The following is a 61,252-nucleotide window of genomic DNA, read 5'->3' on the forward strand; positions in this document are numbered from 1 at the left end:
AAGTGATGATACTGTATCTGTAGCTCTAAATGCTAATGAGCTGCTGCTGGCCACGCCCCTCTGAGAGATATTTGGTTTAAAAAACACAATGGTGCTCTCGGAGGAGATTCAGGTGATAAGGTGGGGGGGGTGTTACTTTGGTTGGTTATTGGCTAATGGTTACACAAGCCAAAAAAACATTATGACATCATAAAGTGGCCAAAATTGGATCAGCTCATTTTCAGACAGATGGATCAGGACAAAAAGAGAGAGAACTTTTCTGAAATGTTCCGAATCTCTTAACACAGTGGGGACAAATATTTATGTATAAAAGACATACAAAATTTGATTTTGCATAATAGGTGACCTTTAATACCTCCAATATTGCAGAATACGATATCTCAATAGAACGAAACATCTAAACTTTCCAACTTTGACTTCCAGGACGCCCTCAGAGAGCGCCACACCTCCCACCAACCCTGCAGATTTACAGGACTTCTTCAACCGTATCTTCAAGGGCGGACCTCCTAATGACATGGCTAGCAACGGGGGCTTCTTCCCCCCGGGCCCCCCTCCTCATCACCCACCTGGGGCTGCAGCGCCCCCGTTCTCTCCTCCCCCGAGCCAGACAGGTTTCTTCATGCCGGGGGCTCAGCGACCGGAGCCCAGCGAGACGTGGGCCGAGGGTGGCAAACCCCCCCGGAGGAGGAAGAAGGTCCGCAAACCCTTCCAGAGGTGAAGGCTGTTAACCTCTCGGAGAAACAACATAGCAACACAGGGACTCGGTAAATAATGGCCATGTGTGTCTCGCCTGCCTGTTGGCATGCCAAGATCTGAACCAGAGATAATTCATGGGTCAGATCTGCCAGAGGAGAGAGACTGCAGCGTGTGATCTGAAGTATTGAAGGAGGGTGGAAGAGGTGACGCTGTGACGGTGCTTTACCTCTCATCTCACCTTATATTTCCGTTGGTCTTTAAGGCAACTGTAGCCTTGGCATTGATATCCTTATCAGGATGCTGTAATAAAACATTTTTCTTTCATCATTTCCTGCCAAATCCTGCAATGCATGATTTATTCACCTGAAATTTAACACTTCAGTTTTCTCACTTTTGTTGATGTTTTTCAGAAGGTTAGTTGAAGACGTTGGTTCCCAGCGGAGTGAGTGACACTTGAATAGAGGGTTACATTGAGTAATGGATCATGTGATTAAGATGATGATAATGATGTGGGCAGCTTCACTGTCAGTGGTTACTCATGTTGCACCTTGCCAACATATTATTTTAAGAACGATTTCAAAAAACAGTTAAACCCAACACATCTGAACCAAATTTACAAAAAGCGCAGGAAATTGTCAAATTTGGGCAGTTGCAACATTTGTATTGGTGAGCTGTAGTAAGATCTGAGAGTATGGTGTGTATCTCTGGTAGTGTGCCTACAGACAAATTATTAAATATCAGTAAGCATAACTCGATGAAAGGTCAAAGTAAAAAAAAATTCCAAACTTGTGTTCTCTAGTCCAGTTTCAGTGGTGAGTGTTACAAATCTTTTCAAATGTATGACTATTAAAGATTAGGCCGTTTGTGCAGAATTTGAAATGCTAAAACTGGATGGAAGTTACCAGAGATACACATCCTGCATTTATAAACTTCTTCAAAAAGCCCCTGAGCCAGAGATCTCAAATCTTGACCTGAATAGGTAAATGAATCATTTTTGCTTTGAAATACTGATCCAAATCTAAATGTTCCCGCTGTTCAGTGCTTCAGCTCCAGGTTGATGTTGTTATTATTGAACAAGTTAAGCAGGAAAGACTTCAGCTGTGTTACTGAACTCAAGCTGCTTTGATTCAAAACTTTATAAGTGACACCTTGACATTTTGAAATGCTGATATTATTCCTCACCAGGGATTCATTTCTGTTTTAAAGACCACATACTTACACTACTCTGCACTGCCCCCACTTGATTCACTGTAAAACCACGCAGAGTGAAAAGTCTGCCACAGTTTCAACGATTTACAAAGTTTAACAGTCATTTGAGTCTTAAATGTATTTAATTTTGCACCAGAAAATGTGCTAATTTGCAAAAACTGAAACAAGCCTGACCTGTATAAAAACTCACAATGCTGTCAATTCCCTTTTTTTCACTTCAGCATTGTTCTTTTAATTTCTTCTGTAATGACTTTCACCCAGTCAACCCCACACAGATAACTCTGTAAAACCATAACAATTCAAATTAACATTGTTAAACGTTTTGAGCTCGTTTCAAATTATTTAATTTGTTGATCTTGTTTCATCCTGCAGTGTCATTTTAGCTTTCAGTTTAAGGAATAAATAATGTGGCTCTTAGTTTTGCTGTCATGTGCATTAAACAGGTGTTTTATTCTGGTTAAACCTTGCACCTAGATGTGGTTAATCTTTTAAAATGTCAAGGTCACAAGTGCACAGAAAATCTAATTAAGCTGATATACTGTTGACAACTTGAAGGGTCAGAAAATTATAATTTGTTGTACTTTTGGTTTAGTTTTTTGGTATGGTTCTTGCATAGAAATAATTTTCTTTTCATCATCGGTTAATTTAAGAAAACAGATGTTGTTTACACCTGATATGTGAAGTTTGTGAGAGTATAGATAAATGGCAATTATGTGTGATAAGGTATTTGATAAAGGCTATTTTTTATAATGACAGTTGATGAAAAGTACAATTTTCAATGTTTTCTTGTGTTAATTTGCACATCCGCCCCTGTAATAACATCAGCAGGGTTTTGAACAGTCATCAGTGATTTAGCCTAACAGCCTCCTCCAGCTGCAGCTGAGTAGGAGGTGTAGCTCGCTAAGCTAACAGCTCATTTGCAAATAACAATTCTTTTTGGGTAGAATCTGAATGTTAAATGAGTGTCAAATTATTGAAAAAACATTTAAGTTGCACGACCATCAAGCTCTGGCGTAGCACAAGTGTCAGAATTATATTCTGGCAATAGATTGCATAATGGTGGTTTGAATCTTTGTTGCAAATGTTGCTAGAGCTCATCGAAGCAGGTCATTAAGTTTGCCATGTTTCTTTTCACGTGTCAAATAGTTTTCTCTTTACTCATTGGATCAGTTTCCCAGACATGGATTGAGTCATTATACTAAAATGGCCCCTTTTAAAAATGAAACAAATATTATTCTGGGGGAAAGTGTTATTGCATAAAAGAAAGGTTATAGGTTAAGTCAGAAAAATGTAATGGCCTTAAACTAGTTTTGACATTTGGACTGGGGTAAAATTCATAGTGATAATCAGAAATAAATCATCAGAACTGATATCAACCACATGCATTGATTCATCTTACATATTCATTTAGGCCTTGATAACCTCAGTTCCTATTTACAATTTCAAAGAAACCGTCAAAATGTAATTCAGTCCCTGTCTGGGAAACCCAGCTGAAACCACGCTGAGCAGAGTGCATTGTTCTCCACACCTCGACTCCAGAATGTACGGGCTGTGTGTTAAAGGTAGCAGGTTAAAGTCCAAGAGGTTAATGAAAGAGCCAACACTTCACATTTTGTTCTTTTCCAAGTTTTAACAGATTATGCAGAAGTATTGCAAAAAATGTCTGACAATCATCAGGGTTTTTTGTAGGGAATTGTGAGGCGAGTTCCCTGGCTGGTAAACAGTTTGAAAATATCACTGTTGGGTTTCTTTCCCCCGCTTTCTCTGGTTTTCAAAAATAAAAGAGGATTTCCTATTATGCACAAGTGATTCTGTTCCTTTACACAAATTATTTATCAGTTATACAACAATGCATATCAAAGTCATACCATTTTAAGCATACACAGTGACAATGAAAGTGACAAAGTGATCATTAAAAACATCTTGATACGAATCTGCTTATTCCTTAAAGGTCCCATGTCATGCTTTTCTGGTTATTACCCGTGTGTGTGTGTGTGTGTGTTGGACCAATCCGCAGAGCCGTTACGTTAAGTCTGCGGATTGGTCCATTACACACACTCAATCTTTTCTCAGCTGCAGCTCCGCGGATTTCTCAGCCTGAGACGGCGGGACGCGGCGAGGCTGTGAGTCTGTGTGTGAGCACACACACACAGACTCCCAGCCAGGCTGCGGGTGTGTGTGTGTGCTCGGGCTGGTTTCGGCCTGGGTTTCGCTGTGTCTCGCTGTCTCGCAGACGGCCACTGGGCTCACAGGGAGGGGGGGGGGGCAGGAGCTCCAACAAGCCGTTTAGGACAGAGAGTGAATACACATACTATACAGAGATGCTGTATGAAACCAATGTGATTTTGGAAAATTGCACAATATAAATCTATTCTAGTAGACCTCAACAATGGAATTATGATCAGTAGAAATGGCCATGACATGGGACCTTTAAGATAACTTTATAAACCTCTCATCCTTTAATATTTAATTGACTGTAATCCCTACCCGAAAAGCACTCTTTGTCACTGTTTTACCTCATATGGAATTTCCATCCTCTGACCTTATTGACTCATGGTGCTATGGCCATGGAGAGAGGGCAGGTTGCCGTCTGCTCCTTAAAAGGAGTTGTTTCAGAGAGGTGCAGATTACTGTGAATGGGGCAATTTGATTCTCTTGACTTATTATAACCCTTAAGACTAGATGGGCTGGAAAAAAAACGTGATAGGACTATTATAACTGCAATTTAAACTCCTTTGAATCCAAGATAATTCCCTCAGACGAGTCGGAGGCATCTTGTGATGTCCGTTCCTCTGGCAGTGAAGTGTTCCTCAGCTGTCCAGCAGTGAGCACTGTTCCTTCTGTTAACTTTAGCATGATTACCTGTCTTTAAGCAAATGTATATATACTTTTACACAGCTTACATAATTATAATAAATGCTCAACAAGGTCTGAGCTAAACTAGATGCACAAAAAGGCTTACAGTGTTGTAGCTGCCATGAGGAAGCTGACATGTTGGATTGTCACAGAGCTACAGCCGGTTAATGGTAGAAGTGAAACTGCCTGAAAGAGTCTTGTGATTGTCTGAACTGTCTGTCACATTGGCCCACATAACAAGTCCTACTCATCTGTCATGATGAAAATCTTTTTCTGTCAGTCCCCCATTTGACCTCCACTTTTTCTTTTTTATCAAAAAGACACAAGGTTTCCTTGACAAATTGACAAAATCTAAAGAGCCAGACAGGAATCTTTAAATGATATTGGTTTTGATTGATTAGCATGGGTTTTCCCATTGAATTTCCACAACCAAAACATATTTGGCCCAGACCAGATGTTTATCTTGTTATGGAAACACTTGAAAACTAGACCTGCAACGATTAGTTTTTATAGTAATTTTTCATGCAAAAATGTCAGAAAAGCCATTTTAGCCTCTCGAATATAGTGATATATTTTCCTAACTGTTTTATATTACATTAAACTGTATATCTTTGGGATTTGGACTGACGGAACAAGACATTAAAGAAACTGGGATGTAGATTTTTTTTGACACGTTATAGACCGAATGATTAATCTAGAAAATAACTGGCAGATTAATCGTAAGAAAATACTTGCAGCTCTATTGCAAATATATCTCATTTAAAACAAGACAATATAATATGTGTTTAAAATATTTCCTCCTGCACCCTTATCCTTCTCTTTCTACGTATACAGAAAATAAGAATATGATCATATATGCAACAACAGCTGCTTCAGCTTGTGTTGGTTACATCCTGGCTGGTTCAGCTACAGCTTGCCTTTCAGAGGGGCGATGATGCGGCTGATCTGGGAACAGTCTCTGTACGCCACCAGGCCGCCATGGTTGGCCCAGCGGTCCGCTCCTTTGCACTCAGTGCGGGGCTGGTGGTAGGTCAGTTCTGCCTCTGCTCCTGAGCTGGACTGCAGACACTTGTGGAGGTCCACCACCCCCCCTCCGAGGGCCCGGAGCAGAGCGTGAGGGGCGCAGGAGTCCCACTTGAAGGTGCTCCCCTCCGACAGGACGTAGACGTCAGCCAGGCCCTGGATGACACACAGGATCTTGTATCCGGCTCCAGAAGCGAACATCAGCTTGTCCGGGCCGCACAGTGAGGTCAGGGCTTCCTTTACCACCGGCTTCTCACTGGAGCTCAGCACCGCAGACAGCCCCCCCGCAGGTCCTGCTTTAGGCCGGGTCTCTGAGCAGACATTGATGCTGCCGCAGGACACCCCCCAGAAATGCTTCCCCTTCCAGCTGTGAACACAAATAATGAGTGTTAGGGTGAGAATAATGTACTTTACTCTCTGTCTGACATCTAGTGCAGATCAGGAACAGTACGTTTTTAGAGTCTGCTGCATACGAGCAGTGAGAGCATAGACTATATGGACAGGTAATCACATAAGTACAACTGAAAGATTAACAAAACGTTTTTAGGGGACCAACATTTTAAAACTGTAAACCCACTGTGAAAAAGTTTTAAGATTAAAACATGGTCAATAACTAAACCGGACACTGCCATGGTAGCCACCTGTATCGTCTGTTTGACTTTAAATGGGACCATTACTTGGAAAATGAACATCATGCTGTATTGAAGAAGACTTTAAACTAGCAATCGAGACCATAAACTACTCAATTAAATGTTTACTGGGGTAATCAATCAAGTGAGAGGTAGGGTCATTTTCTCATAGACTTCTATTCAATCTGACTTTTATTTTGCAGCTATTGAAGTTGCCCCACGCTAGATACTATAAAGGATGCAGATTTAAGTAATTTAAGCATTAGCTTCACTTTTCAGACTTTGAGGCCGTTGCTTTGGCGGAGAGGGAACCAGAACAGTGTAGAAACCATACGATGTAAAAAGAAGAAGTATTACAGATGTTTTTTAAACTCACCCTCCACCTGCTGGGTCTTTGTAGTTGAACGGCTGGTTGATGACGCCCATGACGGGCTCGCCTGTGCTGCGGAGATAAACCCCGATCAGGACCAAGGCACAGTGCAGACCTGAGGGAAACAGGCGGCCCTCCTCCAGCACCTCCTCTCTGCCCTCTATGTACTGGCTGGTGGCATCTTAATGCAAAAAAAAGAATAAATCAGTTATTATCTCTGCTGTTCTTTCTGGATAAATGCATCAGACAGGAACACAGCAGCTCACCTATGGGGTCGATCCAGATGCCGAGCTCTGAGGGGCTGAGGGGGACCGTCAGACCGTCGGTGTCGGCCTGGATGCTCGCCGGGTCCTGGTGGATGGCCCGGGCCAGCAGAGAGGCCGCGGTGTGGTCGCCGTCCAGCACGGAGGCCAGCAGAGCCGCGGTGTCCTCCTCTGTAGCGCACACTGTCACCGTCACACTCTCTCCTGTTAGGGAGCAAACCAAGTACTCCTTTGATTATTGAAATATTTACACAGTGAGCTTAAATATTTGGACAGTGATGTGTTAGCTTTTTGACAGTTGATGTGTTAGCTTTTTGTTCTGATTATTTTAGATGAAAGACGTTGGACTTTGAGGTTAAACTGCAGATGATTTACTCAAGTGTTTATAATGTTTCAAGTATTAGGTCCATCCAAATGAAGGTTGAGTGATTATTATTTCCTTCAATCTTTAATCCTCCATCATATAATTAACAGACAAAAGCTTCTATATTCCTGCAGCCCACGACACTCACCAGATTGTTTTAGTTGTTATCAGCTTATCTGTTTCAGTTCATCATTTGATTAATCTGAAGACAATTTTCTTGATTAATCATTTGGGCTAAAAGGGCAGAACAATTTCCTTAATTCCAAGTCTGTAAATATATTTTTGATATTACAGAGATAAATAATTTGACAAAAAACACCATGAGAAGTTATCGGGTTGGGCTTTTTGAAATTGAGATTGTGTGAATCTTTTTCAATCCTTTTAACATTTAACAGACCAAATAATTACTTGTTGTTACGGCCCTCACATCAATTTATTCAAGATGAGGTCAAAACATGATTTTTCAAGATAGGGCATATCACAAGAGGATTAACAAAGTAGGTCATAATGAAGGTACTGCTTTGTTGATACTTTCATGTTGCAAATCCTAAAATACATTTTTTAAACCAAAATCAAACTGACATGCAGGGAATTGTGTGTCTGTAGGACATGTCGGTCGCCAGGTCAAGTTTTTGGACTCAGTGTCGACCAAAATAATCAGCTCTTAACTTGTAATTATTTTTTAATACAATCACTATCTGTCCAAACTCCACTGTGATTTTGACAAACTAAAGTCCGCTTTGAGCTTAAAGTCATTAACATCCAAAAGTGAAAAGAGAACATGAACATGTACTGTGTTAAGTAAGATATCAAGTCATTACCTAGCCCATTTTCAAACTTGTTGGACTCCTCTCCATTGATGAAGTCTGCCATCTCAGGGAACTGACCAAAAGAAGAGACAGGACATGATTACAGACCAGCACCAGTGGATTATGACAGCCCATACTTTAGTCCAGACATTTCCTACCTTAACACCAACATCATGCCGGATCATCTCCTGGATCACCACGTCAGCCAGCGTCTTGAAGTCCTGGACGAACTTCTTGTTCTTGTCATCTCCGGTCTTCTCTTGTACGAGGAGCTGGAAGAGGGGAGCCTCCTGCCTGCAGACACGAGCAACGTTAGCCGCTTTCTCTGCCACCCGGAGCAGCAGCCTCAGCAGATCAGCCATGCCTGAGCAGAAAGAAAAGAAGAGAGGGTTTAGTCAACGTGTGCGAGAGAGAGAAAAAGAGAGAGGAGGCAGGTCACACTTTGCACATAACAAGCTAATTATAGCCTTAAAATGAAAACAGGACATATCTGAAAAAAGACGAGTGTGTGAGGGAGGAGAGAGTGGCCTCAGGTCTTTTGCATGTGAACCACAGTATCTCTGCTGAAATGCATAACACCTATGCAGATCACTATCCTCTCTAAACACTTCAGGTATCTCCATTTCCAAATGATTATTTAAAAGTATGGAAAACAAAACTGTACATTATCTTATAATAAAATACTATCAGGGTAAACAAAATACAATAAAACACACTGGGGTGTGTAGAAAATGACAATTGGCACTACACAGTGGTGTTTGCGGTTAGTCATGTCAGTGGAATATTACAGTAAATATGTTTTCTGGAAATGTAAAAGGGCCTCTAATGTAGTTCGTTTGTATTTTACCGTCACACAACTTTACCATTCAAGTCAATTTCACTTACATTTAAAAAAAAACTTATTTGCCAAGGGGGGTAATTTGTAGAGCTACGTAGTGTAGTACATTAAAGGTCAACACAATATAAACACAAATGAAAACATATATTAAAAAAAAAAGCATGGACAATCTGCTCATTTCTGCTCTTGACATCCTGTCGAACAGGATTTGCTAGGGTTTCATATGAGATTATATAACGAAGCAAAGACATTGAAAACGGCAGAGAAAAATAAAACATTGAGAAATGATTGAAAGCTTACCTAAAACCAGGTTACACACCGCTTATTACCCTTTCGTCTGTCGCTCACCGTGGCTGTGTTTATTCTGTTCGTCCTAAAGTCACCAAACGCGGTTATTTCGGTATGACAGGAATGTGAGAGAACGCACAGTTTCACTAAAACAGCAGAATTACCGCACCGCTCCGGTTTCTCTACGTCAGAGCGAGTTTCCTCTTGAAGGAAGTGCGGACGGTCCTTCACATCTAGGCTGGCAAACTAAAGGTGCAGACAGGCGCACAACCGAAGAGATATTACGGTACTTTTTACAAGGAGCAGACAACAGGAAGTGATGCCGCGCTGCGTTCAAATGCACATGGGAATTTCAAGCTTCGATCTCGGAGCAGTGCGCACATTGGCTTGTTTTGATAGAAATTAGGTTGTATGTAGACATATAATACTGTACATATAAAGGTTGTAGATTGTTGTCTACCTAACTAGGGTTGTTATGGGACGTTTAACATTTGTGTTTAAACGATTTCTTTATGCAGTTTGTTTCCTCAAGTTCCCTGTCATAGGTAAAGTGCCCAAATGTTCATAAAAATCAAGTCGAAAGATGTCACTTTTAAATTTGAAGACATCAGTTCACCACCAGAAAAGGTGGGGCGTGGTTTCATATTGAGTTGTTCAAGAAGTAGCCAACAATTTATATTTGAATCATCCTTTAATTTCTTGAGAAAATGCTTTGCAGGATAAAACGTTTGTAGTGCTTTGGTTAGAGACTCTCTCAACCTCCAGACACAGGTGTTTTGAGTTAAATGTATACTGCGGTCAAGCCAGCCTCCACTTCGGAAAACACAGTCAAGTAGTGATGTGTCGGTCGCGAACGAGCCGATTCTTTTGAACGGCTCTTTGGTACGAACGAGGGGAACCGAGTCCTACTTTGTGAGAGCCGTTCTTGTTATCGTTCAATCGTTGGTCCGCACTCACTGCCTGCCAAAATCCACTCGCCTTTTAAAAAGCTTGATTTTGTTCCCCAAACGTATTCTGTGAAGATCCGCCCCTACTCTGTTTGGTAGGTTTCAGCACGAGGAGTGAGATGGGGTGGGTCTTAACGGAATACGCGAGAGAGAGAAGTCATAACAAGTGGTACAGGACAGGTAGACAACGTGTTTTTCGGATGGTAAATGAGCCAAACGCGAAAACGCAGCAGCATTTGGATTCACTTCAACCAAAACCCAGGCAGTGATAAAGCGCACCATTTGTAAAGGCAAAATATCCTTTAAAGCAGGATCAACAAATAATCTCCATCGCCACTTAAAAACACAGTATCTAATATTAAGAGTTGCATGAATTTCATTCAAGGCAAGGCAACTTTATTTACTTAACACATACAGAGGGTAAATTCAAAGTACATTCACTGACATGATGACATGGATATGGCGCCACCTTGTGTCATGTTTACAATGCCGATTATTGACATTAGGTCTGGCAATACAGTCAATCATTATCCTGGTGATTATTTTGCAGATAAACCTAGTAACCTTAAAAAAACGGCTCTTTTGAACGGCTCTTTGAAAGGAACGGAGCCATAAGATCCGGCTCCCTTCAAAGAGCCATAATTCCCATCACTACAGTCAAGCCAGCCCGCACGTTGTATTGCGGTGCGCGAATATCCTATGCATTACGGTAGAGGCCTGGAAAAACTGCCTTAAAAATAAAAGCGCTTACTCGGTCAATAACAAATATACCTAAAAAACATACCAAACATATTCATATATACTGGAGCTTAAATTAAGAAATATGTACTATATAATGTGATCAATAATTTTTTTTTTTTAAAACAAAAAAAACAATCTAATGTAGAGTTTCAAAATAAAAGACCTTTGAAGTCTCATATATGAGCTATCATCCCTCTGTTTTTAGATAAGAATAAAACAAAAACTCTCCAGTATCAAATACTTATTTCACTTCAGGGTGAAACTCTACATCAGATTGTCCTGATATTCTCTGAGTGACTAGATGGGGTATCCTGCTATCACCCTGGAGTGAAAGAAGTCTTTGATACTGGAGAGCTTTTGTTTTATTCTTATCTAAAAACAGAGGGATGATAGCTCATATATGAGACTTCAAAGGTATTTTATTTTGAAACTGTACATTGGATTGTCCTGATAATTTCTGAGAGACTAGTTGTGGTGTGCTGCTATCACCCTGGAGTGAAATAAATCTTTGATAATTGATAGTTTTTTATTTATTCTTATCTAAAAACAGAAGGACGATAGCCCATATATGAGACTTCAAAGGTCTTTTATTTTGAGACTGTATATCAGATTGTCCTGATATTCTCTGAGTGACTAGATGGGGTGTCCTGCTATCACCCTGACGTGAAATAATTATTTGATACTGGAGAGTTTTTGATTTATTCTTTTCTAAAAACAGAGGGATGATAGCTCATATATGAGACTTCAAAGGTATTTTATTTTGAAACTGTACATCAGATTGTCCTGATTTTCTCTGAGTGACTAGATGGGGTGTCCTGCTATCACCCTGAAGTGAAATAAGTCTTTGATACTGGAGAGTTTTTGTTTTATTATTATTATCTGAAAACAGCGGGACGATAGCTCATATATGAGACTTCAAAGGTCTTTTATTTTGAAACTCCTTAAGTTTTACATTCACTCAGTTATAATGTGGTAGTTATACGTAGTTTGTTTTAAATAATTATTGATCACATTATATAGTACATATTTCTTAATTTAAGCTCCAGTATATATGATTGGTATGTTTTTTAGGTATATTTGTTATTGACCGAGTAAGCGCTTTTATTTTGAAGGCAGTTTTTCCAGGCCTCTACCGTAATGCATAGGATATTCGCGCACCGCAATATAATGTGCGGGCTGGCTTGCCTGTGTTTCCCGAAGTGGAGGCTGGCTTGACCGCAGTAAATGTATTGGCAATTTTTGCTTACATTTATTTATTATTAAACCTTACTTTTGCCCATAGAAGTGTTGCCGACTGGAGAGCATCAGAAACAAGCAATGAACACATTCTCAAAAGTGTCACTTGTAGCTCTACAGTTATCTTTGTTAAATAAAGGTGGTTTTTGATTTAAAAAACAAACACAAAACTGTACACTGAATCTGCAAGTGGACATTATCTGCAGGACTCAACACACCCTCCCAAACAGTCGCCTAAACAGACCACAATAGCATGACAGAAAACAGGGAAAAGCACCAATTATGCAATTCATAAACTGGATTACATACACACACTATAGGCTAAATGTTGGAACTTGACTTCAGAAATTATAGATTCTAAGAGAAAAGGCTTTTTGCACAAGGCCCTGACCACTAAAATCCATTAGTCGTGCATTACGTAGGGCATGGCAGTTAAGGAAGCTTGGTGTGGTGGATCAATACAGTTGAGTGGTCAGAGTAAACTGGGCGAGGCAGTCGACACAATACTGAACAAGTCATCATTCCCACTTACGATCCCTACAAGACAGAGGTGTTTCTTCAGATGGAGGTAAGAAAGACTAAATGTTTAGAGTTTATATTTCTAAAATACAATATAATATTATAAGTGGATGCATCACGTTACAATGTAATTAAATGTATAAAAACTGAGAAAAATGGTTGTCTATCACAACGCCCTAAGATGTGGGTAAAACATTCTTCTAGTAGTGTAATGGGATTTTGTTTGAATTATTTGTTGCAGGCCTTAAATGAAGATATGTCAGAGCTGGAGGGTAGCATGATCAACATCATCAAAGTTTTCCACAAATACTCGGGTAAAAAGTGCAAGCTGAAGAAGACAGAGCTTAAAGAGCTCATCAACAATGAGATGAGTCATTTCATAATGGTAAGTTATGGAATTATATATTATAAACTCAACAACTTTTTACTAAAGATACTCAAGCCTTTGTTTTTTTTACATATATACCTTCCAATGTGCAACAGTTACGATGTGTATAATTGTAAATGTAATAAATGGATATGTTGAGCATGGTTGGAATTTAGCTTAGTAGTGTTTCTGAGGTTTTTGTGCTTTAGTTGAGTATTTTCTGCTACTTTATGCATCTATTTCCCTACAATTTGGAGGCAGATATTGCACATTTTACTCCACTGCATTTATTTTATAATTTAGATGCTTTGCAGATTCAGATCATTTTTACAAGTATAAATCAACTAACAACATTTTAGGTCAAGCCTTAGATACTTATAAAGTTTAAAGCTAACAAAGCATGTAGACATGTTTTGAATGTTGCATTGGTGACCATTTTACAATATGGAAGTTGTACAGACATTTAACAAACATTACTTTATGACCACCTATGGGTTAAACAAGTTCGATCCTATCCAACAAATGTGTTTTCTGGTGTAAAAGAAGCATTTCAACCACAAGTTGTCACTGACATATGTAAAGACTTTTAGACTCGTAAATAATTTAGATTTACTTAAAATGTTTCTCTTTCATTTTATGTTTCTGCTGAACAGAACATTCACGAGAATGACATTTTGGATCAGCTCTTTACGGACCTCGACCAGAACGGAGACCTGGAGATCGACTTCAAAGAGTTCATCGCACTCATTGCCATGGTTACCTCAGCATGTCATGACCTCTTCAATCCAAAATAAAAAAAGTATTATTTAGCATGTATGCACATTAAAAAAATGTTCTTTACAGAATAACCTGCCGTTTTTTTGAAGAATGTTTAGTATTATATAAGTTATAAAATACATGTATACATGATGACAAAAAAACCATTGAGGCTACTTCAAGGGGTTCCTCAGCATTATTGATGTGGAGCATCTGAAGCCAGACTGAGATAATATCGTACAACAATTCAATGTCTGAGGTTAGTTTCCATAAATTCCAGGATCTTCTTCCAGGAATCTTCCTGAGCAGCAGCGTGGGGTGCAAGGTGACCCCCCCACAGAGTGACCACTGCAGGAACAACAAAATAAGCAGCAGTATGATAATTAATACTTTCATTAGTAGTTACATACTCTATATTACAATAACCAGTCTCATATTTAACCTGGTATGAAAACAAGTATAAAATAAGACAAGGCTCAATGTAAAATAAAGCTCTGTGATAGGGCTTACGTTTTTGTGGTTTGACGCTCCACAGGGACGCTCTTGAATTTGGCGTGTAAGGCGGTTCAATCAGGTGACCGGCACCAGGGTACGACAACCGTGTAAGCAGCTGGGATTTACCTGCAGCACTCAGGGTCTCCTCAATCTGTTGACCAATAAAAAAGCATTAAGCATTACTTGCTTTCCAACAATTATAATTTGTAATATTGAGTTACTTACCAGGTTCGCATTTTCTACACTTGAAGCACTCAAGTCATCTTCACCCACTATGTACATTAATGGACATGTGAGATGCTCTAACTGCAAAAAAACAAGATGTAATTCTCAAATTAAAACTTTAAAAAGCAAATTGATTTGATTATGTAAGCTAAGTGTGCACCCTAAACATGTGTGGTGGGTTCACCTTCACTTTGCTCTCAGGGGAAAGGTTGGCAGGCAAGGAGACGGCTCTGAAACTCACATTGCCCTGATCATCATACGTCCAATATTTCTGGTCACTAAAAGGACAAGTTAACAAAGACCAGTACAACTTATATACTTTTTTAATCAGTTATGAGAAATAAACAATATTTGATTGTGATACACATATTCTGCCTCTCAAATGTAATGTAATTGGTTAACACCAGAGACTATTTAAGAGACTAAAACTAGCACTTAAGACTACTTTAAAGACTTTCACTCCTGATGCTAAACCCGTCACATGGATTACTGCAATAATCCCTTAGTGATGTCTTGAAAATAATTTCCTACAAATTGCATATTTATTTAACATCTACTTTTCCATTTGTTCAGTCCTGCCATCTGCGTCTGCGAGCTTGATGGTGCTTCCTGCTGGTCCATTGATACAAATCAAACAGGAAGGCTGGAGGGGAGAACAATAATTGTTAAAAGTCAACGTGAACTTAGCAAACATATTTAGAGTCAAAAATAACTTTTTATTGCTTGGCATATAGTACATTTATTTACAGGTGTGATCTTTCATCTGCATGGATCTATGTATTGATCAAACTACAGAAAAAGTTATTTCTCACTTACTTTGATGCCAGAATGACTGGCAAGCCGGAGAGTCAGGTAGACTCCAAAGGAGAGTCCTATGATCCCAATTCTGTCGGGATAGACCTGAGGATGATCTTGAAGTAGTTGAAACGCTGACTGTCCAAACAAAACAAAAACAAATAATATTTATAAGGGAATGACAAGTGACATGTATACATGATGCAGAAATAAAGAAATGATGGTTAAGTTGAATAATTGTAATCTTACTTTGAAATATGGATCACCAACATTGATCAAATTTTGTGGACCAGGCAAATCTTTGTGCCCTATGTAGGCAAGGGAGAAGCTAGCATAGCCCCTGGAGGCAAAAAGGGCGGAGCGGTACTCTACCAGTCCTCCACCCATTCCCCACAGGTCCAACATGGCTGGAAATGGGCCTGGGCCTGCAGGAAATCAGTAATAATAATAATATTAATATGTATTACGTTTATTTAGTATAGCACCTTTCACAGAAATAAAATTCACAAAATGCTTCACAAGAAAGAACAAAAGTTACAATTAAGACAGTAGGTGCTGTTCAGAGGTCTGTCCACAGCAGTATTACAAATGTGAGATGTCTAAAATATGGGCAGAAATATAGGCTAATAAATAAAAAGATTAAGATAAGAAAATTAGCAACAGTATGTGAATAGATAATACATTAAAAATAAATGTCAAACACTTGCATGGACCCAATATTAGAGGTGAAATGCGACACCATGTGGCCAGACATGAACCATTGCAGCTTTTACATTTTGTGGGGAAAGTAAAAAATCGTGCTCACCAGGCGGTAAAAACAACGTCCCGACAACTCCGTTCTGGCGAATCTCTATTCTCCGTACGCCTGGTGCCATGTACCAGCGCTCAGCAGTTACAGCAGCGAGCTCGGTGCTGGGTCTCTCACTGGGTGAAACATGGCCCTTCAGTAAGGACATGAGCATTACGTATGGAGTCTCTACTTTTTTTTTTCTCAGCCTGTAAGAAAGACCACATTTTCAGTCAGATCACCCATCTACTGTAGAGATATTGATTTGATATCATATTTAATTTTGTTTAAACTCTGAACGCTGAATATGTGAAATAAATGACAGCCACATCTTAGGTAGTTGTTATATATCAAGCTCTCAGGGAGCTTGTTTCATCACCTGCCTCAAGCCTTCTCTGGCCCCCGGAGCCGGCTGCAGTCCCCATAGCAACCCCATTGGCTCACAGCCCAAATATGAACCCCCGACTGAAGGATCCCTGGTCACTATGAAGGAGACAGAAAGACAGAAAAGGGAGAACATCACCAACCTGTTAGTTAATTCAGATTCAATGTTCAAAATGACAGTGCATCAAAATCAAATAAAAATATTTTTGCATTCACCTGCAACACCAAAGTTATTTAGATTGGTAAACAGCACATGAGGTAAGAGGGGAACAAATACAATATATATATATATATATATATATATACATATATCTATTGTATATATATATATATATTTTAAATATTCCAAGAGAATAATGCTTACTCTTGTTGCAATAACAATAATACAAAGTTAAAACATAAAACCCAACACAGAACATACTTTACAAGGAAAATTTGACTCACAGTTTACAGTCCCATCTGAATTTGTATTAAAATGAGCAAATGCTTCCCACAGGTCACCATCATCACTTTGCATTTGTGCACACACTGTGACGGGACACCGTGGGGGCAGGAAGTGTCCTCTAATGCTGATCTTGTCATCTATGAGAGCACGAACAGGAGAGGCTGTCAGAAGCGGGGCTGGTCTACAGCTGCTCGTCCAACGAACTCCACCTGCGGGTAGAAGAAAAACACACTTGTGATAGAGCATTTATAAAAGTTACATTATACAATACATTTTTATGATTAAATCATGGTTTAACTTCAGATCGTAATGCACAAACACATTTAAAATAAAGAACAAGTTATATTTAAGCGTCAGTTAAGTTTTTAAATACTTTACATGTACTCCTCTTACAATCTCAGAATTAATAAATAATTGTTGGTGCAGCATTTGAAACCAGTATTTAAAATGCTCTAAAGTCAAAGTATTAGTTATTGTGTCTTTGGTTTGTGTATTTTAACATGTTTATGTATTTGGCAGATGATTTTATCCAAAGCTTTTCACATAGGCCTTTTCCCCACATACATCATCAGGCAATTGGTCTCTAGGTCACTTTGACATTTGGACAGGATTAGATCACTAACCCTACGATTAATTAACAACCATGACTTAATCCCTGGTTTATGGTTTAAAATAATAACTACATCCTTGGCTCATTGTTTTAGTTTATTTCAAATTCTACAGATTTATCTCACCAGGTACTTGAGCTTTATGTTGGAGATGGCAGAAATTCATCATTATAATCCTGAAGATAACTGAACATATTTTGGTGTTATTTTAAACTTTAAATAAAAGTTGTTCCTGGGAGAATTACATGATCTCAGGTGTTTAAATACATCACAATTACAGAAGACCTTCATGAAAAAGCAGCATCAGTTGTAGACCCGCAGTATGATTTTAACTTATGTGTTCAATGAACATTAAAACCGAATAAGGAGCAACATTCTTACCCACAGTGCGCTGAATACATGCCAGGTTCCTCTGTACAGTGTAGCATGGTATCATCTTCCCTCCAAGAGCTATCATACTGTTGTCAATCGAGCTCAGACCATCATGATGTGTCTTTCTATCCTATTGAAGAAGGTCAAAAAGACGTAGAATACATGAAACCCTTCTGCCTGAAGTCAGTAGATAAGGTTCTTCTGCCAAGTCAATGGAGTTAATTATTAAACCTTTTAACTCACTCACTCAGTGTTAGACTAGACTGTGCTGCAATGGCAGAGTATGACAAGACTAGTTTCTCTGATGATTGTCAAACGTTGAACTTTACCCTCTTCAACCCCCCTAAAGATGAAGAGCGTTAAGAAACACACTGGCTAAATCCTGAAAAGTGTGGATTTTTCCAGTTTGCTTGCCGTTTTTTTACTAAATTGTCCTTTACTTAAGTAAAAGCAGAAATACAAAACAATCTATATATTCTGTTAGAATTAGGTAGTGGTCGTTCAATTGCAGAATCAAAAGTAAAAATGCTTGTTGCTTGTTTCTTCTTCCCCCTCCCTCTATAAATATAACATTGCCACAATGACAGCTTTTACACAATGTAACTGGTTGAGGTGGAGTTCAGTTAATCTATTTGTATACTGTTTGGATGTTAAAGAATACTTCTCTCATAGTGCATTATATTTTATACTCTCAAAAATGTATCCATGTCTTATGTCATGATTTGTTACAATTTGAACCAGAGTTGATTCATTTAAATGTAATTAAAATAAACACACTATTTTCACAAGTTAAACAACACTTTTTCTGCATTTATTTTATAAACAAATGAGGTCAATAAAGTGTAGTTTGAAAGTTTGACTACATTGGTTGTTATTGGTATATTTTAAAGATAAGGAAATATTTTGAAGAAAATTCATTGTTTTTCCTAGAAAGTAAAATATATTGTTAAGTAAGGGACAAAATATCTTGATGAAAATGTGTTTTTTAAACCACTATGTAATGATTACAGTGCTCATAGGCTACATGATCTGCTTGCATTGATTCATAATAAATGATTTAGCTTGGCTAACATGCATTTATATCAGTCTGAGGTATAAATAACAAGGCTGGAAAAGAGTTTTGTATACGTTTTGCTGCCACAGGTAGCCCCTCTACACGGCAGAGAAAGTGCCTGCTAAAGAGAACTTAACCTGGTGGCAAGCGAAAATTGATACAGAAAGAAGGTTAAAATGGGAGTGGTTGACCTCCTGAACTCCTTCAATGGCCGAGCCAAAAGAAGCGTGAGGAGGAAAGTGAAGTAGTAGGAAAGGAGCTGATCTACCTGATGACTCTCTGCAGTCTTCCAGGGACGGAGCGACAGGCCTCGGGTTCAGAAACCCACTTTTAAATAAGGCAGACAGGCAAGCATTTGCTTGGGAGGCCGGTGTGTTTATTTGTGACTTGATTACACAGCTAATTTCAGAGAAAAACGTTTCACTTCTGCTACTCCCGTTCAGCCTCAGGAACATACTACACTCGCTCGATATACACATGCGTGACGCGCCACACACGTGTTCCCCCTCTATGGTTCCCCCTCTCTCTTAAAGGGATAGCCTTAATCTGCAATACCCCTCTATTATAACTCCCCTGAACGGTATCTGGGTCAATTTGAAAGTGCATCTCAATTTCTGCTGCCTGGTTGATCCCTCGGAACATGCTGCCAGCGATCAGTTTTACTGAGCTCTGTTTAGCATTGTCTATTTCCCCAAATTATGAAAAAGTAAGTCTCCTATCGATGCCAAGCTGCAGTAACACTTTGGACCCCCGTTGCACAGTCTGATTTTTTTCCTCCCAGGTAAGTGCAATTTATTTAAACACTACAAACAAAAACGCAACATGTTGTAACCATACAGTCTATGGTTGTAACCAGCCAGCGGCGGAGAGTATCAACAGTGAGACTTCTTCATGGGTTGTTGTCGATATGAATGACGAGAGACTGCTAGCTTTAACTTTACTGAGAGAAGAGTCCACTGTGCAGGTGGACGCCATGATTAATTCGTACAGTCTGATCCCATTCAAGTATGTTCAGATGGATCAATACATTAGCTTTTTTGTGTGCATAACTTACTGTCACATTGTTCTCTGGTTTGTTTTTCTTGACATTTGCTCTACAGGGTCTGGTTTTACACCCTTAAATCTATGCAAGATAATGTAGATAATGAAAAGGGTGATGATGATGATGATGATGATGATGATGATGATTGTTCTCAAACGTATTACCCATGCTTGCAGCTATTGATGCCATGGCTCAATAGGGGTCAAGTCTTTCAGCCACCCCACCTGTTATAAGTTAATGTTGTTAAGTATGCTTGGAATGAATCATATTAGTGTACACCTTTTTGTATTTATGTCATTGTAATATGTTAATAAGTAAATAAGGAAGGCATATCTCTAGATCAGTTGTTATGACAGTAGTGACAATATACTTAAAACTTCTAATACAGTCTAATATGTTTTTTTCATACTATATCATGCATACTATGATCACTAGCCTACGTTTTGAGTTTGAATGTCAACAATCTTTCTCCAAAATATCTGACACCTTTTGGAGTTAACTTTTGATTTAGATCTTCAGTCATTCAGGGTGTGGAGGGAGAAGTTGGGAAATAAGGAAAGTGCCAAAGAACAATCAAATAAAGAGTGGGTGGATGCAGAAAACAATACCAGTAGTAGATCTACCTGGGGCTTAGGTTTCAATTCAAGTTGGTTTCAATTTCCAGGGTTTCCTTTATACCATACAGAGACATCTTCTTAAACTTGCAACCAAATTACATGTTAATTAAAGTTGTGCAGCTTAATGGAAGTGAAGCATAGCCAGATTGCCGATAAATCATTTAAAATGTTATCTTGCATACATCCAGTGGCGACTGTTTCTTGTGAAGTAAGGAATGCTGTTGGACAACTTGTTTAGGGTGGGACAGACAGACAGGTTGACCGAGGTTTCTCACTGCAGAGGCAGATTCACTCCTTGTTACACCATATCACAGCAGTTATGGTTTCAGGTGTGTTGTTCAGTCTTGTGTGTGCTCTCTGTGTGATCCTGATCCCGGCTGTATGGGGTGAGTTTTATTTTGTTTTTTTATACAAACATAGAATCCTAAGAACTTCCTCAGTCAGTCAAACATTTTTAACTAATATAACACAGTCATTTATTTATCATCAGTACAGTTTTACTCCTAAGTCCATCACCATCACAACTCTTTACCAAGACCATGTGTTTTATGTTACAGCGGATGATTGTAGCAGCTATGTGGACTCCGATGGTAACCAACATAATACTCAGCAGTGTGGCATATATTGCTGTGGAAACTGTCAAAAACAATACTGCTGCAGTGACAAGACAAACCGTTTCAGACGATCAAAACAAAAACTCTGTGAAGGAAGGTGAGTTTTTGTTTTGAACCTGCGTTTAAATGAATTTAGTTTCAGGATAAGGAAAACAACTTTTTATTTCAAAACTAGATTTTTCTGGGATTGTGTTTTGTATAATGTGACATATAAATAGGTTGATTAATAATTAAGTGTTTTCTTTTGCCCAACTGTTCTAGCCTTGCAAAACTTTCCAACCCTATTCCAATTCTTGGAATCATCTTAGGGTCTGTTAGTCTTATCATCTGCGTGGTTGTCATCGCCTGCTGTGTGATTCCTTGCTGCTTCTTCTACAAGAAATGCCGAAAAGGACGCAACCAAAGGCCCCGAAGTAGGTCACATTTTTTGTTTCAGTAACATTTGTGGAGGACAACTTTGTTTAAAAATAATGTTATGTAGGCTACTGGATCTGCAGGCTGTAACATTTGAAGGAATTTGGCTTCATGGGAAATGCGGTTATTCACTTTCTTGCCAAGAGTTATATTGATAGATAAGAGATAAGTTTGATAACGATCTCCTGTGTAAGCTAAGCTAAATATGAAGTTAGCCAGCAGCATGTTAACTTAACTTGGAACAGGTGAGGTAAATCAAAACGGTTAGCCTGGCTCTTTCCAAAGGTAACACTATCTGTCTACAAGCCCCTTTAAGTTTGAAATATTTCTATTGAACAAAAAAACAATATTTTCTCTCACTATATAGTGACACAATTTGACTCAGCTGAGTATTGGTACCTTGTTTTTTAAAGCAAACTCAACCTATGACTTTACCTACAGCTGCAAGAAACACCCCCACTGTTGTCAACGTGCCGCAGCAGCCACACCCCCCTCCTGGATATCATCCGTCCTACCCCGGCTACCTTTTTGTACCTGCTCAGCCTGGATATGGAGGCGTGCCCCTCCCTTCAGCACCACCTTCATACTTGGAAGCCGGTAAGTTATTTGATGACATTTATTATCTTAGCATTGGCTTGTGCTTGCAAAAGGAATCAGGCTGAGAGGAATAAATGGGTGTAGCAGGCTTGGTTGATTTCACCCAGCAATCTAATCCACTTGGGTGTTTAGTTTCAGTTTACTGTCCTTTACCATATCTAAATCTGATTTCCTTTAGAAAGTTTGTTGATTTGAGGGAAAAACATCAAGGCTTTGAAAGTTGAAAAAATAATAGTCATACTACACATTCCTCATTGAAACTGCTTTCCATTAATTTTTGTACGCAAGGATTAAAAACTATTTAATACTTTTTTTATTCGTTCAATCACAAAAATAAAAAACAAGATCTGTATTATCTTTTTTATAATTGTTACATGCAAGCAACACACCGTTTTAGTAACAACAAACCAAATCAAAGTTATTATATATATTTCTTTTCATTTTAGCTGATCCAGCTTGCTCTCCATCTGCATACACTCCCGGGCTGCCGATGGCTTCCTACCCCGGCCAGCCCTATGCCCCGCCTCCACATTCAGAGGAATTTGCACCGCTGCCCTACAACCCCTCTTATGGCCCAGACCCATAAACTGGAGAGATTATTAGACCAAACCGCTTCATGTCGAAGAACAATGTTTCGCCACTGTTTTCACAGGAAAGAGAAATGTGTGGATCAGTGGAAATCCCCTTTACAGGATTCCAAATTGAACTATTTATTGGGAAACACACAACTTACAATATAATCTTGTCAAACATTTGCCATATCTTGCTGCTGCTGCTTTCTATGGGTACGTTTGTTTGAAATATAGATTGTGTAATGGACATTTAAATGTATGCATTCAAAAAAAATAGGGCCACTTTGAGTGTTTAATAAAACAGCTGTTTGTGCTGTGTACCAAAACACACACATTTCAAGTTAGGAGACAGAGAAATAAAGAAAAAACCTACAAAAACCTTAAGCATGGGTACTGTTAAGGCTTTATTTATTCTGTGGATTATGTATGTATTAACAATTCAGATTTTATCATATTTTCCTAAAATATATTACTTAAATTAGTTTGTTGATAATCAACTTAGGAGTTTTAAGATTGTCCTCGTATAAGAACTGTAGTGTCATAGGAATTGCTGAAGTTATCATGAAACTACATTAAAAATGCTTATTTCTTAATGTCCTCTACCTGCCACTAGAGGTCGCCTCTGACCTATATCTGTTGGATATACCAGGTCTTGTTATCAAGCATATTGTTTCACATGCAAAACAATTAACCTATGACTTTTATTTTGTCTCATTTTGATTATGCGTACCATAGGGGCTGGATTTTTAACCACAACAGATGTTATGTCGTCCTGTTTCTTTTTAGGGATGATCGTAGAATGTACCACAGCACTGAAGTAAGATTGTGTTGGGTCACACCAGTTGAATATTTTGTATGAATTATTTTTATGAACACATTTGAAATGATGTACAAGATCGACTGAAATAATTAATCACTTAGTCAATTAAATAACAGAAACTGGATAAGCAGATATTTTGTAAATCATTAAATACAAAATATATCATGGTTCCAGACTCCCAAATGAATCGCTGCAGTTGATTTGTGATTGATTTCTATTGTATTAACTGTAACAAACCATGGCATTTTTGTGCATTAACTTATATTGTCTTATATTTAAGACCAAGTACATTTTTAGGATTAGATTTAAAGGAAAGCTTTTCAATACTTCCTTTATTAAGTTTGATTGTTAATGTTTTTTTTGCACTGTGTTATAAAAAAATGTTGTTGGTCTTTTTGCCGTCTCGAGTGCAACATTATTTATGGCTGCAGTGTGTGAGTATGCAAAGTTTAGATTGTATTTAGACTCAAGACTTTTTGGAGCTTTGCAGTAATGCATCAAATCAATGGAGAAATGTAGTGGCTTGCTTCTCAGACTGTCTAACAAATAAGTCAGTGTAAGATAGAAAAATCCATAATGTTGTAGCTCAATGTCATTTTATACAGTCTGACAAAACCACTGCGCTCAGTTTAGCCTTTTCCTTTGAGACCATGTGCAGTACAGTAGCAAGAGTGGGCATGCTTGCATTTAATCCCATAATAACCAGCACCACTCCCTCTTATAGCATCCCACACTTTCCATTAATCAATACACTAATAGTGCTGACTGCGGCTGTCTCAGTCATCGTACTGAAGGGGGGCTATAACAGGAATAATGACCCTGCCCGTATGTACTTCTCCCTGCTTGCGTCTAAAATAAGATCTCTCCTTGAAGTGTGGCTCAGACTGCTAATGAGCACTTCGCCAGTGTCATGGACGTCGTGGCAGATCATCTTTACAGCCAATATCCTCCTCTTCTCCATCTCTTTCTTCTTCTCTCTTTCCCTTTCTTCTGTCCTTCTCTCTGACTATGCTCTGTTCTGTCTAAAGGAATTCTTGTCTGGCTTCCTGCCTGAGCTGCTATTAAGAAGTGTTCAGCATTTCTCCACACCCCACACCATTCCTACTTCTTTCTTCTTTTCTTTTGCTTGTGGAATCCTTCTAGCATTTATATCTGAAGCTGGACAACGGCCAGGGTGCACTCTATGTTATTGGATATCAGTAATCAACCTTTCGATTAGATTTGAGATATTCAGTGAGGCCACTAAGTCAGTGAGCTGTGTGTGGGAACAACTGCTGTAAAACTCCCATTACGTGCTCACGCTCAGGCCAAAATGCTCCGCAGAGATACAGGCATGCCGAACTTTCCCACATGCTTGGAAACACAAACAGACTTGACAGCATTGTTTATGTTTTGATCATTTTAAATCTGTTATCTGTTACCAAAGATAATGAATAACATGTTTCCAACATTATTTATATGTTGCTATTTATCCATCTTTTCCATCACTAAAGATAAGTCAACAGTTAGGGTACAAAAGACTGAACTATTAGCGTTGTCGCTTGAGGGTCATGGCAATGTCGGTCAGTTTGTGTAATAATACTGTGGACCAGACTGAAACTCATCCATCCAAAGTCATCCACTATTGGATGGATGGCATGAAATTGTGTGCAGACATTTATTGTCCTGAAGATGAATCCTACTGATTGGTCGGTGACTTAAGAACTTTTCAATTAGCGCCACCATATTCCATTTTGTTTAAAAGTCCTGGCAATTATTTGATGGATCTCCATGACATTTGGTACAGAAAATCTTGTCCCCCCCCCCCCCCGTTAAACTTATGGTGATCTCATGACTTCTTATTTAACATCTTAAAGTAAAAATTATACTACAGTATGTCCAATAGTTTTGTTTATGGCCAACAACTACAAAAGTATAATAGCATTGCTTAACTCTCCTTTATTTTAAATGCCGATTAGCACATGAAAGCAACATGCTACGCTTAAGTGGTTGACACTGGACATGGTTAACATCATACAAGTTAAATGTAAGGATTGTCATTGTGTGCATGCTAGCATCCTTACATTGGCATTTAGCTCAAAGTGCAGCCTATACAGAGCTGCTAGCATGGCTGTAACTCTTTGTGTTGTTATCAAAATATTGTCTGTGTCACCAGAGAGAATGCTACTGGATTTCACCTTCAGAGCCAACAATATATAGGCTTTTAAATAGACAAAAAGCTAAAACTAGTTCTTATTCTGAACGTGTTGTAGTTGCCAGTGTGTAAGGTTGTTAGCTAACATAATACAGCCTGAGTTTAGCAAATACTCATTGATGTAAATGTGGAGGATGAAGTCATAAAAACCCCTTACCAAGTGTACCTGGCCTGTATGAAAGCTCATCAGCACGTTTTAATACCACACAAGGGCAGCAGGGGGCAGAGGGTGTTTGACACCAAAAGGTGGTTCATGATGCCAGCCAGATCACATGAGAGGAATTCAGCCTCCTCCTTTCAGTAACCTGGTGTGTTGTAGACATTGATGATAGTGCCAAGAGACACTAATCTTGACAGTCTTAAGATGTGTTTTAGTCAGCTAGCTAGAGAATCAAGCAAACCCTCTAAAATGTAAGTTGTGGTAGTCCCTCACTGCGAGTTTATGCATACCAAACATGAAACTCGACAGAAAAGACTTGGACGTCTTCTTTGTGTTGGCACTGTGAGAAGTTTACGTGCAACTTCAAGTATTGTGTTCCAATCTCTGTAATGGATATACAATCTTTGATAATGTGATATCCCCTCCCCTATATGATCTAGTTCTACTGAGCACAAGGAAGTCAGACCTGTGGGATGAGTTGGAAAAAATCTCATCTTGGCCTTAATATTTAAAATATTAATATCTACCTAAAACCTTATAGGCTGAATAAAATCTATTCAAACAAATGTTTTTATCCAAAATAGCATCCTAACTAGAAAGGTGACACACACAAGTATTACATTATCGCACATTGTTGGAGTGCAACTGCTGTGTGTGTGTGAGGTTTATAGTCTGGAACAGTTGAGGTGACACACTGACAGCTGCAACCAGATTGTCTCAAGAGAAACAGAAATCAGCTGGTTAAAACGGCAGCTGTGGGTAAAAGGTCTGGGATTATGCTGCCGGTTTGAGCTACCTGTATTAAAAAGAATTGTGTTAAGGCATCAATTTGTTTCAGTAGTAAATAGCAAAATCACAATTGATGTGCTTTGATGAAAGCCTGCAATTCTCCTGATTATGTCTCATTGCTCTGTCAAAGCACATCTCTCCCGCTCTCCCTTTTTTAAAGAGGAGCTAAAGGTCTGTAATAAAGTTTCTTGGGTCACTGTGCACATTTAGGCCCCTTTTGTCTCCTATTCATTGCAGATCGAGTCAGACGTCAAGGCTTTCAAGCTCAAAGTAAGAACAAAGCCTTAAAGATTTCTCTTCTGTCTGGCTTTTTAACTTTAAAGCTTGTGCCAAAAGTGTTTTTGCCTTGTTTGATCCACAGATCTACAAGCACCTGCAGCAAACAGTGGCCACAGAAAGAGGTGGACCATGTGAACTAAAACAGATAAAACAGTCTGCTGTCTTTTCACCCTGTCCCTCTCTATTGAGTAGCCTCCAAGTATCTTGACAACCTTGCCTGGTATTTTGGCAGCAGTCCCTTGAGTGTTGATGTCAGCTGAGAGAGGGGAGGGAGGGAGGGACAGAAAGAGAGAGGGGAGGGGGAGGAGTGAGGGGGCTATTCAAGGCACTTGTCCTCTGTCTCCCTCTGAGCACAGAGGAGGGGGAGGCGCACATGAATTGAGAGAAACACACTCACACATTTTCACAGCCTGCTCTTCAGACTGACAGCAGCAAACGGAGTTGGGAGGCAGCACGGTGCATCAAGGCGGGGAAATAAAGAGGATTGGAAACAAGTGAGGCATCCACAGAGAAGAGGAGACTACAGGGTTTTCTCTTTTATCACTCTGGGAGCCAAACAAGGATTCCCCCCGTACTCTTCTTGAAGTGAACTTGCTCTGCTGCTAAGAGGACCTGCACCCTGCTATGGCAGCCCCGGTGGGACATGGGAACACCATCTCCCTCTCATCTTGCTCCTGTCTTTGTTGGACTACTCTCCTCTGGGCTCTCTTGACCCTTTCAAGCCAAGTGTGGGGATTTAACCTGGATACTACTCACACACTTCATAAGTTGGGAGACCATGGCACCTTTTTTGGCTTCTCTCTAGCACTTCACCAGCAGCTTACCCCAGAGTCTAAAAGCTGGTGAGTAGATGAATGCGGCACTGAACCTGTACCATGTGTGTCCTCTTTGACTTTTTGTTGCACCTCACATACAGAGCTGAGATGTGTGGTGTACCTGCACCTGCTCTGTATGCAAAATGTTCACCATACCATGAATTTTCTTTTTTAGTGAAGGTTGAAATCTGAAATGTGTGTCTGTTACAGTCAGTAGTTCTGTGCTGCACCAGTCTTCAGTTTTGCTAAATCATTGTTACACTCAATTCTCTGAACTGGGTGCAGGAGTTTTAGCATGTTTAATGTGCAGCACGTACTGCAAGAGCAGCCCATGAGCTCTAAGGTAAAAGACCATGATTTACAGTAAGTGGATGAGAGTATAGATTGTGCTGAGTCAGCTGGCAGGCAGTGATTTCTCAAGGAGGGAAAAAAGGTTTTTAAGTGAGCAGCATTTTTTTTAGAGCAGTTTGGGTCTGATGCTGACTTCACAGAAGGGGAATAGAGATACGAATGTGTCCAATAGTGTGTAGGGCTGAGTGTGTATGTGTTCATGGATGAGATCTGTGTTTGCTTGTATATTTGAATGTGTTTGCCAACAGCTGTTTTGCTGCGTCTTTCAGTGTGACTGGAACACACCCTCATGAGTTATAACAGCAGATCTGCTTTTAAATCATCCAAAAATGTTTACGGCATCACGATTAATAAGAGACAGTCTTTATTTACCTCTCCTAAAGCAAGAGGTTTCAATTGTATTTCATCTGAACGGGTTCCAGAGAGAACAGTTCTGTAATATATCTATAGGATATAGGTCTGATAGAGGTCAGTTGGCACATTCAGTTTACATCTTTGAAGGTTTTTGTTAAACTTTTCTGGTGTAAGACTTGGACACACAGATGTGTGGATATGTGTGATACTGTATGCATATGAACAGTGGGGAAATAATTATTCAGATTATGTTCTACACATAACATTATTTCTATTACATCTAAATAAAATTCCAATTTGAAAATGTAAAGGTTCAGACGCTGTATGAATGAAAGTATTTGTTTTGTGCAGATAAACTACTGCTGTGTGTTAAACTTTCCATTATTACCTTCAACAAGGATTTTAGGTTTTCAGTTCAGTTTTTTTTTTTTTTTTTTTTTTTTTCCAGTATTGTGGAAAAAATATTGTCGAATTTCCTTGAAACTTGGTGGAAGGGTGTAGAATGGGCCAAGGAAAAACACAGATTTCGATCACAGGGTGAATGAACAATTTTTCCCTTTCAATAGGGAATTTGGCCTCGGCCGTGTTCTGTTATAGTTCTATGTTAGTATCGAATTATATTGTATTGATAATTAATTGTCATGCTATTTTTTGTGAACCACTCATGTCAATATATTTCAGGTTAGATTAATCTATGATATTTAATAAAAACATCATGCAGTTGGATGTTTTTTATGAAAAGTCACTTAATGTATGGAGTACAAAATCTCCCTCTGAATTGTAGTGTTTAAGAATATACAATTGTTTAAAATAGAAATACTTAAATACAGGAAGCTTAAACCTATACTACACTTAATTACCTACCACCCCTGAATATAAGAAATACAAGGGAGATTATTTACTTCAGGTCCCTGTTTTGGAGCTCCATATTTAACCGTTGGCTCCTCAGTTTACTGGAGCTGGAGTCTCCCTGTCGCCTGGTCAGACCGGAGGAATGACATCAGCACACAGACACACAGACAGTCAGAGCGAGGGTCGTGGCCCCTCTTAAACCTGCTTACTATCCAGTAGCATTCCTGGAAGATATTTAAAAAAGTGACCATGAGCTTTAACACTTAATACTGTGGCCTGTTTCAAAATGCCGGAAGACTTCTGAGGCAAATGCCCATGCTGCACCAGTGGAGTTAGTGCCAGCAGGAGTCAATACAGTGATGTGCTGATGTGATGCACGTACCGGAAGAGAGTGGGATGAATAATGCTGTTTCCAGTATTCTGTGACCTCACACCGATTGTCTGCATAGATCACTTAGTAATAATGATTTCATCCCCTGATCATTTACTATATCTTTACATGACATGCAGGGTAGTCAGATATTTTGATGATAAAAGTACTTCACTTTGTTATAGATAATCCAATGTCCTTTAAAGTGGTTTAAAATAAAGATTGAAGACATTTTTCCAATCCAAATGTGGCTTCTGGGGAACAACAGAAACAAGTTGGTAATATCGTCATATCATCACCTTCTTAGTTGATATGGCAAATATTTTAGCAAACAGTGGCTTGTTTACACATCCAGCCGTAATGGAGCAACGTAATCAGTCTTTTGGAGTCCTGATTCTGACCACACGGCAAACTTAAAAAGGACATCAAAATACTGATTGTTAAGGTTAATTCATTCAACCTTTAAAATATCTACACGTTTGCCGGTTCCTCAAGAGAAGATGCAGAGATCATGTCCTCACTGGTACATCCCTTAGACTGGATGAGGACTTCTTTAGCATTGTGGATGAAGACATCTGATGTTATTGCACTCTAAGTTAGATAAATGTATTATTCAGATGGCAACAGAGCAATTATCTTTCCTGCCTGAAAAGTACTTTATGATAGTGCCCTCTCTGTGTTATTGCAGATCAGATCTTGGAGTTTAGTTTCCAAGGTGCTCCCATCTCATCTCTTCTCTTCCTCTCTTGATTTGCCTTAAACTAAATGTAATTAGATGCTATTGACTCATTTTTTCTCTTTGTATAATGAAGGTTTGGGTTACTTTTGCCCATGGCGCAAATGTGTTGTCCTCATTGTGTTTTGTGTCGCCAGGTTTAATGGTGAAAGTGATATTACTGCTTTGATGCTTTGTTCTTTGCTTACTCATGGCTGTATGACACAACCCAAAGCCTTAAAGTGCGAATATAAAACGACTTAGTCATACTGTCACCTTTTCTGGTTTGGGACTTGCTCAGATCATTGGAGTTTGTTTCTCTAAACGTCTAAAGCATCAGAGGAGTTATGTGTATTTCTTCTAAGGCAGGATCATACAATGTCAGGTTTCAGACACTCTGATTCAGATACAGCTGGCAGCTGTATGGAATAAATGTCTTTTTGTTCAGTTTTACAGTTTCGACTGCCCTTCAAACCCAACCGCCCCTTTTCAATATGGCAGCAAAGGTCACCCCATGTGACCCGATGATCTCATATTGACCGTGCTGTAAGGAGACCCTGTCAGTGACTTGTTGGAAGAGAGTTAAATAATGCCATAAGAGCCTTGATCTAGCTTCACAGACTTCTGTAAAGTGTCCCTATTATCTCTACCGGGTTTTTGTTTTCCTGAGGGCCCTAAGCTGAACTGTCTGATGCCAGACAGAGGATGAGATGAGCGGGTATTTCAGTCTGAGTTATGTGTGGGTCTGCTATTTATACTGTTATGAGAAGTGCTTCCGCTAATAGTTTACTGCCTGGTGAAGACAGGAAGCCCCCTGAGCTTTATCCCACCCCTGCCAATCTCCTGAACTCAGCTACTGCATGTTTTAATAGCAAGTCTGCCGGCATATACCAGTAAAATACATCTGTCATCAAACTCTACTATTTCTAACAATATGATAGATTTTGAAGATGTTTAAAAGATAATATGTGTCAAAGCAAATTTGGTAGCAATGTAAGGTTAGGCTACATATAGGTCGTTAACGAGAGGCTGTACTTATAACAACATTTGCTTCAGGCTAGATGCTAACAACAGCATGCTATTATGCTCACAATGACAATGCATATCATGCTGTTTACCAGGTAAAATGTTAGTTAGCTTTGTGTCTCCTGCGTGAGGAAAAAGTCAACGTTTACTTATTCTAATTAACATCATGTATACTTACATACTTATTTTAAGTCAAACTACGACCTTTGACTACAACTAAGCAAGGTCGTTTTCCAATGCCAACTTTGTGTTTAAAATGGCGACCATAATATAAAAGTAAATATGTTTTCCCTGAAAATGTAATTCAAAATGCAGTTTAGTTGTATGGAAAAGTAGCTTTGTAGGAGACAGGTTTGACATGCTTACACAATTAGCACTACAAACAAAGTTAAAATGCAGCTGAAGGGAATTTCAATGGTTTTGCAGGTTCATGGCACTATGAAAGGTTAAGGTATCAGTAACTATTACATTTCATCCTGAGGGGAACATGAATGTACCACTTTTCATGGAAACCCTTCTAATAGTTCCATTCACTTAAAATAACACATATCAGCTTCATGATGGTGCTAGATTAAAAGTTGGGGGACCACCAAAGGTCTATGTGAGATTTATCCTCCGGGGACAATTGATGTGTGTACACACATTTCGGATAATCGGTCCAATGGTTTTTGAGAGTGTAGGACCTCATTGACATTCCTAGAGCTGAGCTAAAAAAGACACAATGCTGCGCTGCTGATTGTCTCAGTTCGGGATCAGTATAGATATACTTAGAATAAACCCATGACGTTGGGATGAAGCACACCGGTTCCTGCATATATATATGTTTGTCTCATCTTTAAATCATACTGCACCACACACATTAGCTGGAAAACCCTCCAGATTTAATGTAAAGGTTGTTTCTTTTTAAAAGTGATTGGACGAAGGTGGGGGAAGGCAGTATTGCTTTGGTGTGGTGATGTGGGTCACAAATCATCTGTGATGGATCTCTGTCTGGCCTTGAAAGACTTCTATTGTGCTTATTCGCTATTCTGACACAAGTGTTAGCCTTGCCTTTATGTTATGTATTTAAATCGTTGCAGCATTTTTCTATTTATGGAATTTTAATTGGGAATTTCCCCCAAAATCATGTAGCTTACGTTTTTTTTTGCTTGCAGCATTTAGCCACACATTGACAACATTATTAGAGTGTGATTTATCTGTTGATGTCAGTAGATACGGGGTGTTGCATTGATGTCAGAGGGAAAGTAGAAGGTCTCAGGTTGCCTCAAGGTTCATATTTACCACGGACCTGCTCTGGTGCCTTACTGAGAGAGAGTGTCAATGCCGGTGGGGCCACAGGTAGCCAATTTAATCCCAGTCATAGAGTCTGGACTTTGGTTTCACTGGCTGAGTAAGAATCTACAACATAGCTTTCTGAAGCTGAACAAATCCTCTCATTGAACTGGAGGCTAGATTAACACAGCTTATTTTTGAATGACCTCTAAAAGGTTATAGAGATTGCAAGAGAAGTCAAATGCAAAGATAAGAAACTCAACAGTGTGCCGGTTTAAGCCATATCTTTTAGTTTTATTAAAGCAATATACACCTTTTTTGGAAATATGCTTATTTGTTTTCTTGTGGAGTAGATACAAAGATTGATACGGTTGGTGTCGATCTTCATTTCAAACTCTCGAAAAGAAAGCAGATAAGCATATTTCCCAAATCTTATTTTTTTTACATTTATGCTGTTTTTATACTTTCTTCCTTTTCTTTTTCCTACAGAATTTCATTTGGCTTTTGCCTTTATGAGTCAAACACGATACCCTCTGTATGGTACTGGAAGGCCCAGTACAATTTATTGTGTTTAATACACATATAATGTGTGTAAAAGAGGACCAGCATAGCTGCCTCACACATTCATAACAAAGAAGAATTTCTGGGGGTAATTTGCATTAAAATAGCCTTATAAAAGCTGCTTTTTCAAGCCTCAGCTTAAGAGTTGAGAATGAACCGACCCCCTTTTCCCTCCCTAATTCAATTCATGAGTTTTCTTCTGCTCTATCACTCTTGTTGCTAAATCTTCTAGGGGCCATTCATGTGAAAGCCTCGTAAATGTTGGAGCTCACACTGTTGCAGTGCTTATTTATATGAGAGATCAGAAGGAGCAAAGGGTAAATAGAATGCTTTACAGTCCAGCATGAAAACACACACATACAGACAAACGCACACACCCGCACACATAGACGGTTAATGCTCTTTACTAGCTCCCACTTTCTCTCTGTCTATTTAACATTCCCCATTCCTCCACGCTGGGCTGCCTGGACAAAAGCTCGGTGGGAAGCAGCGCTGCCTGGCCAAGAGCTTTCAGGAATATTACTCTGCGGACCACGTGCTCACTGGATTGAGAGGGACAATCTGCAGTGTCAGGAAGGAAACATACAACTTAGATCTGATGGAGTTGCAGATTAAATGTTGGCAGTGTAAGAGCAGCAGGAGCTGATTTTGCATCTGCAGTTTATAGATAGTTGGCAGGTAAAGTCCTTACAAGGTTTCTGGCATTGTGTTGCATTATTACACATAATTATCGTTTTTGTTGCTAATGACTCGTTTTTGACTTTGCTTTTTTTCTTTGCTTTTCATGTTAGCTAAAAAAACAAGTGCAGCGTTTAAAGCATTAGGCTACCTTGAGTTGACTACAAGTATAGTACGATCCATATGTGGGGGAGGGGTTCAGGCCTGATCGGGACCGAAGCTGCAGGGATGAATAAATCATGAAAGGCCCCTCCTTTGATTAAGTGTGTGTGTGTGTGTGTGTGTGTGTGTGTGTGTGTGTGTGTGTGTGTGTGTGTGTGTGTGTGTGTGTGTGTGTGTGTGTGTGTGTGTGTGTGTGTGTGTGTGTGTGTGTGTGTGTGTGTGTGTGTGTGTGTGTGTGTGTGTGTGTGTGTGTGTGTGTGTGCATACGTGCCCATTTGAGTTGACTCTGGTAAAGAAGCAGTTTAATCAATCAGCTTATGGCGGCTCTACTGGGATCTAATACAAAACTGAGGATCGGAAAGAAGCTATGAAAAGCCGACAGGAAGAGGAAATTACAAGGATGTGGAGGATTTTTGTTCGTTTTTATTGAAAGAGATTTGCTGATCATCTTTGGATATAAACCGTCAACATATTGTTCAATAAAAACATTGATGCCCTTTGTGTGATCAAAGTCACTTGCTAATCTTTTCTAATTTCCTCCAACATAAATGAGTTGAATAGATGCAATAATGTTAGCATGTGTCATCACTGTGGTAATCTTGTGTGGAGGTCAAGCCTGCAATTCTAATGTTTGTCTGTCTGTGTGATGGACCTGTCCACAATGTTTTTCTTCTCTTCACCCATTGCATGCTGCTTGTCCCGGACCACCCAAAATGATGACATGATAGACAGAAAAGAGTAGAAAGAGCAATTTAAAAACATGTAAATTATGAGATCTGGATAGACAGATCGATAGATGGATGAGTGGATAACGGTGGAGAAGAAAAGGAGAAGATAAAAGAAACAGGGGAGGGGCGGTGTAGGGGTTATGTCCTCTTTACACTTTGGACCTGAGGGCCTATCATTACCCCATCTATGCCTGGAAATGACTGTCCCCTTATTGATCAGTATTGGGGCAGCTGGTGAGCTTAGGACTTGTTAAAGATGCATGTGAAGTGAGGATGGGGTTACCATTGTCCTCTGAGAGCAAAGTGTCTGTTCCCTCCTCCTTCCTGGAACACACTTTCAGTGGTTGGAAATTCAAAGAGTTTTGTCTTTTCTGGTTGTTTTTTCTTGAATTGATATGAACTGTCCTTGTGATGTCCTTGAACAAATTCTATAAGCAGGAAGTTGAGTCACGTCCGTGGGCAGTGAACCACAATATCCCAAAGGGGTGTTTGCATGGCCTGGCAGCTGTTTCTGTCTCTCTTTTATCCCTTTATTGTGTGCTACCTAACCCTGTTTTCCTCCTTTGACCAGAGTGGGAGAGAGTTGAGATGTTTCAAAACTTGATGATTCACAGCCTGGTCACCTCATTCTCAGCTGTCATTTTATCATCAGCAAAACTGGAAGGGGAAACTGGAGTCAGGTGTGAAAGCATTTTCTGAGAATGATTGTCACAGGCGACGTTTTTGGACAGGTTGCAGTCAGTGTGCCGATCAGTAGTTTACACAGTTGTCGCACAGCCTTCTGTTGTCTAGTGTGTCCGAACATGTGTGTGTGTGTGTGTGTGTTTGTGAGGTTATGAACAAATATTCAGGTCCATTTGTACACTCATGCCTCCATTAAAGTCTGCATGCTTGCACATGTTTTCTTTTGCGTGTGTGTGTGTGTGTGTGTGTGTGTGTGTGTGTGTGTGTGTGTGTGTGTGTGTGTGTGTGTGTGTGTGTGTGTGTGTGTGTGTGTGTGTGTGTGTGTGTGTGTGTGTGTGTGTGTGTGTGTGTGTGTGTGTGTGTGTGTGTGTGTGTGTGTGTGTGTGTGTGTGTGTGTGTGTGGTGTGTGTGTCCAGGTCAGAGGTCACAGTCTTGCCTCAGGGTAACAGAAGGCCTAAAGAGCCCCCTGGCCCCCATGCTGATCCTGTAGAGCCACTGTCTGTATGAGCAACAGCCTCACACTGATCCCAGAAGGACATATGTCAAAGTGTGTGGGCAGACTGACTAGGAGGGATCAACTGACCAAACTAAATATTGGAAATATTTAGGCTGTATTTTTTTATTCAACACTTTTCCCAAACTTCCTAAAGCTTGAGAGGCCTGGACAATTCTAGGAAAAGGGTGGGTTTTAGAAATATTTTCAGTTGCTCTCTAAGGTGTGGAAAGCTTCTGTACATTGTTTCAATGGTGTGCAGTCAGATTGAGGCTCTTTGCAAACTGACCATGTGTGGCCATCACATTAACGCCAACATCCATCTCTCCTTTTCCAGCAAAGGTATTCTCTTTCCTTAAACAAACAAAACAGGATTCAGGAATTCTCTTGGGAGTACAAAATACATTTCTGCAGATGTTTCTGTAGGTCTGCTACTATTGCCATGTGTTTTCAGTAACAAAGACAAAGCAGTCTAGTTTAAAGCTTAATGTCAGGGGACTTTGAATTATAAAACATTTATTTTTAAAAATGTTACCAAACCAGGAGTTTGGACATCTTATCAACCCAACGCGTAGAATGCATCCTGCGATGAAACATGAATATAGACTACATACGATTTTACACGCTGCAAGTGCAAGGGTATGAGGAAAGAATCAACATTGCTGGGCTTAACCATGTTCGAGTCATCATATAGGATGGAACAACACTCTTGGGTGTTTCTCTTTTTGCAATCTTTCTTGATATTTAGAGAGAGGATGCCGGTCGGAATATTGATTGCATCTGTGATGTATTGTTGTCCAGTGTGTTGCCATCAATCTGCCTCTATGGGAAGCTGAACGCAGGGATGTGACTCCTGAGAGTGGGGGAGGAGTGAAGGAGAATGGGATTGTGTGTGAGGATGGGGTTTACATGGGGGAGGGGTGGTCAGGGGAGACTTTGGGGTCACTGCACATGCTCCCCTTAATGAACACATCGGTATGAGTCTAGTGTAATGAGGCTCCTGTGTGTGATTGTCATGTGTATGTGATGATTAGCCTGAAAATCAAGAAGGATTTATAGTGGAGGGTGGGCTTATAAGAAATTATTTCCGGAATTTTGACACGGTCATTTTTGTTATTTGGTTAGAAATCAACATTACACTTCGTCACTGAACTATGGTGTTTGATTAGAAAATAATATAACAATATTACTTTATTGAAACAGAAAAAGAGCTTCAATTAGAATTACCCCCGCCAAGATAGCAGCACCACATAGATCACAACACCTATTTGTTTTCCTATGGTATGTCCAAAGTAATTGTGGGGGAAACTTCTGTGTAGCAATGCATTGGGAGTCACCGACTCAGGAAGGAGACACGGTGAGAGTTGGAGCTTTTGATGTCAAACACTGATGGGTTTATTTCAGAGTATCGGCCGGAGGATTCACATCACAAGTCAAAGAGTCAGAGGTTCTGACTACACGGTAGAGTTGCCAGGTCAATTCTGAAGAGCCTCTCTCTATGCTAGACCTTTTAACTGGTTCACAGAGAGTAATCAACATCTCTGAAGGAGTAGACTAAACAGCTGGGAACACTGAACCACCTGCGTCCGACACTCATGGCCTCGAAGATTTCACATCTTAGAGTCCACAAACACCGATAAAGAAGTGCCTCAGTGTTCTCACAACAATTACCATTCGTGCCAGACAAGTTGACCGGTCACAAACTGGTGACAACAACACATATGACACCAATGCCTTTCCTTAAAGGAGATAACAGACGTCAGAGTAGATCATAAAACGTCTCAGAGCAAAAGGTTAGATATCTAGAAGAATTATTCCTTAACAGTAATGGTATTAATATAACTAGTTAAAAGGACCCAGAGCTGAAACCTGAGTGTCGTCATCGCTCACATCGAGGTTGATTTGAACTCTGGCTAATAACTTTAGATCAGTGTAAAATACTAGATTTACAATGACTTTACTTGATGGATCCTGGGGCTGAGAGGATGAAGGCGGTGTCCAGGTGCATGATCTAATCTGTGTATACAACATGGCTATGTAATATAACACAATCTCACCCACACAAACACACACTCAGGTATGTTGGTGCCGACTTTGTCACTATCACTCTCAACACCCTGATATCTCCCATCCAGCCAGCAGCAGCAACATACCCACAACTACTCATATTACACACACACACACACACACACACACACACACACACACACACACACACACACACCACACACACACACACACACACACACACACACACACACACACACACACACACACACACACACACACACACACACGTCAGATGTGGGTTTACTGAAAGATGAGCATGGCAGTGATCATCGTCTGACTCAATGCTGTACAATGAAGTGAGCTCAAAGTGAATGTGTTACTCAGACATGACATTTTATCTGTGTCGAATTTGGTTCATGTGTGCCTGTCTGGATGCATTATTCATCTCTGCCTAACTTAACTTCTTATAAACAGTTTCATGTTATGTTCAGGGCTGTGACAATTGCTGAGGAAACCCAGACAATATGGCCTTGTTGTCTTAAATCTATTTTTAAATGATAAATTACATTTTTCAAACAAAGAATCTTTTCATTTTTGGGAAAGACTAAGGGGAACACGACAATGAATGTCCTTACAGCAAAAAGGGCTGGAACTTATGATTATTTAATTTTTTTCATAATCAAAGGATTAATTGTTTCACTTAAAATGTAAGAAAATAGTGAAAAACATCTCTGACAATTTCTAAAAGCTCAGTGTTACATCGTAAAATGTCTTGTTTTATCCAACTATTAATCAGAAACAGTTAGAATATATACAATAAGCTTTTATATGGGAGAAAGTAAATCAGCATTTCCTTATAACAAGGAGCTGGAGCTGGCAAATGTTGGCATTTTACACAGAGAAATACTTTAAATTACTTTAATGATTAATCACAATTTTTGTCAGCTAATTATAAAAATGTGAGCTTTATTCATGATATTCTCTAATTTTAGAGAGTATGGAGGCATATGTGCAGGTTAATATTAGTTATTCATACTAAATTAAATTAGAAAAATGCAAAGCCAACATAAAACAGTCTGATCTTCCCTCACACGATCTCAACCATTATCCTCACTCTCTTCCCGCATCATTTTCTTTTTGAACTGCTGGTTGAACTCCTTATCTAAAATGACAATGAAATGTGACATATATACATTAATTGATTTGTCTCTGAGAAACATTTATGATCATCTCTTGACTTGAAGGATGGCCATGGCCCCTGATCATTTTTGTTTCATGGCTGTATACTTCATCTCTTTTGAGCTGTTCTCTCTGAAGAATTAGTCAAAATTAGATGAATATATATTTAGGTTGGGAGCCATCCAACTTTCCCTGCCAAATACTGGTGGTATAACAGCTGAACAGACCTCCCACCTCACACCCTGACACCTGCCTGCGTGTGCACATGTGGGCGGAAAGATGGGTATCACCTCAACTCCTCAACACAAACCAGAGCTCCTCAGGAATGTTAAAGCTATAAGAGGGATCAGATCTTATCAGTATTTTAGTGATAAATTCTTCCTCTTAAATCCCTTTTGTTTAACATCTGTTAACGCTGTTTTGCTGGGTTACTCCTGTGGACCACCAGTGATGTCTAGCAGTCGTTATTTCACATGAGCTGTCTTTGCTTTGGGTGGAGGTCTCATTAAGGTGAGGGGAATCATCCTGAGGCAACGCCCGGCTGCTCTTCAACAGAAGCACTCCGAAGTAAATAGAAAGTAAAGTCAGTGTGTTAAGATGGTTTGGATGAGTGTGAAGACAACGTTTTTTTTCTTACACTTGAAGAAGAAAAGATGTTGAGTCAAGGTTGCTGTTCTTCTCACCGTGCAAAATAAGTAAGATGTTGGGAAGTGCAGTTGTCTGGTCCAGCATGCTCAATTCTCCCTGTTCTCATTACATTTTACCAAGCAACAACTTCAAATATCTCAAGAGTAAATTATTATGACGAGTTCCTGCTGGTATGGCTGGTTGATGAGTGTCTGTGTCTACTTCTCTGTCTGTGTGGGTTACATGCAGGACTATCCGCTTGCTACATTTTATTTATAGTAAAATACTTGCCAGCCACAGAGATAACTCTAATTTAAGTATACACATAGCAAGGTAGATATGAGGGGGGTTGGTGATGGGACCTTTTCACACAGGCTTTACAGCTTGTGTCTACTCACACACCGTCGCTATAATTATATGTAAGCAGCAGGCATATTGAAACAGCTATTGTTGTGGCACTCAATTTAAGGTTCATCCCTTTGTCGGGCTTTGTTGTCTTTTTTCCCAACCTTACAATATGCTTATTATACTCTTTCCTTCGCCTCCATTTCCCCACGTCTCGCTTCCATGCATATGCCACGGCTGACGGTGTTGGGTGGAATGTGGCTCAACGCTCGGTTTTTAAATAGCATCCTAGCCTGAATCAGCCGCTCCAAATAAGGCAGAGGGCAGTGACACTGGCCCCAAAATATCAGCAACCACCTCACTGAGAATAAAACCTTTCCTTGCCTTGATAGTGAAGGGTGTTTGATGATAGCTACATCATTATAGTGAAAAGGAGATGGAGAACATGCAGATACACAGAGCTGTTTCGAATCAGCTTAAAGTCGAGATAACATATTTGGTGGTCTCGGCATGGTTGGAATAACTTGAGTTACAGGTGTTTGTACTTTACAGTAATGGTGCCTCAGGTCAGCCGAGGCTGTGAAATGTGCCCACAGTCACATGTAAAATGTTAGCTTTAATAATAGCGTTTAACCAGTTGCAACTATCATTAGATTTTATGTAGGAGCCTACTTGACTTACATGAGATGTTAAGTTACTGTCATAAACCCTATACTAACAGACTCTACCATGAATTCAGCAATGAAAATGTTTCATTAAATAAATGTTCATTGTTTTGTCCCTTTAGGATCCTTGTGGGAGCCCCACAGGCGGCGGGGCAGGGCCTGATGAGGGGCACTCGGCCAGGAGCTTTGTTCAAATGTCCAATCACACCTGAGGAGTACGACTGTGAGAGGGTGGATATCGACGGAGAAGGTGAGTCAAGTAGAACTTTAATGATTAGTCAGTTATTGATTAGCAGCAACAATGTGGTGCTAATTGAGTCAGCTGTAATTTAGATAATAGACTTGGTCATTTAAAAAAAATATGATTAGTTTAAGCATCTCCAATGTGATTATTTGCCTGTTGTGATGTTACTATTGTTGCTTTCCTTGTTTTTTTTCTTAATCATTTGGGGTAGTTTGTTTGTCAACTAAAACGGACAGTTCAAATATGTCAACATGCTTAATACTGGTATTGCTGAATATTGTAATGGGCACTTTTTTACCAATTGCTGACTTTTGCCCACATGATCAAAGAAATTCGAATAATCCAGAAAATAAACCACAGACTTTTACATTTTTAGACAGCCTTTATTATTCAAAAGTTTCTATCTCGTGTTTGACATTTATTTAGTAATTTGCATTACATTAGAGAAAAGTTTACTGTGTGTTCAACTTCAACAACAAAGTGCTGTTTGCTTACTGTGGCTCAGATCCTAATTGGTTTACAATATGGGAACTGTTATGATGTGAAGCCATTTCCTTCTGCGTTTTCCCTCAGTGGATCTGGAAAGAGAGAGCAAAGACAACCAGTGGCTGGGAGTCACTGTCAAGAGTCAGGGGATTGGAGGGAAGGTGGTGGTAAGTGAAGGCCACATCCTGTTAATGTACCAGTGAAGGAAGCTATGCTGTTCTTGTTGTTTTGCTTCTGACCCAATGACTTGTGAATCTAGACCATTTTGAGGTTTGGTTAATCTGTATTAACCTTTTCGAAATGTATGTTCGACGTTGAAGACTAGCTTTTCTGAATGAGTAACAACAGTAACAGTACCAACATATAAATCCTGATCATTAATACTCCATTTCCTGTCCCTCACCAGACCTGTGCTCACCTGTATGAGCTCAGGCAACGTGTTGGTCAATCTTCAGAGACCCGTGATCCCATTGGACGCTGCTACGTTCTGAGTGATGATCTGACGGAGCGGGACGACCTGGATGGAGGGGAGTGGAAGTTCTGCGAGGGCCGGCCGCAGGGACACGAGCAGTTTGGCTTCTGTCAGCAGGGCATGTCCGTCAGTTTCACCCCAGACAACGACTTCATTCTGTTTGGGGCTCCAGGAACCTACAACTGGAAAGGTAAGGTGTCCGATTCACCCGCAGAACGCAGAATCACTGTAACAACTGTCAGGTCTTCCTTGCTATGGATTGTTTTGACCAAAATGGTGATGCAGTTTTAAAGTTGCAAAAGAAATGTGTTTGTGCACTAGGTGGCAGCAAGAAAAAGATATTTAGACATGCATTGTTTCATTTTTTATCTGAATCACAAGGATGAATGTAAATCTGAGTGATTTTATGACATTTTTCAATCAAATTAATTAAATAGTACTTTACTGCAATTAATGTGAACTATGGAATAGAGCCAATCCTTGTAAAGTGTGTAATTAAAACACACTATTAGGAGAACTATACTGTTAGGGATTGAACATTGAATTGATTAATAAACCAATCTAGTGATTGGAAACAGACATTATGCAGAGAAGCGGTGTGCACTTAATCAAAGTAGGCAATAATATTTAGTTGGTGCGGTAATCATATACTGGATTGATTTATTTTGTTCGCCACATGAGATCAATGCTATTTGATTCACACAATTCATACATATCACATTCTAAAACATGCAGAAGTCTGCATTTAGTGTACCGGATTTGGTTACAAAAATTACAACATACAATCATTCCTATATTGTAAACACTTTCCTCCTTCAAAATACTTTTTTATTTATGCCCAACGTTGAACATGTGTATAATTTGTGGTTAGTGTAAGATGGTTAAGGATGTTGATTTTATTGTAGACTAACTAAACATTTTACAATGACTTGGTGTACACACTGATAATTTGGACTTGCCATGTGTGCAAGTATGCAACAAATCACACAAGTGTGTTTGTCTTCTGTTATCCGCTGTGTGTGTGCTTGCTGTGCCCTCACCTGTTTCCATTCCAGGTGAGATGCGTGTCCAGCTCCTAAACCAGACTCTGCTTGACCTCGGTTTTTACGACGACGGGCCCTACGAGGTGGCAGATCAGAAACAACTTAATGCCCAGCTCATCCCTCTGCCCTACCACAGTTACCTGGGTAGGATCCGCCCTCCCTGCTCACTGCTGCCTGTGCACAGGAGAGAGAGAGAGGGCCGGTGGAGGGTCGACACCACGGCTCAGACTGCACTCCAACATGGCCGCCCAAACCACGGGAGCTAATAGCAGCTGCCAAAAATGCCTCTAACTGCTCATTCCCTGTGGATTATTTCTGGATGAGCCTATCTGTGACTCAGAGAGCCCTGAATGTAACTCCACCTCATTTTTGTAGGGCTCTACCATGTGAATGTGGGTGGACATGTGAAAAATGTCAATAGCTTTTTGCAGCCTGACCTTAATTCTTATGATGCCAGTAGCCTTTCTCACTCTCAAGGGAAATATTAACCGCCAAAAAAGAAATCATCCCAATAACAATGACGTTATCCTTTTTCCATCCACTGCCCTCTTCTCAAAACAAAGTAAAGCAAGTCAAGATGTTGAATAGGGTGTGGTAGCATCAGTGAGAGTGCAGTCTGAGCCTGAAACGTCGTCTCTCCACCAGGTGGCCAGCGGTTCTGCAGGACCTATGCGGCACCACAAAGACAAAGCATCAATCAATCACAGCTTGTCTCACCTGCACCTCCCTCTCCCCCCTTTTTTCCACTCTTTTCACTCTTTTTCCCTCCCTCATCATTTCACCACCCCATCACTCCCCTCCTACACTCGTCCTTCTCTTCTTCTTTCTGTCTTTCTTTTCCTGTTTTGGGCCATAGGGCTCTTGTTCATGGCTAGCCCGATTGAAGATGCACTGCTGTACAAAACTCTGGAGCCCTCCAGCCGGCCTACAGCGTTTGAGGATGTAGCTCATAATAGCTACTTAGGTTTGTAGGCGTGCAGTGTTTTTGTTTGGACCGGATTGGGCTTGTAGTGGAAGTAGTCCTCCGTCTTCCTCCGTCTGCGTCTCAATCTTTTCTGCTAATTCCAGATAGTTTTTTTAGTGTGTAATTGATGTACTACATGGGACCTTATCACCTGTACTGTTATAAAGAGACAGCCATCTAAAACTGCATTTTTTCCACTTTTACTATTTAATTTAATTTAATTTATTCTAATTTAATTAAACTTAATTCAATTTCATTTATTTATGATAATCTTTTCCTCTTTGTTTATAGCTTTTTGATTTGTCAATGGCAGTGCGATGGTTGTCTGTTTGAGTAGCAGCGGGGTGTTTGTCTGTTCTGTCTGTAGATATCTGTTGTCTGTAGTGTGTTCAGTCAGTCTGCATGTGTGTGGGTAAGAAGCTTTCCAGTTGGTGGTGGTTTTCTTGTCAGTCATAGATTTACTAAATCGCTTTAATGATACCGAAAAACTCAACTAACAAACAAAACAAAGATTGTACCTCCATGCTAGCAGCTCTGAGAGTCTGTACTTGGCAAAGTGGTTGTTTAGCCGGTATAATAATTACACCGTTCATCTTCTTAGTTTAGTGTGTTGGCATGCTAACATTAGCTCTAAAAATAAAGTACAGCCGAGTGTGAAGCGAATGTCATTAGTTTTAGAGGTTTCCATCATTACTATTCATCCTGAGGGTATCATCAATGTGTGAACAACATGTCAAAGCATCAATATAATAATTGCAGATGCATTACATTCAAAACAATTAATGCCCTCCTTTATCCTCTGGAGACCATGGATGTATTTAAAAATGGCTACTCATCCAAAGGTTGTTGAGATATTTCAGTCTGGATCCAAGTGGTGGAGTAAAGATTGTTTTGTTACAATATATTACAAATCTCTAGGTATTCAGTGTCCATGTGTGAAGACTCTTCGCCTGCTTAACACAAGCTGTTTTATTGTTCCAGTTATTACTTTTCACTAAGTGTGTGGATCTACCATACATCTTTTCATTCACATACCTCCAAGCCTGCTTACCCTGCCGCTCTCCACATTGAGCCGTCTCCTTGACAACGCTAATTCCCACATGACCTTTTACCTCTCATTTATAACTCACATGTTCCATTGATCCTAACCAGATGCTATGCCACACCTCTGCATGCTTACTGAAATGATAGAGGCAGTGTTTAGCTATTCATGATATTATTTCCTAACCGTCTTTGAATCAGACTTATCAAAGGATTATTTTTTCATACTGTATATAGTGGCTTCAACCATAAATGATGTTACAAAGAGCTGAAAATAAAAAGATCCATACTTTTGATCTCCACCAAGGCCAAATCAAATCCTTTCAGAGAGAATAGAAAAGAAAATATTGCTTATTGCAGGGTGTTTGGAGGTCTAATGCCAAGTGCAACATCCTTGGAAAATGTGGTCCAGTTTTCCATTTACAGATAAAGACAATATGAGAAAATACAGTCTGATCCTGTACAATGTGTTACATCTACTGCTCTGGTCAAAGCAATAATCATGATCTTTACTTCATTTAGTTTTGACTTTATTTAGCTTGAGTACCAAAAAATGGAATGGAAAAAACAGTGATTATTTCTAGCAATTTGTAAAAATGTATTTACAAATTTAGTAGTATAGAACAGAAACAAAAGTAAAGTGTAAAGAGACAATACATAATTTTAACAATTGATAGATATTGCCGCTGTGACAAGACAGTACACTACAATATTAAATATAAATGGCAATCTGTGCTCGGAGAGCGCACTGATAATACAATTTGGCAAACAATATATATTAATGCTAATAGTTGTAAAGACAAGGGTATCTATAACTGAACATGGCATTAAGGATGCACCTTCCACAGAACGGGATTAAAGTAAGTGCTCCTCAAAATTGTAATAATGAGTTTTATATTTGATTGAACAAAAAGCAATAATTTAAATCATTTAAAATGAAACCAAATACTAAGCCTCAAAGTGTAGCTCTATTGTGATTAAACTGCTCAGGCTTGCAAAAATGAAATGCAGTTGCCATTTTTTTCAACAACACACACTGGTAATGTATAAACAGTTCAAATCATTACATTAGTGTGGCATGAAGAAATAAACTAAAATAAGGAATACAATAGAAGAAAGTAGATTATATAAAAGTAGCAGTGAAGGAAAGAATAACAGTGTATACAATACACACCATGTTTGTGTGTAAACACCTGCAGCGGGCCTTTTAGAAACCTTTTACTGCCTTAAGCCTTTATTCCCCATTTAGTTTTATAGAGCCGCCCGGTGTGGAATAGCAACACATTTGGTCTCTGTCCGTGGGTTTTTACAGGACTTGAGATGCACAGTGTTGCATTCCTCACCTGCCACCCTGGAGCTGCTCACTGTTTGTCCCGTCTCCCCCTGCATGTGTGCTCAGCACTAACAGATGCCCCCCCTCATGTTATCATAGATGATTTCACACCCTATCCTCTGCATGTTTTGAAACAAGTGAGGCAAATTGCATGTGGTTGCTTCTATTTAGGGGAAATGTTTGATATGATGTGCTATTTTTCACAGCTTTATACGAATATTTCACAATTTGTCATGAAGCTAATACACCCACACACAAACACACACTAACCCCTCCCCCTTTCACTTGGTCACTTTGCTCCATCTGATTTATGCACACATTCCTCTACACACACACAGAAACACACACATGAAGACCCACACTTCCACACAAAAGAGGGATGCTTTAGGTTATAAATCTGATTAACGTCCACCCATTATGTTTACATCCTGCCTTGACTTCAGGCACTGATACAGAGCAGTAGCATCATGAATCTCATGGGACATTAGGCAAAGCCCCATACATCTCCCTCTCTTAACATCACAACCCGCCTTTTCTGCTCTTACCAGTGGACACACAACCAATCGCAGGCCTCCAGCTACATGCGCCTTCGAACACATGCACACAGGACATTTACACCCATCATGAGTCTGGCATAAAATCAATAGTCACTTAAGGCACACATTTCATTAGTAAGAAGATGAGCAGAACATGCTACACAGAGAGGAGAGCCTCTGAGGTCAATACTAACCGCTGACCCTTTCCTCCGTCCTGACTTCCGTCTTCCAGGGTTTTCTGTGGACTCTGCCATGGGGATAATAAGCCTCAGGGAGCTGACCTTCGTGGCAGGTGCACCTCGGGCCAATCACACGGGGGCAGTGGTGCTGCTAAAAAAAGACAACGTGTACCGGCTGGTGCCACAACACATCATCTGGGGCGAGGAGCTGGCCTCGTCATTTGGGTACTCCGTTGCTACGACGGACCTGAACCGGGACGGGTGAGGACATGCTGGATGATAATTGTTTAATAGATAATACTGGTCAGTTGTTGAAGAAGTTTTCCTGTCATTTTTATTTTGAAATACAAATATTTTCAGCTGATTTACCTTAAGAGTAAAAAATACTAATTAGAAACTATGGCCCCTTTAAAGGTGGGCTATGTAATTTATTTCATGGAATGCTCTTAACATCCCGATAGCAATGAATATATTAAATGCTTTGACAAAAAATCCATAAAAAAATGTCATCTGTGGAAGCCGTAATACTGTAAAAAGCACGACCAATCATTTTAGCCGGCCCGGCTAAAATAACTGGATGGCCTACCTGCCTGTCAGCCTTCCATCTGTGCACAAACTTATCTCGTGCCCTCATTGGTCATGTGCGCGTTTGTGTGTGTTGGAGAAGGGGCTCTGTAAGGAAGTGGCAGATTTTTTCCGGCTGTGTATTTTCAAATTCTAGCGCACTCGAGCTGGTTTTTCCAAAATGACCTACCCCACCTTTAAATTCAACATTTTGGAAGAATCATGGATTAATTTATATTACAGTACTTTACTGTATGGTTGAGGTAAAGCTAATTTAAAAACTTTATATGATTTTAAGTAGTCATCATATTTTAAAGGTTATTGCACATTTTGTATATGTACTGTAAAATCTTAATCTAAATGTAACAAGCAACCATACAGCTGTGAACGAAATGTAGTGTGGAGGAAAGTACAACATTTGCACTTGTAAATGTGGTGGAGCAGAAGTATAAAGTTGCAAGAAATTAGATATACTTGTAAAGTACCTTCAAATAGTACTTTTGGTTTTGGATAAGAGGTTTTCTTGGCTTCTAAGAACTCGAATTAAAAGACATCTTCTGACTCTCTGTTTCTGTCCCTAGCTGGACAGACCTGATTGTTGGAGCTCCTAACTTCTTTGACCGTAAGGCAGAGATTGGAGGGGCTGTGTACGTGTACCTGAACCCCTTCGGTCACTGGGACGATCATTCCCGACCCATCCGTCTCAACGGGACCTACGACTCCATGTTTGGAATGGTAGTCAGCAACATCGGTGATCTGGACCAGGACGGGTACGGAGGTGAGAACAACCCACAATCTCATACACTGATAAAGTATGTAAGAGTTTGACATTAAATATGTATATTAAAAAATAACTACGACATTTAAGTCAGAAAAAACATGCACAAGTTACTGCTGCCACTGCTGTGGGTTATACTTTAACTTCGGATATAGCCTATAATATAATAAAAGAAAGAAGTGTCCAAAGAGTTTTTTCAGTCTCAACTAACACTATTTGAGCATTAACGCCTTTCCCACTTTTCATACTGTGTTGGTTTTAAACTACTCAGCTGTAAACTGTAGCTAACTAAATGAATGCTTGTTTTTAACAATGATTTCCATATCTGTTCAGATATTGCTGTTGGGGCACCGTTTGATGGAGATGGCAAAGTGTTCATCTACAGAGGCTCAGATGCTGGAATTGAAACAAAGCCAGCTCAGGTGAGTTGTAGACAGTTTAGGAATGAACCAAGAGATTGAAAGTTAATATAGAATGAAGAATATAAAATGAATAGTGCAGTATACATTTAGAATAAGTGAAGACAAGAGGGACAGTACCAATTTTCCATCATTATATGATGGACATGGTTTATTTATTAGTTTTTAAATCTTCAACTATGATGAATGATCTTTATTTTTTGTACCATCAGGTACTGGATGGTCGTGACTTTGATGTGAGACGATTTGGATACTCCATCTCAGGGGGTTTGGATATTGACAGTAACCACTACCCAGATATCGCCGTGGGCTCTCTTAATGACTCAGTGGTTCTCTTCAGGTGAGATTCATTTAGAAAAACAGAACAAAATACTTTACTTGGTATGCATTTGAAATATAAAAGCTCAATGTTAAATATCCTATTGTTGATAAATCTGATCAATTCCAAATCAAAGCAGACACTCAAGAAGCACACAAAATAAAAGCTCTATCATAAATCTTGCATGTTTACTTGCATTTTTCTTCACAATGAAACCACAATTAAGTCATAATGTGTTCTACCTGACACACTCTTGTGTTTTTGATCCATCCCAAGGTCTCGCCCAGTCATCCATGTGCTCCGAGAAGTATCTATCGACCCTCAGTACATTGATCTGGAGCAGCATAACTGCAAGGGCCGAGAGGGAGCCTGGTAAGAGCTTATATTGGGACACATTCTTCTTTTGAATTATGTTTTTCTCTATGATTTAATGGATCATCTCAATCATATGTAGTGGTTAAACTACTGTATAACAGATATACATATTTACGCTTTCCACTGTCTGCCTTTTTTAGCGTGGAGGTCAAGGCCTGCTTCACCTTCACAGCCCACCCAGAACACTACTCCCCGCACATAAGTAAGTCACTCCTCGCTTTCCAAGACCATTTTTGTTCGTCACTTAAGTGGGACGGAAGTCATTTCTATTTACAGTGAAAAGCAACCTTATCTGTGTGTGGAGTAACATTAGACTTTATTTTGATAAAAATCACAGCTGTGTAATACTGTATTCCCTCTGATGGGGCTTCATCTATGTGTTGTCCCTGGTGGGCTCTTTAACAGCTCTATGTGTGTGTCCTGACATTTTTTCCTTCTCTCTTGTTGTTTTTTACTCCCATCCAGCCCTGGTGGTGCACTTTGAAGCTGACACCGAGCGCAGGAAGTTGGGCCTCCCACACCGTGTTAACTTCCTGGGACGCAGTTCCCTGGAGCCGGAGTATACTCAGACAGAAGAGGTGGAGCTCCATCGGCAGCGACACCCTGTGTGCACCACCGCTACCTTCCAGCTCCATGTCAGTAACTTAGATCTGTTGTCCAGATACAATTCATCAACCACAGCTGTTGTGGTAGTGGAATAAGGGATTTGTACTTAGTTTGAGTTATTTGTTAACAATAGCAGGTGGTTTTTGATCTTCGTTTTTGCATTCAAAAGTGGTGGAAACATAATACTTAATAAAAATGGTAAAAGTATATAGCGTGTTTTTAACATTCTACCATTTGTACTGAATTTAATTTACATTCAATATTTTTACTATAAAGTTAAATTGCTATATCTCCACTCTTTCACACCATAAACAAACTCTTTGACCAAATATTTTTGTTAAATTTGGTTCAAATCTCTGTCCATGCAGGATAACATCCTTGACAAACTGCGCCCCATCTCATTGGCGATAACCCACGAGATCAAGCCTGTGCCCCCCCGCAGACATTCGGGTGCCAAGAAGCTGGAGAAGCTGGCGCCTGTTCTGAGTGTTTCCCCGTCCAATACGCTGCACTCTGAGGTCTGTAACAAAAGAAAGCTCAAGTATTTTACTGTCTTGATTAATTTTAATGGGCCACACTTGCATGTAGATTAGATTATACAGAAATGAAAAACTTCCTATCAACTGTTTAATTCTTATGTAAGTCAAACTTGTCATGGCTTATGAAAGTCTCAAATATTACATATAAACAAACCTAGCTGACAATTTGTGTTTAGAACATTAACATTGATAAACATGCAGCATTCCTTTTTGTTGTAGAAACATGGGGATACAGTCTAAACATGTATCGCTTCATTTGTTTTCGTTGTTCTCCTTTTAACCACCACATGTCTGCTGCTTAATAGAGATGTTATGCATTATGATTAAAACCGTGTAATGCAACAAGGGCTGCAAGCGGTTAACATTTACAAAAATACAATTTCTTCTCAATCACTTACTTTGTTTCTTAAAGTTAAAGGTAACAACTTTAAGTGTCTTGTTCTATCCAATATTTGGAAACCAAAATAAATTAAATACACTTTGTGTATGTATTATTGGCTCCATGTTCAGCTTTAAATGCAATCAAAATGTTTTGTATAATGCACCATTTCAGTATTTACCATTCTACAAAAATGTAATCTTGTTTTAAAAACCTGACAGTAGACGAAGATTGTGTTTTGAGATTTAAAAAAAGTACTTCACGTCTTCCTCTTTTACCCTCTGCAGGTGAACTTCCTGCGAGAAGGATGCGGCAGCGACAAGATCTGCCAGAGCAACCTGAAGCTGAGCTACCAGTTTGGAACAAGACCCCTGACCTCCGACCTCTTCACCCCACTGCCAAAGTAAGTGTCTGCTCAGCCCACTCTGTGTGGGCTAGACTGTTTCCTAGGGACACCAACACAAACGTTCACGTGTGTCTGTTTTTATAGTGTGTACAAATTGTTTTAGTGTTGAACGAGCATCAACCAGAAACATTTGCTCGATGCCTTTCAATACTCACATCTTATCTTACCGTATAATGGATGTTATCCTGGCGTTCACTGGATTCTAAATGTCATGTTTTTTAAATGTATCTTTTGGTACAGGATAATATTTAGGAACGTTATCTTTAAAGGATTTATCAATTTATATGGTTGGCTTTATACTAAGCCCTATTATTTCAATTTCAATCCTTTAAGACACTTAAAGGGTGCTATGTCCCTTTGAAAGGTTATCATACTGTCATTTTGAATCACTTTCAAACAGATATCTTTTTTAAAACTAGCTTTAAATGTAAAAAGTGCTCGTGAAGAGAGACTTGAAAAGAGGAATTTAACAAATTATATGCCCAAAAGTTTGACTTATTATAAGGTGGTGCATATCTTTTTTATCCAACTCATAAAGAAGACAATCATGTTAGATTACTTCAAAGTGCAATGATGTCGTTTTTTCATTTTTTCTCAAGAAAACCATGAATGTGTTTTCCCCTCTCTCCTCATGTAGAGATGACGATGAAGTGCAGGTGTTCTCGCTGTCGGACAATCGGCTGGTGGTGCTGGAGATCACTGTCACCAACACGCCCTCTGACCCTGAGCACCCCGAGGAGGACGGAGACGACGCCCACGCCGCTCAGCTGCTCATCTCCCTCCCCAACACTCTGTCTTACGCCGGCTCAAGGATCCCACCACAGGTATCTGCTCTATTAAGAACACTCTTTTTTTACCAAGTATGTTTGGATATCTGTTTGTAATGATAGTATTTTTTTGATATGCTATCTGTCTCTAGATTAGATGCCAGGCAAACCAGAATGGCTCCCAAGTCGAATGTGACCTCGGAAACCCTGTGAAACGCGACACTAAGGTACGAAAACAAAAGAGTGTGAATTCAGACATGTAGCCCTTTGCTTCTTGTTGTCACCTGTCTCTAACCCATTCAACTCCAAATTACCAATGTGTAATACAAACAAAAGTGCAAAAACTTTGGGGAAATGGGGAGAAATCAGGAAAGAAATATGTAACTTGTGGTGGAAAAATATATACAGTATATGTTTTTAGATCATTTCATATATTTTCAGAATTTTATAATTTCAGCATTAAGAGAAATTATGTGTTGTTATTTTCACATATCATTTATATTTCATTTGTTGCTATTTCAGCTTAAATTCTCCATCAACTTGAGCACATCAAACATTACAATTGAGACCACTGAGTTGACAGCAGATCTCGCTTTGACAACGTAAGTCCTCTAAAATGTTCTCTTGAAAACATGATGTATACAGTATGTATGTATTTTCACAACATCAAGCACATCAAGCTCTATACTGTAAGTGCTAATATTTGACTTGTTCAGGCCAAATAACCCTTTGATGACAGTGTTTTGTTGTTTTGTCCTCAGTATCAGTGAGCAGCCCGATCTGGTACCAGTCACAGCTTTTGCTAGAGTTGTGATAGAGCTCCCTCTGTCTGTCAGTGGGTGAGTGAAACCTTTTTCTTTTTTTTATCTCTGTTAAATCTGTATGAGGCTAGGAAAGGTTGCTATTATACATTTTGCTAAAGTTATGTTATTATGTATCGGCATTTTACAACTCTTTATAGACGTTATGTGATGTTTACACTGGTATATTCTATATATTGTGTGCATCACATTCCACAACATTTAGCTTGTATCTTTTAGAATCGTTCAGATCTCATCAAAAATGTTAACTGAGGTTTTCGGTGCAATGCATGTATGCTTTATGCAGCTTTGTGAATGTGTGCAGCTGTCTGACCCCTTGATGTGAATGTGTTCTACTGTAGGCTTGCTCGTCCTCACCAGCTGTTCTTCAGCGGGACAGTGAGGGGAGAGAGTGCCATGGCCAGTCTGGAGGACATCGGCAGCCCTGTGGATTTTGAGTTTGTGGTGAGGAACTAGTGTGTGTGCGTGTGTGTTATTTTGATTGGCATCAATGCTGAAAGAAGTCCCACATCCTAATATAATCTCTTTTATATATTTTTTACATCAGGTGATTAATACCGGACAAGCTCTGCAGACGCTTGGTTCGGCCTTCCTCAACATCATGTGGCCTTACGAGCTGGCTAATGAGAAATGGCTCCTGTATCCCGCAAGCATGAAGTTTGAGGGTCACCCAGAAACACAGTGCACCGCAACGGGGGCCTTAAATCCTCTGAAGCTACCCATTTCTTCACCTGCAGGACTCCAACAGGCTGTTAATATAAGGGTAAGCAGAGCACAGTTTATTTGACTAATTGGCAAGGAAATCTATACGACACCACCAATTAAGACAGCACAGTCAATCTGCATCCACTTAATGGCCACGGAAGGTGCAGTCGATTGTTTTATTTTGGCTTTTAAATATGTATTATTTATATTAGTTAGTTGTATGCCATTAATAAAACAGTACCATACAATAGAAAAACTCTTTATTTGGTCTACATTCTGGTGTTTCTGACTGCAGAAATTCAAGAATTTGTGCTGAAAATGTGTTGATGTGTTAGATGACAAAAACAATCCTTTCCTTACAAAATATACTGTATACATACCATATTTTGTGGATGCAACTGCATATAAACGAATGTGTCGTTGTCATGACTGAAACATTTTCCTCCTGTGTTACATACAGTACATCGTGTCAATGTCATGTTTAAGGCCTTTTGTCAAACATGACTCATCAAAGGAGGCTGATTCATCTCTGCTTGTATGTGTCACTTCCACCAGGCTGGGCGAACGCGCCGCTCCCACCCAGAGGAGGAAGGTCCAATGACGACAAAAGGCAGCGTGAGACGAACCACGCCAGCTGTGGCAGCCTCGGAGAGACGCAAGTCGCTCAAACTGGTAAGAGGGAAAGGAAAATGTTGCTGCCTACACCTGTCACCAGTTAATTTGAAAAAATAAATCCTACAGTGCTAAACTGTCACCCCTTTCTCCAGGACTGTCTCTTGGGGTCCGCTCGCTGTGTCCTGCTGCAGTGTCCCCTCCACAGCTTCTCTGGTCAGGCTGTCCTCAAGATCCATGCCAGACTGTGGAACAGCAGCTTTATAGAGGTAAATAAAAGAAACCTGTCCTCTTTACATCTGCACCTCACTGCACATTATTAGCTTCAGTCCAGCTGTTTGCAACTGCTGCCGGCACTCACATGTGAAGCGAATGAATGATGACTGCAGCAAGTGCATTTACAGGATGATTAACACGAGCTTTGATGTGAAGGCAGTAGGAAAACTGTGAAGACAGCTGTCAGCTTCGACCACTGAGAAACTGGCAGCTGCTGATACATATTCAGATGATATCTAAGAGTGACAAGAAATATACAGTCAACATGGCAGTTTTCTTGTTTAGTCCTTAGCTTATCGCCAAATAAATCAAGATGTCGCCGCAGACTGTATTACTTAAAGGGGACCTATCATGCAAAATGCACTTTTGTACGTCTTTTATACATGAATATGTGTCCCCGGTGTTCCAGGGAACTCACCAAGTGTCAGAAAACACAACCCTCTCTATTTTCCTCCATACCCAAATCTCTAAAAAAGGGGCTGCAACGGATCTGATAAAAACTGATCCAGATTTGAACACTGTCCTGACGTCAGGACGGTGGCGCTACGGCTATTGGGCCAACTCCACCAATCAGGAGGAGACCGCCACGGCCATTGCCGTTCGAAAGCGCTGGAGACGCTGTAGTACATGTCAGGCCAGTAGATGGTGCTGTTCTCACAGAATCTGCCCAGAGCTAGAAATTGTCAAATTGAGCAAAATGAGGCATGGCTAAAATGCATGATCTGTTTGGTATTTTGAAAAAAAAAAAAGTATAAATATGCCTTATATAGGTATGGTCCTACACTATATTATTCAAATATAGCATGATAGGTCCACTTTAAAATGGGTCTTATTTCTAAAGTTTTAGTCAACGTTATTATACTGTATATCAATGATGGTTCAAACTGAAAGACTAAGTTATAAAACAACAGAATGTCCACTTTCATATGAAGGCATCCTTGCCTGTTTTAATATGATGTGATATAACCTGTAAATTGTATTATTCATCCTGTCTGTCAGGATTTTTCGGCGGTCAGTGCTTTGGAACTGCTGGTCAGAGCCAACATCACTGTGAAGTCCAGCATCAAACACCTGGTCCTCAAAGATGCTTCTGCACAGGTACTTAGCATCAGTTCATAGAGCATTTATCTTTATTTTATTTAAACGTTCTTAATCTATTATCATAACAAATATATGTGAACTGAGGCCTGAGGTGTAGTATATATACTATTTTTATTTCAATTCTGCATATAAACAATTGCATTTTTCCTTCCTCTCCAGGTTCCAGTAATGATCTACCCTGAGCCGGGTCTTGCTGATCAGTACTGGATCCCCTGGTGGATCATACTCATAGCTGTCCTGGCAGGCATCCTGCTGCTGACTCTGTTAGTCTGCATACTGTGGAAGGTAACACACACACACACACACACACACACACACACACACACACACACACACACACACACACACACACACACACACACACACACACACACACACACACACACACACACACACACACACACACACACACACACACACACACACACACACACACACTCTTTTAGCGGCAGGGGGGGGGCTGATAGTGGAGCCTCGCAGCGCGGCGAAACTGTGGTGCGGTAGGTGCGCCGCGTTTGGGGGTGCCCTATGTGTCAAAATCCTGTATATATATATTTTTTTCTTGATTATATTCACATTCAGCATACCCATAAGACTCCACTGTCCCTTCCTTTGTCTTTTTCCTCATTTATTTCCATGGTAGTCCAATTATTTCTACCAGCTTTGTTCTGTCCTAATCATTTTATTACTTCCAGCTCACTCTCATCTGTTTCTTTCCTCTTGTTTGTCCTCTGTGTGTCCTCTCTTTGTGTTTGTGTCTTCTCACTTCAATCTGGGACTCAAATCCCCTTCCTCTTTCATTTCCCATTGGTTCTCATCTGTTTTACTTTCCCTTTGGTGATCTGTTGCCCAGTGTGGCTTCTTCAAGCGCAGTGAGCGGCGCCGGCACTATGACACAGAGTACTACCGCGCCCATTTGGGGGTCCAACCCTCGGAGGCGGAGAAGCAGGCGTCAGAACTATAATATAAAGATATATTTCACTCTGGCCTGCTCTCCCCTCCTCCTCTCCCTCCAAGCGGTAAAACATTCACACACAATGGCTGTGTTGTGCACTTTGGTGTGGCTGGTGGTGTTCATTTCAGTGTGAAATATTGACACACATTGGCACAATTAAATTAAACCAGAACTCTTATTGTTTAGCATTGTTTGGTGCCTATGAACACCATCCATCCATCTCTCTGGCAGGGCTTTTCAGATGCCTGCTGTGCTGTGTGTCGTGCCTCTGCTGCTGACGTGGCAGATTAATTAGCTACACCGGTCTATGGAGACTTGTCATTTTGTGATGTGCTTGTCATGCGCTTTTTAATACAGTATATTAACACTCCTGTGTGACATATCAAAAAAGTGCCTTATTGTCAGGTGTTAAAGGTCCCATGTCATGCTTTTCTGGTTATTACCCGTCCCCTTGTGTGTTATGTAGCTTTTTCTGAATGTAAACGGTCTGCAGAGTCACAAACCCTCAAAGTACACCGTGTAGCGAGTAAAACTCTAACACAGAAAAGACCTGTCTATGCTGCCCCAGAACGCCTCGTTGGAGATTTCTCTTTTTCTTCCTGGTACTAAGTGACGTAACGACGACCCAAATGGAGCCATTCCGTGGAGCTCCTCACACACACACACACACACACACACACACACACACGCACACACACACACACACACACACACACACACACACACACACACACACACACACACACACACACACACACACACACACACACACACACACACACACACACTCTTTTAGCGGCAGGGGGGGGCTGATAGTGGAGCCTCGCAGCGCGGCGAAACTGTGGCGCGATAGGTGCGCCGCGTTTGGGGGTGCGGGGGGGGGGGATGCGGGTGCTAGTGGAGCCTCGGAGATGGGCCCCCTCAGCATCCCCCCCCCCCCCCCCCCTTCCCGCGTCCATTCGTGATGTCTCGCTGTCTCGCAGCAAGCAGGAAACCACACCAGTAAGCCAGCTCACACTGTCAGCTCCTCGCAGCAGCGAGATGACCAATCAGAGCACACTGGGCTCACAGGGAGGGGGGGGGGGGGGCAGGAGCTCCAACAAGGCGTTTAGGAGAGTGAAATTCAGTGAATACACATACTACATACAGGGATGCTGTATGAGAAACCAATGTGAGTTTGGAAAATTGCACAATGTGAATCTATTCTAGTAGACCTCAACAATGGAATTATGATCAGTAGAATTGGCCATGTCATGGGACCTTTAAAGTTTACTTGTCATTAACATCTTCAGGTGTTTTTGTCACATGAATGTGGGCACTTCTTCTTGATGGCAGCGTGTTTGGGTTTTAGTCACGGACACTAAAGGATGATGCTGAATTTGAAATGTGGAGCATGTTGATGTGCTTTGGGTGCCTTTTTATTAAAATGTCACCTTAACTGCACATGGTCAGCAGATAATCACTTTTATCTGTTTGAGATGAACTACAAGACTTTAATAGAACTAATTACATTGTATACGCCTCGTGCATGACATTTGAAGTTAAACAAATGAAATAATTGCAAACAAATGCATGCAATTTGTGTGGAATTTGCAATAACTATATATGACTTAAGTTAATTTGTCTTTTCCTTCCGTCCTGTCTCTCTGTCTCTCCCTCCCTTTCTTCCTCTATCTGCACTCCTCCCTGTTTTCCTCTTTCCTCTGCCCACAGTGTGGCTTCTTCCAGCGGGCTCACTACAAAGACAAGTTGCCTCAGTACCACGCGGTGAAGATTCCTCGCGAAGACCGGCCACAGTTCCAGACTGAGAAGTCAGGAGTTGTCCATAAAAAGGAATGGGCCACGCACTGGAGCGACCGGACCTCATAACTCGCTTTGAAGCACTGACTGACTGAATTAATTCAAATCACCATGTGTGGCACTCATTCTGTCTTTGCATTGGAACTAACGGACTAAAAATGGTGAACATAGACTGAGATTGTGACATCTTGTGCACTCTGTACTGTGTCAGTACTTGCATACTTATGGCCTGTTGCACTGTGACTGGATCTATACTCTCTGTAGCCCACTGATGGCTGGCCTTGCATAGTCTATTTACTCTGTGCATCTATATCAGTGTGTAACAGTTACTACTGCAGGCCAACAACAGTATCAGGACCAGTCTAGCAGCTCCAAATAATAACAGCCTTCAGAAAGATGCTCACATGGACTTCACTGTTTTCCTGAGGACAAATGAGGACAGAAAATCACAACTCAAAGACATGCATGAATGCACAAACATACGGTATAATATTAGATGCATACAGACACACTGGACATTGTTGATGAAGAAGACACTGCCCGTGACGAAGACTACTTTTTGCCTTAACTACTGTAAGACTGACGACTAATATGGGCAATGAAAGAAATTCTTCTTTTTTTATATAAATGATTTTTGGGGATTTTGTTTAGCACTGGTGGACATTGTAAAAATGTCAGTATGTAAGATATCAGTGAAGTTTTATGTTGCAGAACACTGAATGTGTCTGGGTTTCATTCAAGGAAACGAAATGCATTTTTACGTCATTATAGTTTTTGTTTATGTGTCAGTCAAATGTACTGTACATCAATAGGTTACTGCCTGAGTGAACTTGAATAAGAACAATACAACCTATAACAGCCACGCCCATAGCACTGCAGCCGCATGGAGATCAAATATGTAATGAAAGCAGAGCAATATTTAAAATATGGCCTGAACATTTACAGTGTAAGCATTTAAATTCATAAGCCAGTTTATAAAATGATTATGTGTGAAAACGTGGTCTCAAATTACAGCCTATAATGTAAGAGTGAATGAGATACTCTATTATTATAAGGTTTTCAACAACTTCCATTTATTTTTGGACTGAAATGTAAAAATATTTCACCAGAAGACATGATAACCTTTGTATAAATAGTTATGAAACTGCCTAGTTGGATTATATTAACCTGCTTGTTACGTTGTTTCTGGTACTGTACTCCAGTCACAGCAGCCGGAGTAAGATGGTACATTCATTTCAGCACTGACATTTCTAACTGCGTACAAGTGCCTTGTTGTAAAAGTGGCTGACACCTCTGGATAAAAAAAAAAATCCCTCTAACATTTAACCAACATGGAGAGAGGAAAGAATATTTCAAGAAGAGCAGGACATGTTGGCAAGGAGCAAGACGAACTTTCTTTGGATCTAATTTGGGTCGATGAAGTGGCTGTAAAGCATGAAGAGTCAGCTTGTTTTTGAAGGTATTGCTGGACAATCTTGTATTAGCTGCATGAAGCTCCTGTTGCTGTTCTGCCCCCCCCCCCCTTCCCTATTTTTGGTCATGACTAAGTGTTTTATTTATTTTATGTTTGGCTGCACTGTTTAACATTGTAAATAAAATAAAAAGAAACAAAATAAACCCATCTGATATTGCTTTGTTATTCTCACACCTTGCATTCTACTGTATCAAAGCATTATCAACCCATCCTCATGTACTGCTCCGCCTGCTTTTTCAATATGTTCACTGTCACCAACTGGACAAAGCTCACACATATCACCAACACTGCTGCCAGGATAATTGGACTCCCCACACTCAACCTCACAATACTTAACAACAGGGCCATCTCACGCATCGCATCCACAATAGAACTGGACATCACACATCCACTCATCAGTACCTCACCCCACTGCCATCCGGACGTAGGTACAGAACACTCAGACATAAAAGAGCTCGCTTTCGAAAAAGCTTGGTTCCGGCAGCCATTTCTGCCATAAATAACAGGCCTCGCTAAATGTAACTGCCATGTGTGTCACCATCTGTTGTTGTCGGTGTCATTGTTTGTTGTTTATATATTTCATGTAGGCCTATACTGTGTACAGTGCTGTGAAAAGGAATTTCCCCCTGGAGACAATAAATCTAATCTAATCTAATTCACCCACATCAGTGAGAGGTTACTGGTCAGCCTGCAGTTCACTCAGAGAACACTGGAGGGAGGCAAACGTCTGAAAAACAAAAAACTTTGGTCTCTGTGCTATTTATGATTTTTTTATTAAAAAAAGATATACTGTGTGTGATAGCCAAAATAAATGAATACTGATAGTATGTAAATGTTGACTTTTACACGATGGAAACTAAAACTTTTCAAGGCAATATAAGCAATAGCCCAGATATGAATGTGCATTATTCTGTTCCTTATGGTAATCTTGCCCATCACCTCGTAATGAGATATTAATGTGTCAAAATGAGACACATTTCACCATAAGCACTATTCT

At 40.0% G+C, this 61,252-nt stretch overlaps 6 protein-coding genes across 8 annotated transcripts in view; 4 read left to right on the top strand and 2 right to left on the bottom strand.

Moving 5' to 3' along the window:
- The window catches only part of dnajc14 (DnaJ (Hsp40) homolog, subfamily C, member 14), a 7,864-nt gene extending 4,161 nt beyond the window's left edge, over positions 1-3,703 (top strand). Inside the window, exon 7 of the mRNA XM_034138912.1 lies at positions 424-3,703. Within this exon, the coding sequence (XP_033994803.1) occupies positions 424-718 (295 nt within the window). The 3' untranslated portion in view covers positions 719-3,703. The remainder of the gene's footprint in view (positions 1-423) is intronic.
- Positions 3,704-4,183: 480 nt separating this feature from the next.
- On the bottom strand, positions 4,184-9,598 carry inpp1 (inositol polyphosphate-1-phosphatase). The gene is made up of 6 exons (XM_034139318.1): positions 9,358-9,598; positions 8,378-8,583; positions 8,232-8,292; positions 7,050-7,250; positions 6,790-6,964; positions 4,184-6,151 (listed from the first exon to the last, which is right to left on the bottom strand). The coding sequence occupies exons 2-6, from the start codon at positions 8,579-8,581 to the stop codon at positions 5,668-5,670; spliced, it is 1,125 nt and encodes a 374-aa protein (XP_033995209.1). The 5' UTR covers positions 8,582-8,583; positions 9,358-9,598; the 3' UTR covers positions 4,184-5,667.
- Positions 9,599-12,387: 2,789 nt separating this feature from the next.
- Positions 12,388-13,970, top strand: LOC117489724 (protein S100-B-like). The gene is made up of 3 exons (XM_034139245.1): positions 12,388-12,837; positions 13,030-13,173; positions 13,809-13,970. The coding sequence occupies exons 1-3, from the start codon at positions 12,832-12,834 to the stop codon at positions 13,947-13,949; spliced, it is 291 nt and encodes a 96-aa protein (XP_033995136.1). The 5' UTR covers positions 12,388-12,831; the 3' UTR covers positions 13,950-13,970.
- Positions 13,971-14,072: 102 nt separating this feature from the next.
- Positions 14,073-19,560, bottom strand: LOC117489722 (peroxisomal succinyl-coenzyme A thioesterase-like). 2 transcript variants are annotated; one of them, XM_034139243.1, is made up of 12 exons: positions 19,345-19,560; positions 18,032-18,152; positions 17,042-17,251; positions 16,597-16,696; positions 16,232-16,422; positions 15,676-15,851; positions 15,448-15,564; positions 15,189-15,274; positions 14,816-14,909; positions 14,632-14,712; positions 14,422-14,557; positions 14,073-14,259 (listed from the first exon to the last, which is right to left on the bottom strand). In XM_034139243.1, exons 2-12 carry the CDS (start codon positions 18,105-18,107, stop codon positions 14,159-14,161), a joined length of 1,368 nt encoding a protein of 455 aa, XP_033995134.1. In that variant the 5' UTR covers positions 18,108-18,152; positions 19,345-19,560; the 3' UTR covers positions 14,073-14,158. The 2 variants fall into 2 exon arrangements, with proteins under 2 accessions (XP_033995134.1, XP_033995135.1); XM_034139244.1 differs by having other exon boundaries at positions 18,032-18,147; positions 19,345-19,535.
- Positions 19,561-20,529: 969 nt separating this feature from the next.
- LOC117489725 (protein shisa-5-like) lies at positions 20,530-23,313 on the top strand. Its single transcript, XM_034139246.1, has 5 exons — positions 20,530-21,121; positions 21,293-21,446; positions 21,611-21,762; positions 22,205-22,360; positions 22,807-23,313. The coding sequence occupies exons 1-5, from the start codon at positions 21,055-21,057 to the stop codon at positions 22,944-22,946; spliced, it is 669 nt and encodes a 222-aa protein (XP_033995137.1). The 5' UTR covers positions 20,530-21,054; the 3' UTR covers positions 22,947-23,313.
- A 4,339-nt stretch (positions 23,314-27,652) lies between these two features.
- On the top strand, positions 27,653-60,394 carry itga7 (integrin, alpha 7). 2 transcript variants are annotated; one of them, XM_034139248.1, is made up of 26 exons: positions 27,653-28,016; positions 41,184-41,311; positions 41,879-41,958; positions 42,198-42,453; positions 43,319-43,450; positions 44,163-44,270; positions 47,413-47,620; positions 48,505-48,701; positions 49,035-49,123; positions 49,333-49,460; positions 49,716-49,811; positions 49,955-50,016; positions 50,280-50,449; positions 50,789-50,938; positions 51,626-51,741; positions 52,382-52,568; positions 52,664-52,738; positions 53,034-53,113; positions 53,273-53,350; positions 53,674-53,776; positions 53,880-54,095; positions 54,593-54,709; positions 54,805-54,918; positions 55,925-56,023; positions 56,186-56,311; positions 58,695-60,394. In XM_034139248.1, exons 1-26 carry the CDS (start codon positions 27,799-27,801, stop codon positions 58,848-58,850), a joined length of 3,489 nt encoding a protein of 1,162 aa, XP_033995139.1. In that variant the 5' UTR covers positions 27,653-27,798; the 3' UTR covers positions 58,851-60,394. The 2 variants fall into 2 exon arrangements, with proteins under 2 accessions (XP_033995139.1, XP_033995138.1); XM_034139247.1 differs by lacking the exons at positions 27,653-28,016; positions 41,184-41,311; positions 41,879-41,958; positions 42,198-42,453; positions 44,163-44,270 and having other exon boundaries at positions 43,280-43,450.
- The last annotated feature ends 858 nt before the right edge of the window (positions 60,395-61,252 follow it).

This window comes from Trematomus bernacchii, unplaced genomic scaffold, assembly GCF_902827165.1.
Source record: "Trematomus bernacchii unplaced genomic scaffold, fTreBer1.1, whole genome shotgun sequence".
NCBI lineage: Eukaryota > Metazoa > Chordata > Actinopteri > Perciformes > Nototheniidae > Trematomus > Trematomus bernacchii.

Excerpts from the sequence above, each read along its gene's own strand:
- LOC117489725 (XM_034139246.1), top strand. The coding sequence starts at position 21,055 with ATGGTTTCAGGTGTGTTGTTCAGTCTTGTGTGTGCTCTCTGTGTGATC. Across the intron at positions 21,122-21,292 it reads CCTGATCCCGGCTGTATGGG|CGGATGATTGTAGCAGCTAT; the intron begins GTGAGTTTTATT and ends TTTATGTTACAG. Across the intron at positions 21,447-21,610 it reads CAAAAACTCTGTGAAGGAAG|CCTTGCAAAACTTTCCAACC; the intron begins GTGAGTTTTTGT and ends CAACTGTTCTAG.
- inpp1 (XM_034139318.1), bottom strand. The coding sequence starts at position 8,581 with ATGGCTGATCTGCTGAGGCTGCTGCTCCGGGTGGCAGAGAAAGCGGCT. Across the intron at positions 8,293-8,377 it reads GGCATGATGTTGGTGTTAAG|TTCCCTGAGATGGCAGACTT; the intron begins GTAGGAAATGTC and ends TCTTTTGGTCAG. Across the intron at positions 7,251-8,231 it reads CAAGTTTGAAAATGGGCTAG|GAGAGAGTGTGACGGTGACA; the intron begins GTAATGACTTGA and ends GCTCCCTAACAG.
- itga7 (XM_034139248.1), top strand. The coding sequence starts at position 27,799 with ATGGCAGCCCCGGTGGGACATGGGAACACCATCTCCCTCTCATCTTGC. Across the intron at positions 44,271-47,412 it reads AGCTCATAATAGCTACTTAG|GGTTTTCTGTGGACTCTGCC; the intron begins GTTTGTAGGCGT and ends TCCGTCTTCCAG. Across the intron at positions 50,450-50,788 it reads CCGCTACCTTCCAGCTCCAT|GATAACATCCTTGACAAACT; the intron begins GTCAGTAACTTA and ends CTGTCCATGCAG.
- LOC117489722 (XM_034139243.1), bottom strand. The coding sequence starts at position 18,107 with ATGATAGCTCTTGGAGGGAAGATGATACCATGCTACACTGTACAGAGG. Across the intron at positions 16,423-16,596 it reads GGGGCCAGAGAAGGCTTGAG|GCTGAGAAAAAAAAAAGTAG; the intron begins GCAGGTGATGAA and ends TCTTTCTTACAG. Across the intron at positions 14,260-14,421 it reads GAGCGTCAAACCACAAAAAC|TGGTCACTCTGTGGGGGGGT; the intron begins GTAAGCCCTATC and ends TTGTTCCTGCAG.
- LOC117489724 (XM_034139245.1), top strand. Across the intron at positions 13,174-13,808 it reads AGATGAGTCATTTCATAATG|AACATTCACGAGAATGACAT; the intron begins GTAAGTTATGGA and ends TCTGCTGAACAG.